The 61206-nt window shown below is 36.8% G+C and overlaps 3 protein-coding genes across 7 annotated transcripts; 1 reads left to right on the top strand and 2 right to left on the bottom strand.

The window, feature by feature from the left end:
* Nucleotides 1-667: 667 nt before the first annotated feature.
* zfhx2 (zinc finger homeobox 2) lies at nt 668-14504 on the bottom strand. Of its 4 annotated transcripts, none has more exons than XM_079601193.1 (6): nt 14275-14504; nt 11367-11525; nt 11125-11185; nt 5386-9416; nt 5021-5070; nt 3098-3190 (listed from the first exon to the last, which is right to left on the bottom strand). In XM_079601193.1, the coding sequence occupies exons 1-5, from the start codon at nt 14278-14280 to the stop codon at nt 5059-5061; spliced, it is 4269 nt and encodes a 1422-aa protein (XP_079457319.1). In that variant the 5' UTR covers nt 14281-14504; the 3' UTR covers nt 3098-3190; nt 5021-5058. The 4 variants fall into 4 exon arrangements, with proteins under 4 accessions (XP_079457316.1, XP_079457317.1, XP_079457319.1 ...); XM_079601192.1 differs by lacking the exon at nt 3098-3190 and adding an exon at nt 3887-4898; XM_079601190.1 differs by lacking the exon at nt 5021-5070 and having other exon boundaries at nt 668-3190.
* A 408-nt stretch (nt 14505-14912) lies between these two features.
* thtpa (thiamine triphosphatase) lies at nt 14913-18595 on the top strand. Of its 2 annotated transcripts, none has more exons than XM_079601188.1 (4): nt 14913-14993; nt 15354-15429; nt 16403-16939; nt 18254-18595. In XM_079601188.1, exons 2-4 carry the CDS (start codon nt 15360-15362, stop codon nt 18352-18354), a joined length of 708 nt encoding a protein of 235 aa, XP_079457314.1. In that variant the 5' UTR covers nt 14913-14993; nt 15354-15359; the 3' UTR covers nt 18355-18595. The 2 variants fall into 2 exon arrangements, with proteins under 2 accessions (XP_079457314.1, XP_079457315.1); XM_079601189.1 differs by lacking the exon at nt 18254-18595 and adding an exon at nt 17163-18227.
* A 9203-nt stretch (nt 18596-27798) lies between these two features.
* jph1a (junctophilin 1a) lies at nt 27799-59916 on the bottom strand. The gene is made up of 6 exons (XM_079602584.1): nt 59226-59916; nt 56863-57625; nt 40655-40773; nt 30877-31568; nt 30684-30778; nt 27799-29977 (listed from the first exon to the last, which is right to left on the bottom strand). Exons 1-5 carry the CDS (start codon nt 59602-59604, stop codon nt 30698-30700), a joined length of 2034 nt encoding a protein of 677 aa, XP_079458710.1. The 5' UTR covers nt 59605-59916; the 3' UTR covers nt 27799-29977; nt 30684-30697.
* Nucleotides 59917-61206: the final 1290 nt, after the last annotated feature.

Here is a 61206-nt window from a genome sequence, read left to right as displayed (position 1 = left end):
AAAAAAATTCAAAGCCTTGAATTTCTCTTTTTGAAACATTATATACGTTGTCATTTTTTACTTTTTTTCTCTATTGTTCTCGGAATGTTTGTCACGTGGTTAATAAAAATCAAGAAAAAAGTAATATGACCACTAATGTTTTTCAAATATCCCCACCTACTGTCCGAGTTGTACTCTTCCAAATTTCTGCCTTTTCCCAAATGTTTTTAAAAATTGTAGCCTATTATAAAAAATAAATATATATATTTTTGTATATTTATATTTATATATTTGTAAAAAAAATTTATATATTTATATGTATGTATATAAACATTAAAAAAAAAACATTTGGGCTTGCCTTTCAAGTGAGATCTGGCAACAATGCTACTATGCACACACTGAAATAACGAGACCTTCACAACTTAACCTGAGGCCACTGAAATTATGCGTATGTCTTACCCATTATGAGACATGAATATTGATCATCTCTAACGAGTAATACTTAAGTATTTTCATTTGCCTGCCACATTAAACAATACATTAATGAAGCTGAACCCCTGACAAGATGGTCCATAATAGTTATATTAAATAGTGCTGCTGCTAATACCCAACTTATGTAGACAAAATATAAAAAAATCTTCATATACAAATAATAAGGGTAATTTACATAATGAAGAGAAACATCAATACATGAACTTCAGTTTATTTGTTTTCTGCATAAGAAAAAAGGAGAACCAACACAAAATGAAGGTACATTTGAGGGGAAAACAAGCTTAATCAATATTCTAATTTTTCATAACAAGACTGCCACCATTATCGTTCAATATTCATATCAATGACATCTCTAAGTCTGAGATGCCATTAAAACCGTTATGAATCAATAATAATCAAAAGTGATGAAAAATAGTAAGTAGTAGTTATAACAAGTGATAATCAAGTGTCAATGAAAAAGTGAAAAGATAATATAAAAGCATTTCTCCATATTCTACCTATATACTCTGAACAGTGCAACACCATGTGATCCCACATCCTGCAGCACTGCACTACAACCCAGTCCATGTTCATTTCATATGAACTACTTGACACTAATTTGAACAAAAACAACTTGTATTTGCTGGGATATACTGAAAACAAAACATTTCGATGAACTTCAAGTGTTCCAAGTTGAGTTGTCGGAAATGCATTTATCTGTAGCTCGTGCTTAAACCCTGGACTAGTTCAAAGTGTCAAGGCATGGGAGCTCATTTGTGGTTTGCATTACAAACACTTCCAATCAAGATTGCTTTTTGGTATCTTTAATGAGACAAAGCAACAGAAATAATAACTTTGGAATATCATTTTCTTAATATAGTTCATTAAAAAATCTTTTTTAGTTTTGCATTTTGTTAAAGTATTAATAGTATCAATAATAATATACAAAATAAACCAAAAAGGAAAATCGTCTTTAGTATTTCATGTCCTTCAAATCGCACCTCCTGTTGGTCTGAAGAATAGTTTCCAGGTCCACTTAAAGCACCCTGTCTTCTCTCCTGGTGGGTTTTAAAGAAAATACTTGAATCTACTCAGTATGAGCACTCGGCTTGCAAAAAAAACTAAATGCTTAGTGAAAGAACAAGAAAAAAAAATGACAACTCTCTCCCATAAATCTAAAACGCTTTTGCTTTTACCATAAATAAATGACTTTTGTGTTTAATTTATATCGACAAGCTGGGGTTACTCCCTAGACCAAATGAAATGATTTATCAGAGGGTATAAGGTACATGATTTCAATGTTCCACAAATCTATATAAAATTGTGTAAGTACAGACTTGACTTTGGCTTCGTGCACAGCGGCTAGGTCTGATCCATTTTTTGTCTGTTTTAACTATGTGCAATGCAAACTCTTTAAAAATAACATTAAAAGCTGATTAATACTTCATTACAGTTTGACATACAGTAAGTTTTTACCATACAACAAAACTATTTATTTTGCGGAACATGAAAACCTTAAAAAAAAAAAAAATCATGTTTGTGACTTTAAAAGGGTCAAAGTGCTGTTTGAGGACCATCTGACATCTTTAACGTTCAACGAGAGCTCTGCTGATGACTATAGGATTGTCATGATGGTTGTTCAAAAATAGCTATCATATTGTCTGGATTCAGAACACGCTCCCAAATTCTCCATATTCCAGACTACACATATTCTCTGCTTTATTTGTCATTACGATTTCATTACTATCAACTGTTAGCATAGTCTAGTCTTCTTTCAACTGAGCCAGAAGGAAAACTTCTGTTTACAGGATAGATTTCTTTGAATTAACAAGACTATCGGAGATAAATCAGCTTAGAAACAACTCTTCTATATAGGCTTTAAAAACAGGCTAAAGACCACCCTGGCTCAAGCAAAAGCAGTACCACAAACATAATTGACAACCCAGAGCACTTTGGTTGAGTTTTTGGGCGTTCATTACCATAAATTCTCCCAATCAAACCAAGTGTTATATGTAAATGTGAGTAGAATATTACCCAACATAATAGGAGTTTAAACCGAGATGAAGTTGTGAAAATCACATAAGCATTAGCATGTCCATGATTACCATTTCAGTAGATTATTTATAGTAAAATGATGCTGTGGCAATAGGTCATTAAAAGGAGCCCTGTAAGGAAAGACTCTGTATAATAACAATGTCTTGCTGATATCCAAGGAGAGAAAGTGAAGATGGCCAAATTCATCTGGGCCCACTCCAATTTAGAGCCTCAAAAGAACAATAGCTTAAAAGACCAGCACCCTTTATCTGTCTATTGTAAGCCAACAAGTCTAGTGGGTCCACAGACTAAACCAGCTTCAATTCATTGTTTAGCTGGAGCTGCTAGCTGGTGATGGGGTAGAAGACTGGCTGGCAAAACCAGTAGACCCCGTACCAGATCCATTGCTGACCAACGATGCTTGCTGACCAAAGTTAGTGGTTCTCAGAGTGGCAAGATGTCGAGCAGAGAAGACATGGTCACGTGCTGCGGCCCTGGATTCAAATTCAATCCCACAAGCGTCGCACTTGCCTCTCAGAGTCTCACGGCCTGTTGTCTGGCCGATGGTATATGATGGAGTTGGTTCCACAACTGTTAGTTGTACAGGTTTGGGCAGGATGGGACGGTTGGCTCGGAGAGCATTGTATTGCAGGTAGCTACCCGAGCTGACATCTACCTTCTTGGAAGGGTCAATGGGATTAGGCGACTGTGTGAAGATGTAAAAATGACATTGTTAGTTTTATTTCATTACAGAAAAACAAAATTTTAAGCAATAACAACAGAGAAAACTGTGTGTGTGTGTGTGTGTGTGTGTGTGTGTGAGGGGTTCACTGTAAATCCCTCTGCCTTAAATAGTTAGGGGTCGGCAATCTATTGCACGCGGTGGAGTAATTGCTGGCATGTCAGCAAAAGTAAGAGGAGTATATTTCATTCAGATTAAGTACCTCGCACCTGCATACAGATCTACATTTTGAGGTAATCATTCCTCATAGTAACACAGCTTGCTTTACTAAGTTAGGAGTTATAAATGCAATTAAAGTGTGAGAATTAATCTGCTCAAGTCAATTAAAGTGCGCAGCTCTGAAAAACCATTAGCATGACCACAGCACATCACGCGCACACAAGTTACTGACTGACAGCTTACAGCTTGTTCCGCTGTACATAGTTAATACTATACATTTCTGAGATATTCAACCAAGTATATAGAGTCCTATTAAACATTTCACACACATCAAAATGACTGATGCATGTGGAAACTCTGTTCATGTGTACCTCCGAAAGAGAGGGAATTTTTTTGCATTCCAGATGAAACTGGATAAAATGCATATAGTTGTTGAAGCCACATATGTAAATTTTACTCCTCCCAAAATGGTAAAAAAATAAACATGTTATTAGTAAGTTATTAAATTATCTTACCAATGCTGATCCCGCTCTCTCTCCTTAATTACGGTCTTTGATTTAGAAATTAGCTGATGATAAATAATATGAAGCTCATAAATTGCTTTCATTGATGTGGACTCTGCTTCTGAAATACTTAAGATTCTGCACTACTACATTAGCCATTATGAATATTTAAAATATATTTATGTGTGTTTATACATATGGGGGGTGGGGGGGGGGCAGGTTAGGGCACAGTGATTAAGTCAGAAACTTAAAAATGGTCTAAGTGCTCAAGTTTTGATAAAAATAAAATAAAAACTCAGAAACAGAAACAATTTTAGAAGTAAAATCATAGCAGCTGCCACTACTTTCCTGTGCACCATACACTTCTGTCCAGCAGATGGCGGAAACAATCACCTGCTTCTAGGCATCAATGTAAAAGATTTAAGGGCTGCGTCCCAATTCAGAGGCTGCATCCTTCAAAGGCCGCATTCAAAGGCCGATTGCATCACAGTGGCGTGACAAAGGCTGTCCCAATTCTAAGGCTCCTTCAAATGCGGCCTTGAAATGCGTCCTTCGTTTCCTGGGCATTGAAGTACACAACAGATGGATCCTTCGTGGCCTAGTATATCCCAAAATTCATTGCATGCCAGTGACGACAATGCCGGATTACACTTTTAAATGCAATTATTGGGTGTCAACTTACTTGAATATCTAATGATAAAAATGTAAAAATAAAAAGTTTGAAGCAGTTCAAATGCTGACTCATATCTTACTAAGATGCGATTTTATATAGTTTATACTCTTTATTATGTACATAAATGGACCACGGTGAGCATATTTAGTCAAGTTGTGAACCCTGTTTTGTTTTCAGACAGTTGAATATAACTTTCAAAAAAGTCCAGTACAAACATTACTGCCGCTCGTTAACGGCAGCTGTCACAGTTGCTAGTCGACAAGAGCAATCCTCCGTAGGCTAGATCGTCCCATTTAACAACACTCGGTCCGACCTTTGCGGACTTCGAAGGATGGCTCTGAATTGGGACACAGTTAAAGAAAAAGTAGTAAAAAAAGTAAAAGAAGCATTTTGCCACATACTGTGTGAAGTGTAGATGGCGCACAAGAGAGAAGTGGCAGCCCACGTTTTACTACTTACATTTCGGGGTGAACGAAGCACTTAAATACCCAACCAGATTAAATGATCTCCTTTTGTGTAAAAGAACGTAAAAAGGAGATAAATGAGAATGTAATGCAAACAGGTTTGGAATGACATGAGGTTGAGTCAATTTTGGATGAATAATTAGCCTTAAAAAGGCATCACCAGTATGTCAAAAGAAATAAAATATGAATGAAAGATGACACTTTCTTAGTCTACTGCACCGGGCACATTTTTTATAACGTGTTGCTAGCCTATGACATGAGAAAGTATCTGGACACATCTAAGGCTAATGACATTGAAGCAAAATACTAAAATTAGACATGAAAACAGCTGCTTCAGAATATTAGACAAAGTGCCCTTACCATTTTCTCTTGCTGAAGCCTCCAGCGTTTCTCCTTAGCACGTGTATTTTGGAACCAGATTTGCACAACCTTCAGTGGAAGCCCAAGCTCTGTCCCCACTGCCTCACACTCCAGTGCATTAGGATGAGCACATGTCTCGTAGCACGACTGCAAGATGGACAGCTGAAGACAGTTCAGGTGAGTTCGAGGTCTTCTTGGGGTGGAGTTCTGCAGCATGTAACTTGTTTCTTTTTGGTTTTGACCAGAGGATACTGTAACCGTCACAGGAGATGGCGTGGTGGGCGTAGTGGTAGTGGGTGTAGGTCGCTGTGAGCTCAAGCCTAACTGTTCTCTTGAGAGGGTGTTGATTTTAAATGGACCTTTCTGAGACCAATATTTGAGCCCATTGTGTTTCTGAGATGCCAAGGCAGAAGATTTGTTAATTGGCGTAGGGGACAATTTTGGCACAATGTGGCTGGTAGTCCCAGACTTGACCTCACCTCGGTAATCGTCATCATCTTCATCAGTATGGTCTGACTCGGCTCGTACCTCTTCAACCTTTCTTTTCGGAGCAGATCGAGATGTGGGAATCCCACTGACTAGCAGAGGAACTGCAACCGGAGTGGCCACTGTCTTAGGAGCTATTTTAACCATTGCAATGGGAGTTGCTTCTGTTTTGGTCTTGTGAACTAATGAAGGGCCGGTGGACACAACGGTGAAAGAGGCTGTCTGATTTGGTCTACTTGGACCTTGAGGGGGAGTTTTCAGGGGCTCCTTGACCTCCTTCACCTTATCTGTCTTTGGAGGAATATTTCCAGTTTGGGGTTTTGCAGAGACCCAGCCAGCAGAGGGACTTGGGTTAGGTTTAGGTGGGGTTGAGAATATGGGCTTCGAGAGTGGCCAGGTGAACTTAATGAGTGGTTTCCCAACAGCTGCCAAAGTGCCATCACTGATAAAACGGACCTCTCCCTTTCGCTCCCTAGCCCTCATATTCTGGAACCAGATCTGAACCACTTTCTTTGGAAGATTTACCCACTCAGATATTTGTTCAAATTCATGCTTCCCTGGGTTTGGATCTTTGAAATAACATCCGTAAAGAATATCAAGCTGGTCAGCATGGATGATGGTCCTGGATCGTCTCATGTCCCTGAACCGTCTGACTTTTGGCCTCTTTTGATCCCGCTCTTTTTCTCGTTCCTTCTCTTTTTCCCTTTCCATGAGTGATGTGCTGACCTTTTCTGCTGCCCTCATGTACACAGTGCTGGTCTTAGCCAAATTATTGCGATTAGTTAAAGTACTGTTATTGGAAGATGGTAAAGCAATGCCAGACTCTGGCTTCACCTGAACAACGATGAGACCTCCATCTGTAGGAACACCAACAGTCGCTGGTCTCAATCCTAGCCCATCAAGCAAATGGCTTTTCTGTATAGAGGACTTGTTAGCTGGGGAGACAGATGATATTGTAGAGCTGTGGTTTTTCCCCATGCTTAGATCCAAAGCAGACTCGCAATCATTACCATTAGATAAGAAGGAGTGTGTAAGAGAGGTGGGTGCAGCTGCATTAAGAGGGTCCGAAAGCACTGCTGCTGGACTCCGAGTGTTTGAAAAGACCATTTTACCCCGATCTCCTTCTGAAAGACCAACCCCAATAACTGATGAAGGAAGTGAGAGTACATATGGACTGTATAACTGGCTGGAAAGTGGAGCCAATGACAGGGAAAGGGGCAATGACTGCAAGATGCCAGTTGGAATGCCCTGATGATCGACCGCAACTGTAAAAGGAGTAGGAGGGTCAGCTTGTGCTTCCAACTGAAGATCAAGATCTACATCTTGCTTTTCTCGCTTGATCTCAACCTCTTCCTTGTCAATCTCACTCTTTCTTTTTTTCCTCTTCATAATTTGTTCATCATCATATTCGTCCTCTGCATCCGAGAGGAAGACTGTAGTAGAACGAAGAACTTTTCCACCACCACTTGACCGTTCAACTGTTGGCTCTACCTGTGAAGACTGTTTGATTGGGCTACCTGACTCTTCCCTCATAGAGCTGCTTTGACTTTCTTCATCCGTCACTATAACAGACGTGTAGAACTCTTCGTTTTCAGAGTCAGATGTCAACAGCAATTCTCTTGGACTTCCCTTACCAATCCTGTGTCGTTCTGCACTACTGGAAAGGTCAATGGCATGACTGCCGGTTGCTGATGGACTATGTCCATCTTCACCCTCATCTATCATTAAATTACCCTCTTCTTCCTCCATACTTCTGTCCAATTCATCATGGAAGCTGTCTAATCTCTCCCTATCTTTGGATTGCCGGGCATCTAAGAACCACTTGCGTACCTCTTCTCCACTTAGCCCCACCTCCCTGCCAAGGGCTTCGCAGTCCTCCCGCTGAGGACTAGATGTTTCAGCGTCATCTCGTGACTCTAAAAAGGCCCACAGAACCTGAGACTGGAACTCAGTAAGCACAGACCGTCCTGAAGACAAGAATGGATGATCTTTAGCACTTCTATGGCCTAAAGCTCTTAAGGCAAAATTAGTGTTACGAAAGGTACAGTAAACAGCGCCAGAGCTGTTAACAGGATGTGCATGGCTGAGACCTTGGATTGGATCCAAAGCACATGACAACGAAATATCATGCTGAAGGACAGGGGCCGCTGAGGATTCAGTTACTTTGGAGTTTGCATCATCACCCTGACACACCTTTTTACTGTTCCTCTCCACTTCCATTTCACTTTCTTCTTGCTCTTTTTCGTCACATGCCTTGCCATCACACACCATTTTCTCACTTTGCTCTTGTGTATTCTCACTCTTAATACACATCTCTTTTTTTATCCCATCAATTTTCCAGTCCGCTTTATATTTTAGTGACATTTGCTGATCGCAAGGCTCTACTTTTATCTCATTGTGCACTCTCATGTCTGCACCCTTGTCTACCATCTTGTTGGTCTCCTCTAAACTCATTTGAGTGGTGGTTGGGAGGCCAAATGCAGCCCACTGACTTTGTAAGCCACTGAGTCTTTGGGCCAAGAGAGCCTGTTGTGCAGCACTGAGACCAAGAACTGGCACTGCCTGCTGCAAAAGCTGGTTTGGAGATTCTGGATTCTGGCCCTGGATTTGGGTTTGAGTTTGGAGTCCATTCAACACCAGGGGCATGAGCATATGAGGCTGGGGTATAAGCTGCGGGGTAGCTGCCCCTGGTGTTGCAGATGTCCCAGTCGTGAAGAGAGGAGGAAGAATGGAGTGTGGGAGAGAATTTGGGCTGGAAGTCAGGAGAGTGAGAATAGCAGACATGGCTTGTGCAGAGGCCACCGGAGAAGAAAGTAATGAGGGAGCTAGCTGAGGCTGCATCTGCTCTCCGTCTTTGGTCGTTACTGCTGATGGAGTCAGGTTTGCTTGGGTGACACAATTGCTGGTGGAGGCGTTAACTAACTGTGTGGTGCTTCCAACAGTGGTCGCAGCCAAGCTTGTAACCATGGTTCCAGTTCCTGTATTTGCAGTGGAACTAGGAGTAGCATTCCCCGCACTCCTGCTGCGACTCTGGTGCAACACAGATTTTAAATGACTTTCCAGGGTAATGGCATGATTGTAGGAGACACGACAGACAGCACACTGGTAAGGTTTGTTGGAGACATAAGGTCGAGCCAGGAAAGGGGTTGAGTCACTGTCTTTCACCGTCCCGGTTCTCATCCTCTGAATATGGGTGGTTGAATTATAATGAACACTTAATGCTGTTCTAGTGGGAAATGACTCCAAACACGCATTACACTTGAATGGACGGTTATCACCTTCAGAGGCTACACTGTTTTTACAGACAGATCTTCCATTGCTTACAGAAGCCTCTGATGTTTTTATAGTTTGCTCCACATTGTCCTGATCTGACTCCAGGCCAGCCACGTCACTTTCCTCATTTCTTCCTCCCTCCAGCTCTTCATCCAGCCCTTTTTCCTGAGAAGAACCACCCTTGTCACCTGCATCTGTAGATTCGCTCTCATTTTGGGAAGCCATTGAGGGGGACTTTGTGTTCTCTAAATGTTTCTGCTGAGATGTGTCATCTAATGAATTGATAAAAAAAAAAAAAAAATACAATGTTAGTGAACATTAACAAACAAAAGAGTCCAAAATAAGTGCAGTTTTATTATGCTGAATATGTAAAACGTCTTCAAAAAGGGAGCAATATACCCAAATTGTCTGCTGATTGTAAAAAGTTATATTAAACCAAAGGTAAAGTTAACAATACATTTATTAAGATGAATCGTAAAATACATGTGTATGAATCCATGAATCAATGTTTATTTGACCAATATCATTGAATAGGTAAATAAATTACATGGGTATAATAGAGCAGGCTTAAATTACAACAAATGGTAAATGGTAAATGGACTGCATTTATATAGCGCTTTCACAGACCCAATGGCCACCAAAGCACTTTACACAGGGCTCGCAAAATTTCTAAATCGCTGGTAGCCCTTCGGGCAGGCACTCTTCAGATTTTGGTAGCCCGAAATGAATTTTACTAGCCCACATAAAAAGACAATTTTTAATGTAGAAAATTGGTTAGGAGTCAAACCATGAATCAAAACCTTTTTCAAAACACAAATATCTACAATTGGATATAAAATAATCAAATTAGAATCATAAATACAAATATACATCTGGTTCTCTGAATGTTTCTCGTCTGAATGTTTCTCGTCCCCTCACAATGACAGTAAACTAATTACATTACATGAGTCACGTTACAAAGGCCTATTTTCAGTTAAAAATGGCGAAATTAGACAAGTAAATTCGTTTGCCTGATAATAGTATCGTTTGTCAAATGTGAAATATTTAGTTTAGCTACTTACATCTTATCGCACTTGACCATAAACTGAAGCGTCGAGTCGCTCTGCTCAAATTCGCGCTCAGCCGCTTCTGTGAATATAAATCCCGCCTACTTTGATTTGATTGGTAATCTCTAATATTCTGACATTGACGAGCAGTGACAGACCAATGAGGCTCAGATACACACACACACACACACCCTGTCCTCTGTTTCTGACGTGCGCTCTGTTCGGCGCCACTGCGGATTGAAGATGAAGAACGCGCTGAATCTGATTATAACAAGACTGAAGCGAACACTAGTTCAGATAGCCCGTCGGGCAGGCCAGTTATGCATTTTAGTAGCCCGAGTGGAAAACACAATAGCCCCGGGACGTCGGGCGGGCGATTTTGCGAGCCCTGTTACATATTGCCTCACATTCACCCATTCACACACCGACGGCAGTGTCAGCCATGCAAGGCGCCATCCAGCTCGTCGGGAGCAGCCGGGAGCAAAAAACAATCGGTTTACGATACGCAACTGGGGTCCCTGGTCCATCCCTCACCTTAAAAAAGCTTGAAATCCCTTATGTCCGAATTCAGAACAAAAATAATTTGTTTGTATTTAAAAAAAACAACCAGTGAAATGTAAAAAAAATTGCAACAAATCAGTTTGTTTTTTCCAGCCATCACGTCCAGGAGTCAGCAGGACAACTGAATACTTGTGGGGGCCACACTCAGCTACAACCTACAGGTGCTTCATTGCCATGGAAACTATTAACTGAAGCAAGGTGGTCACCAACACAGCCAATTGTGTGTCCAGTGGTGCATAACCTAAGCCGGGTATCAATAACACTGGAACCTAGGATTTCAGTGCTGGGATAGTGTTAAATCACTGTGGCACAAATACAAACACTTAACATTGTAATACAATTAACAATAACTTCATAGATGATCAAAACTCACTTGAATCATTTAGGGCTTTGGATTCTTCATCTTCAGCAATGGAAGAGTGCTTAGGAGCAGCCTTATGAAAAGAGGAAATCAATTATTTACTTTAAAAGCAAACTAAACAAACTTGTGTAAGCTTATAGTTTCACTGACAACACACAATGTCATTCATTTCATTAAAAAAAGGATTTGCCATCAAAACGTACATAATGACATCACTAAAAAAAAAAAAATCTGTCCATTTTAAATATACTCACAATATCCAGTAACTTATCAAGGCAAGCAGGGAGGACACTGTGCTTGTCCGTAAGGTGATGAGAGAGATTCTCACGGTCTGGTTGACTTTCTTGACATAGAGGGCATAAACACATTGACCCCCTGTTACTGGCACCTCCCAGAGATTCTCCTGGCTCCTCCTGAAACCAAAGTGGTATTATTATTATATGCAATAATATTTGATCATTCCTAAATAAGGCAAATTTTTTTTACTTGTTTATTTTCGGAATTTACAATATATATATATATATTTTTTTTTTTTATAGTGTGTATTTATTTTTGTTTCAAGTGGCCTCATGCTATTGTGTGCATTTGTTTAATGCATCAGTGATCTGAAATAAATGTGAAATGAACAAATACATGAAATAAGTGCAGCACTTCACAAAACTATAGTCTTAAAGGGTAAGTTCACCTAAAACTGAAATCGCATCCTTATTTCATTCCTAACCTGTAGGCCTATGCCTGACTTTCTTCTGCAGAATGTAAAAGAAAATATTCTGAAGAACATTGGTGCAAACAACATCAGACCCGATTGACTTTCAAAACAGATATTTTTATCTTTATTTTCCACAGAAGAAAGTAGGCCAAGTCATTCAGGATTGAATTTGGAATGACATAAGGGTGAGCAAATGATGACAGAATATACATTTTTGGGTGAACCAACACTTCTTTTATAAAAATGAGGTGATTAAATAAACATATATAATAAATAAATATATTTATAGACAGCATCTAATGCATTACAATTTTTCATGTCAATGCATGTATTATTATGTCTAATGTACAGTCAGCTCTAAAATAGTTGTTCAGGTCACATAAGCTTAATCCTCAAAACTCTAAAATATACTTTAAGAAATGCAACAATTGTCTCGCTTATTAATCGGGTTTGATGTTAGATGACACTTACAAATCAAAACAACAACAAAATTACCATGCATAACATTGAGACATCACTCAACTACCCCTTTCTTTCATCCAAGTATGCTCACAATCAGGTCTGATATTGTGACCTCTAGTTATTTATATAGGCCATACAATCTGTGCTATGCACTTATAACAGTTTTCATGCAAGACATCAAATCTGATTCACAGATGCAGTCATGTTCTTTTTGCTAGACACAACATAACAAAACTGGACTACTGATACCTTGTGGCCCGTTTATAAATCATGCATTTGAAGGCACATTACTTTATTTGAGGCATATCATGTTAATAAAATCTGATAACCAGAATCACACATGCATTTATCAGTTCTGCAATAACTAGGCTATTTACCGTTAGAGAAGGCCTAAATGTTGACCTTGACTAGTCTTATAATATGCTGATGTGAGTGAAATTTGTCAACATGTTGCCCCTTCTGAATAAGGCGACATGGGCAGTAAATAACAGATAATAGGTGCAAATCCCCTGGGATGTTAATGACAGTAATGTCTCTTTAAAACAATAACCCAAATAAATAAATAACACATACGTCGAGATCAAAGATATAAACATCTTAATTCACATCTAAACGACTTCATTTCGCGTATGCATGCCAAATCGTTTCAATTACACCGTTTCTGGCTTCGTTTTTACATGCCACACTGTCAAGTAACGAACAGACATCAAATGCCAACAGTGCTACAATGCCACGCCAATTAGCTTCCCTGCTAGACTGAAAACATGCACTGAATCCTCAAGACAAGTACTATTAACTTCTCCTAAAAGTCAAAGACAGACGAACCCACACGCCGCGGGACACTGCCGTTCGACAGCGAGCTCATATGGCCGCCATAACTCTTGATGATTTCGTTAATTAACCCACAGCCTAATTAGCAAGACCCGTGTGCTGTTGAATCAATTGGAAACGGAGAGCTTTAGCCTGCCTCGCTAACACGCACATACACACATATACACACACACTCTCCCCACTCCAGTGTAGTCATGACAAATACCCCATTAAAGTGCATCGCACTGCAGTCTCCTGTGCTAATAACCCCCTTTTCCAACTTTAATCGCTGCAAAGCGACTGATTTTAGTGATTTCTTACTTGAAGGGTGATGTTAAAAACAAAAGAAGCCGTTTTCTCATAAACAGTCGTGGCACTTCACATGGCTAACGCAGCTAACAACACTCAACAAATTGGTCAACTAATTATGTATCGCATATCACGCCATAAATCGCCCACAAACTTCTCAAAAACACAGAATAAGAGATACGAGAATATATTATAAGGCATAACAATAGCAACGCTCGAGATGCTGCAGTCCAAATCTGCTTTATTGCGCTAATTGAATTGTGTAAATAGGCTTTCGGCTCTCAGATGAAAAACCTCGGGCTTGATTAGTTCCTCGCCCCCCTGATTGTGGCCTGTTGGTCGGGCATTGAGACATTCCCCGCCCGCCGTCCGCTGCACAGCGGAAATTGCGGCCTACATCGACTAAGCTATTTAATTAATGAATTTGGGTTGCTTCATACAGATGTGTTAACAAAAACAAGCCGTTTGTCGTCCCCCTTCGGCATTTATCTAATCCAATACCTTGCATTTCGCGGTTTAAGTTCCTCGTTTAGCATATAATGTAGATATTGAACAGCATAAGTGTGTTTTAATAATTGTAGAGCGCAGTAATTAACGATGGACGAAGCGCATTGCTGCTCGAAAAGAGCGACGTGCAACACAACGAGCAGCGAAAGGGGGTGGCGGGGCTAAAATGAGAGACCGAGGCAGAAAAGTTTTGGATTTTAACACTCGAAATCCAACTAAATATTCGCAATGAAATGGCATGCATCAAATTATCTATCGTGCTCAGGACGCGATGAGATCCGCATCGCCCACACGATCGCAACTTCTTGATCAATTCGGCGTCAACATCGTTTAATTAACACTAAAGCAATTAGCTAAGGCTTTACCTGCATGGTTGGGACTCCAGCACACGCTTCCTCTCGCTCTTTAAAACTGAAAAGTTTTGTCTCTCTCTCCCTCCCTCACTCACTCACTCCCTCCCTCTCTCTCTGTTCACTCTTGCATTGCTCTCCTCTAGTAAACACACGACAGCTCCCCCAAAGCTGACTGCTAACTCTCTCCAAGAATGTTCCTCTTCCCATTAACGGTTCAACAACACACCTAAAAGCATGTTAGAACATTGTTATACTGTCATCAATTAAAGTAGTTGTAACTTTGTTTAAAATTTCGTCTTTAAGATGTAGAGGCGAAGTATTAAAACATGCACGGCACATGAGAGAAATGTTTATATAAAGGTGTGTAAAAATAAATAATTAATAAATATATTTTTTACGTTATTATTGGTAATATCGTGTTAATAATTATAGGATATAAGAAAATAAAATAGGTCTAAGCTAATAAATGTAATCTTAACTAATAAAAAATAGGGTTCAACTGGCACTAATTTCTTTCGTTTATTAAAACACTACGAAATTGTAACAAGAATCGTTAAAAAACTATTTAGCCACATTTTCATACTTAAAAAAAAATCACTCTGTTATGAGTTACTCTGCGTATGTGGTGCGCTTAATGACGAGCAGATATTAGGCTGTCCGTGAACATGCCTGACCGGAAAAGCTGTACAGGACCCCGATTCCACGTCTGTCCTCATTACACTGATTGATCGGTAAGTTCAGATGTTTTGTATCGTTGACTCTGAATGACTGTCACATCCTGATTTTAAACCGCAGTTGTAGTTACAGTATAATTACCTCAGCCTCAGCTAACAATGCATTTATCGGCAGTATTTGTTGTTGTCCGTGTCTCATGAGCTGCCTAGTTTGACAGCATTTGAAGTCATCGTCCCGAAAGCAAAAAAACACTACCTCACTACGCAGCGCACTTGTTTTTGAAACACAGCTGATCTGAATTGATGTGGACATTTTTACAACATTATATTTTAATGTATAGGTTGTCCATTACAGCAGAACGTCTTTAATAATGCGAAAATCCTACATTCTCTTTTTTATTTTTATGTCTCATATAGGACAAAATGACTGTAGAGGTGGAGAGAAAATTTGTTTGTAATGCAGAAATTATGGGGAAACTACAGCATATTGGAGGTGTGTTCAGACATTTTTCATTCACGTATGATATGTATTTTAGATTGGTAATGTTTTTGAAATGTTAATGTTTTTGAAAGAAGTCTCTTATGCTCATCAAGCCTGAATTTATTTGATAAAAAAAATTCAGAAAAAACAGTAATATTGTGAAATATTATTACAATTTAAAATAATGCTTTTCTATTTGAATATAGTTTAAAATGTAATTTATTTCTATGACGCAAAGCTGAATTTTTAGCAGTCATTACTCCAGTTTTCAGTGTCACATGATCCTTTTAGAAATCACTCTGATTTATCATCACTGTTGGAGTTGTGCTGCTTAATATTTTTTAAATATTCTGTGATAGCCTACTTTTTTCATAAATCTTTTAATAAAAAATTAAAAAAGAGATTTATTTAAAATGGAAATCTATAACAATATACACTACCATTCAAATGTTTGAGGTCAGTCATTTTTTATTGTCATTTTTGAAAGAAATTAATACATTTATTTAGCAAGGATGTGTTAAATTGATCAAAAGTTATCGTAAGGTTTATATTGTTAGAAAAGTTTAATATTTTGAGTAAATGCTGTTCTTTTTAACTTTTTATTCATCAATAAATCCTGAAAAAGTATCATAGGTTCCCAAAAAAATATTAAGCAGCACAACTGTTTCTGCATATCATAATGATTTCTGGAAGATCATGTGACACTCAAGACTGCAGTAAAGACTGATGAAAATTCATCTCTGCATTACAGAAATAAATGATCTTTTCAAGTATATTAACATAGAAAAAACATTATTTTAAATTGTAATAATATTTCACAATATTACAGTTTTTTTCAGCATTTTTGATCAAATAAATGCAGGCTTGGTGAGCAAAAGAGACTTCTTTCAAAACATTAAAAATAGTAATGTTTCCAAACGTTTGACCAGTACAACACACACACTCTCACACACATTAATACATATATATTCATGTCTCTACACAGCTAAATGCATTGGTCAGCGGCAGTTTCAAGACCAGTACTTTGACTCTCCAGATTCCACCCTCACACTAAAAGATTTCTGGCTGAGATGCCGAGAGGGATTGTGGGAATTGAAATGCCCTGCAGTTTCAGGAACTACACCTGACAATGAAACTCAGGCCCTTTGCTCACGCTACAGAGAGATAACCAGTTTCCCTCTGATTCAATCAGAAGTCAGAAGGATTATCAGGGAACACACTGCTGAAGGGAGTGAATCAAATTCCTCACAAAGGGAACAAATTGACAAAGTGGCAGAAAATGAGGACACAGAGATCTGTTCAGCAGATGACACAAAGTGGCTGTCTGACCTCAATCTCGTCTGTTTTGCTGAGTTCAAGACCAAGCGCTGCTCATACATGCTGGAGAGAGACGGTGCAGTGCGGGTGGATCTGGACCAGGCAGATTTCGGATATTGTGTGGGAGAGATTGAGGTTCTGGTGCCTGAAGGAGGTGACATGAATGCAGCTCTGCAGAGGATTACAAGCACTGCTGCAGAACTGGGTGAGCTGATGTGTTGTGTGTGGACACTGCCATATATACAGAGGGAATTTGTTATTTATATAAAAATTTTCCTAGTCAAAACTGACAATTCTTGTTTTTTTTATGGAATATTGCGAGTATTTATTATTGTAAATTATTTATTCATGCACATCATTATTATTATTTTGTATATGCATGTGCCCTCATAATCTTTAATCAAAATAACTTCCCCTTCCTTTTGCAGCAACATCAAATCTCTTCTCTGATGATGTGTTAACTGCCATGAGGGCGGGGCAACCTGTCACTCACATGACATCACAGAAATAGCAAACCAGATCCAAAGATGCAATCAATTCCCGATGGACAAAATCAAGTCCCGCCCTACATTCATTTTTTCTTGTTTGAGAAGCCGTTTCACTCGGATATACGTCCCAATATGGAAGAAAAGACTATTGCAACTTCCGTTTCATGATGTCTATAAAATTTTAGTTTTGTCATTTTAATTTGTCACTTTAGTTTTTATTAATTTTTATTTCAGTTTTAGTTATACATTTTTTTAATGGTAGCTAGCTGAAAATAAATACATTTAAGTTTATTTTCAGTTTATTTCAGTCAACTTTATTTACAATATGGATTGTTTCAAAGCAGCTTCACAGTAATGAACAGGGAAATAACAATGAGTCATGCAAACTTCACAATGATGCAAAAATCAAATATGAGAAACATTTAAATACTGCTGTATAGCAGTTTCTACAGAAGAAAATACTGTCATTCAGTTCAAGTCAGTTCAGTGTTGATTGAGTTCAGTTCAAGTTTTATATAGTTTAGTTTTAGGTTCAGTGTTGGCTAAAGTCAGCATGAAAGTCTTTTCTTCCCTACTGTGACGTATATCCGAGTGAAACGGCTTCTCGAACTAGAATAAATGTGGGGCGGGACTTGATTTTGTCTATCAGGAATTGATTAGATGGTTGTATAATGTGTATATAGTGCCATTTTATAATAAATACTTTTATTAAATATGTTTAAATTTTTTATATTTTATTTATACTTTTATTATATATATATATATTCCATAAAAATCAAGAATGGTCAATTCTGATTTCAAGGTGATTTTAACTATAATAACCCTGTCTAAGACATCCCAAAGATGCATATTTGCTGCCCAGTCAACATTATTACTATAGAAAAACTATAAACAAATGGCTAAAACACTTTATTGGCATCTGTTATTTATCAATAACCCATTAGAATTAAAGATAAATAATGCTACATGAACCTCTTTTATAATATAACCATTTTATAATTTAACATATTTTTTTTTGTCTGTCTTCACAGGTTTAAGTTGTGAGAAGAGAGTAAAGGGGAAAATGGATATTTACCTTCAGAGATATCAACCAGACCACTATGCAAAACTTCTTAATGCTCATATTTTATGAGGAATCACTAGTGTAACATGTAATTTGTAGTTTTTAATTGTGATTAATTTATGAAAAAGTGCACTACACAAAGAAAATAATCACTGTCGTACAGATAAATACAGAGAAAGTATTTAAAAGTATAGAATGTAGCATTGCACTGTGACATTGTATCATGGCAGTTTGCGTCAGTCACACAATGCAGATAGTTGATTAAAAAATTATGAGTACCTTAATAAAACAGTCTTTGTGATTTGTTTTCGCACTATACTGTATAATATATATATAACAACTGTTGAACTCTACTCAAATGTTTCTGTTACATTATTTTGAGTTATTGCATAATACATAAAAGTTATTAATTTATTTTCCCTAGTGATTAAGTATGTTTATTAGCTATTTAATTCATGAAATTAAATCAAAATAAAAAATGAATTAAAATTAAATCCATAAAATGTTGCCATGATGGGAACCCCTAAATATTTCTATAAAGTGAACCCTTTAAGGTTCTATTTAGAACCTTTTCTTGAACAAGAGTGAGCTTGTTACATGTATCATGGGCAATAAGTAGCAATATAATAAGATCGTTACTAAAAGTTGCTTTATTGTCTTACAGTAAATCGTGTGTTAGATTGTTTGATCCCAAAAAAATATATGCCGTTTTCGAAAGTATTACATATTTCAGGTACTTTTATTTTGAAAGTAATTTAGCAATTTTCTGCTTTGACCTAAATATATTTGTGTATGATTGTTTGCTCAGCAGAGAGCGCTGTTATCTCAGTTATGAGCTGTTCGCTCAGCATGCCAGCAGTGGGCGCAATGCGACTGGAAAAACCATTGACAAGTTCATTAAACTCTGTTTTAACACCAGGTGGTTTGGTAATCTATACGGAACAGACTTCGAGATGATTAAAATTATCCTTATTCATTACTAATGATTTATGGCGCGTCAGTTAGATCAATTATATATCTATATATATATACCTAGCCTATATCTATTACTCTGATTCATTGTTGACACTCCAAAGCAATGTCCAATGCTCACACAACTCTTATGGACATTATGCCACAATGACAGGTGTTTATGGCTCACAAATATTATTTTAACCCTATTAGCCTACATTCGGCATCAAATTGACGAAATAGTTTGAGTGTACAAATTTGCAAAATACACATTACAGAATCAAAAATTTAATGATTATTAGAACTTATCTTGATTTTTGAAATGTTATATTTTTAAAAGGAAGTATTGAAAATCTTAAAGCAGTAGTTGTATGAGGTGCATGCACATATTATTTGAGATTTTTAAATCGGGATTAAATGGGGTCTTTTTCTTTTCTTCCCAATTGTGACGTATATCCGAGTGAGATCTTCTCGAACTTGTTGGGCGGGATTTGATTGTGTCCATGGGGACCTGATTGGATGGTTGGATGGTTGTGGTTTGCTATTGGTGGATCTCATGTAAGTGACAGGACAGGTTGATCCCGCCCATCATCAGAGAAGAGGCAGAAGGAAAATTATTTAGACTAAAGATAACGAGGGCACATGAACTAAAATAATAATAATAATGATGCGCACAGAAAAAAATTATTTATAATGAACTGCAATATTCCATAAAAAGATAAGAAGAATTGTCTATTTTGATTTCATTGTGACTTCAAACGCTTAAAAATTAACTCATGCATGCAATTGCTTTTAACATGATTTGTTTGATTTTAATAAGCACTGAAAATTAATTAGGCCTATAAATAATTGTATTATACTAAATATTTTACAATAAAAACCTCAAAAGAGCACCCAGTCAAGAAAAAAAAAAAAAGGTCATGATGGTAGTAGTAACAAGCTCACATGCAAGGCTGGAATAAAAGAGAGCTGGTATGGAGGGATGCAATGGCTATTTATTTCATCTGGAGACTTCAGCTTGAGTGTGGAGTGAAGGCTTTTATGAGGAAATATTAGCCGAGGTGAAATATGAGTGCAAGTAGGCTATCTCTGGCTTTCTTCTCCCTAACACAAGGCCTTTGCCTTTATACTTCTATTATTTTATGTGGATATCCCTGAGAAAATGACTCTAGATATTTGCTCAGACCAACTCTGTTCATTGTTTATATATATATATATATATATACGTGTATATATAGTGATGAAGGGAAACCATTGTGCAAGGTTTGACAGGATACAATTAAAGTGCCATTATTTCAGAGGAACCTTCAGATGGGAATGACAGAGGTGTATTTTTCGCATCAAAACTATTAAGCCTTGTAACTTTTGCTAACAATCCCACTTGCATCCATTCACACTCAAGTTCTCACCGTCTCACAAAACGTCTCTCTCTCTCTTTCCGAACAATCAGTGACCTTCCTGTCATCAATAACACTTACACAGGTGATCAAATGAAGCCACATGGCGCTGTTGCTTTGAAAGTTCTCACATTTGACTCCTCTCACAGCAGCTGCTTTACACTATTTTAGTTTGGCTTTGGCAGAGACTGTGAATACAGTCCCTTCACACACACACACACACACACACACACACACTTAAAAAATGTTTTGAATGTTGAGAGAAATAACGTTTTCATAACTTAATAGGAATGTTGGCAAATCGGTCTTAGAACATGTTTTTGTTGTCTGGGATGAAACTCTTAATTAATGGTATATAATGAAGTCAGAATCAGATATACACAATGAAATGCATTTTTTTAGATTTAACATTCCTTGTTCTGTTGAGAATTTAAAATATATATGAAATATATGAAAGTCCATATAGTCAATAATTGTATCCCTTAAAACTCATCTTTGATAACCAAAATGTTTTTTTTTTCCTTGAAAAAAACATCTTCATGCCTTAATAGCTTGAATGTAACTCACCCTTGCCTCATTTAGTATGCACGGTTATATGAATATGCAAATTAGCACTGCCTCCACTCACTCACACCAGCTCAAAAATCCGAATCCGAATTGACGATCACACGTTGACGTGATTGGTTACAAGGTGGTTTGTGACGTCAGAAACACCAGCGATTTTTGAGACTGTCTTTAGTTCACTGCAGTTTTGAGGAGTAAATACTCAATGTTGTTGACTTGTATGACTGCATCTGTACATGGTTTGTCTTAACGCATATTAAAACACCACATAGACATATAAACAACATTAAAAGCTTGATTTTCAATAATGAACCTCTAATTTTTCCTTCAAATTCATCTTTTGTTACTGTGGGCTATTTAAAAGGCAAGTAGTTATTCAAGGTTTTATTTCTGGAATCTCTCAGACCCCAAACAGAAACAATATAACATACTTCATTGATGACATCATGACATTTCAAGCTGATACTCCAATGTTAAGCATGTTTTTGAGCTATTAAAGCCACCATGAAATCAAAATGGATTCAATATTTTTATATGAAATATTCCAGTGTCTATTATAAATTATTAATTCGTGCACATAATAATTTTTTTTAAATACATGTCTCCTCATAATCTTTAGTAATAATAAAAACGTACAGCGACGTTTCTTCTCTTCTCTGATATTGTCTTTGTCCGAAATCACCAGTAGGTACTTATTTTGAATAAGTAATAACTTCACAACTGCTAAAAAAGTATGATCTATATAGTGTCATAATGTGCTGTCATTATCATGAAACCAATCAGCATCAGTAATGTCGCTTTACTGCCATTCACAAATCCTCTCCCGTGGGCTCATGGGATAGTAAAGTCAAGTCACCTTTATTTATATAGCGCTTTTTACAATACTGATTGTTTCAAAGCAGCTTTATAGTGATAACATAATGCAACAAAGTTTGTTTCGGCTGTATAGCAGATCTAGAAGAAAATAGCATCATAGTCAGTGATGGTTCATTTCTGTTATTAAAAGTTATTAATTTAGTTCATTTATCTATACAGCCTGTTTTTATCAGGGAAACAGTGATGTCATCGTCCAGCTCAGTTCAGTTCTCATATAATGGAGTCAATGCAGGCAGATCAATAATATTGTTGAATATTAAATGTCCCCAACTAAGCGAGCTAAAAGCCAAAGGCGACGGGTGGCAAGGAACCAAAACTCCATTAGGTGACAGAATGGAGAAGAAAAAAAACCTTGGGAGAAACCAGGCTCAGTTCTCCTCTGGCCACCAGTAGTAAAAGTGTCCATCATATGCACACTTCAGAACCTCACCGGAAGAAGTAGCTCATCTGGGTACTTTTTCCCTACTCTTTTATGAGTACTGTGAATTTGGACATACTACTTTTGTCACATACTGTTTTTTAGCCTGTTAGTAGGGAAGTATGTGATTTCGGATGCAGCCGATGTGTTTACTGGCATGAGGGCGGGACAATCAGTCACTCACATGACATCACAGTTATAGCAAACGACAACCAACGATCCAATCAATTCCTGATGGACAACATCAAGTCATACATGCCATATCATCCTGTAGCCCAAGACTGGTTGTCCAGTGAAGCTAAGCAGGGCTGAGTCTGGTTAGTACAGATGGGAGACCTCCTGAGAAAACCAGGTTGCTGCTGGAAGAGGTGTTAGTGAGGCCAGTAGGGGGCGCTCACCCTGTGGTCTGTGTGAGTCCCAATGTCAGATATAGTGATGGGGACACTATACTGTCAAAGAGCGCCGTCCTTCGGATGAGACGTTAAACCGAGGTCTTGACTCTCCGTGGTCATTAAAAATCCCAGGATGACCTTTGAAAAAAAGTAGGGGTGTACCCCGGCATCCTGGCCGAATGTGCCCCTTGGCCCATCATGGCCTCCTAATCATCCCCATACACTAATTGGCTTCATTACCGTCTCATCTTCACCAGTAAGCTGGTGTGTTTTCTGGCGCAATATGGCTGCCGTCGCATCATCCAGGTGAATGCTGCATATTGGTGGTGGTTGAGGAGATTCCCCCCTTCCATATGTGAAGCGCTTTGAGGTCCCAGAAAAAGCGCTCTGTAAATGTAACAAATAATAATTATTATTATTATTATGTTTGAGAAGCCGTTTCACTCGGATAAACGTCACAATAGGGAAGAAAAGACCATCACAACTTCAGTTTCATGGTGATTTTCAGGGCACAAACAAAATATGAGGATTAGAAGTGCTTATGACATTGTGAGTTGACTTGAGCAATAGTTTAGTGTAATTTAGTGTGACAGAAATAGTTGCATTTGATAATTTAATATAAAGGTCAATATATTATCAGAGGAAATGCTTACATGCAGCTGTTGTGGTTCACCCAAGAGAGAGAGAGAGAAAATCAGTGGCAGTAATCAAACACAGAAACTGTAGAACATTTTGATGCATTACAGTGGGTGATGATGGCAAATGGTTTTCTATGTGAAAAAAAAAAACATTTATATATACAGTTTCAGGATGTCTTCACTTTAATAAATTAGGGTCAGTAGGTTTTTAGATACAGTAATCGTGGGCATCCACTGTGGGTTTTCTCTCTAAAAAGAAGAGCAACATGTCATATTTGTTTTGTCATCACACTCCTCTGAGCCTAAAGCCAGATCTGAGCTCCTGTAACAGTTCTGTCACTTTTCATTTCACATGTGTGCATATCTAAAGGAACCAGTGACCCAGGGGGTTGAGCTCAAGTCTTTTATTCTTATCAACCGCAAACCAAAGGTATAATAATAATAATAATTCATTTGTCATAAACTGATGATTCATCCTTGTATTTCTTAACTATTATTCTCATAATCATTGTATTGATTGTTAATATAGGCTATTTCAATTCATGTAGCCTATATTTTAAAATATATTTGTATATTCATATTCATACATCTAATAATGTGAATTATTTTTAAAAAACCACAAGTACAAAATAATGAAAAGCCCCATCTTTAAAAAAAAAAATTCTGGTCACCAAATATCTGACAAGGAAAAATATACACTACCGTTTAAAAGTAAGTAGGCTATGTTTCTTTTAAAATAAATTAGTTTTATCCAGCAAGGATCCATCAAATTGATCAAAAGTGACAGACATTTAGAATGTTGCAAAAGGTTTCAATGCTTTTCTTTTGAACATTCCATTCATCAAAGTATCAAAAAAAAAAAAAAAATGAAGTAAAAACGTTACGAATAAATTAACATTTTAAATATATTTACCAATTTTAAATAGTAATAATATTTAACAATATTAGGCTACTGTTTTTACTATATATTTGATCAAATAAATGCAGCCTTGGTGAGCGTGAGAGACGTATAGTGTATGTAGCCTATATATTTTACTTAAATAGTGATGGAGAAAAATAATTTGTGTTTTGATGACAAATAATGTAAATATAGGCTACTGTAAAGGCAGGGGCTTTTGGTCCCATTGTACCCACAAATAAATACAATTTCCTGTTTAAACAAAAGTAGCTAATAGGAAATATTATAGCAAATCACATCCAATGGTCATTACAAAATAAACAGAAACTTGTTAGAAATGTTCTATATAGTAGGCGAAAAACAGTGACAAAAGTAGTATGTCAGAATTCACAGTTCTCATAAAAGAGTTGGCAAAAAGTACCCGGATGACATTCTTCTGGTGAGATTCACTTTACTATGAGGCCACGGGAGAGGATTTGTGAAGGGCAGTGAAGCGACTGAAGCTGGTCACATGATAAACAACATGGCGAATGTAGTGCGTCCAGATAACATTCACACATATAGAACAATACATACATTTTTAGCGATGGTGAATCAAGAACTTAATCAAAATAATTAAATTAAAATTAATCAAAACTCTTTTGAGTAGCCTATGTGATTTCAGACGCAGCCTTGTGTAGCCCCGCCCCCTTTTCAGCGATATTCCTATTGCTGCCAGATGTTTATGTCAGAAAAAACAGCCCTGGTTTGTTTAGATGACTAGAGTCATTTGCCAAGTACTCTATACAGACTTTGGTTTTCTTGGTTATAGTGCTTACAATGAATGGGTGATTATATAATCCATTATATGTTTACTTAGTGGAAACCAGTTATTCAAAGTTAAATTCAATGGTGCTAAGCTAAAGTCAGAAAGATAATTTTGCCCATGGATGCTAATGTCTTAGCAACTCTGTTTTAAGAAATCACATAACCAGCCATATCCCTTCCCTGCTTACTAGTCTTAATCCAATTTCAGCAACACGTTACATTCGCTTTTTAGAAGCTGGTAGATCTTTGGCCTCTGAAGACGTTTAAGATTACACATGTGAAACTGATTCTTTAGTGTGGTGCACGGTGCTCACGCTATGTCTACATTTAGTCATGCAAAAGTGAAACGCTGAAAGTATTTTAAATACTCAGAGGGTTCAGAGCAACATGCACTGTATTACTGTACTTCTGTCTAGTACAGAATAACCCAACAAAAGTGAATAAATGTGAAACAGGGTGCTATTCTGTTCCAAATGGGTGTCGGTTGATTTTAGAGATTTTTTAATGTAATTACTGTAAAAACTGTATATTATAATGTTGTGATTTACTTTTAGCATTTATAACGATTGTAGTTTTGAGTGTTTTATTGTTTTTGGACACAATTGCATAGAATTTTAATACATTTTGGTAACACTTTACAATAAGGTCTCATTTGTTTACATTAGTTAATGCATTAACTAACATGAACTAACAATGAGCATATATTCTGCATTTATGAATCTCTGTTAATGTCACTTAATAAAAATATGCATGTTCTTTTTAGTTCACTGTGCCGTAATTAATGTTAATAGATGCAACTTTTGATCTTAAATTTTTTTGGTACATGTTAAGATGAACAATTTACTAAGATTAACAAATGCTGTAAGTATTGCTCATTGTAATAGTTAATGTAGCTAACTATGTTAAACAGTCTCTATCAGTCGATCTACGAACGCCGATCCAAATGCGCTGAACTGTGTAGAATCTCATATGGTCCAGCGCAGCGTTCGTAGATCGACTGATAGAGACTGTTTTTCAAAGATGGCTTCTGCCTGTATAGAGCTGGTAAGTCCCGCCCCCTCCGTAAAACCCCGCTGGACCTCAAAGTTGAAAAAGCGTCAATGCAAGTGAATGGGAGAAAATAATTATTTTCTGGTCCCGTTTGAATTGTGCCATGAATGTGAACATATGTTGTCTGTGAATTTTTTATATAATCTTTCGTGTGAAGAATGCTACAATTTAGCGGGTAGATGTTTGATACGGGTAGACTTTGTGTGAGAGCACTTTGTGGACTACAACTCTTCGCTGCTTTCGACGCGTTTGAAACGTCAACACCACTAGCTCACGGCTCTAGCTCACGGATCCCGCTAGACATGGCTGTGTCTTTGGTGCACTTCATCGCCTTCTTTCAGGGAGAGGACAAAATCGTTGAGGTTGGCGAAAACCACGGGTAAGTCAACTTTATGGGGTGACGTCACATAGGCGACATGTAGTCTTTCTCGTTATGTCTTTTCCACAACTGTTAGCCGACGAATCATACCATATACTGTCAAACTTGTAACATGAAAGATTATATCAAAAATTCAGACAACATATGTTCACATTCATGGCACAATTCAAATGGGACCAGAAAATAATTATTTTCTCCCATTCACTTGCATTGACGGTTTTTCAACTTTGAGGTCCAGCGGGGTTTTACGGAGGGGGCGGGACTTACCAGCTCTATACGCGAAGTTGACTGTATGTATAAAATATCTTCTTATTAAACTGTCTGCACACTTACACAGTTTGTAATGCTTCGGTTTGCATGTAGGGACCCTCATTATGCTGCCGTGTTAGTGTGGGGCTATTTTGAGCCTTGTTAGTGGTATTGACAAGCGATTTTTATTTGTCATTACTCAATGCCCTATATACTAGCGTTATACTAGCGTTATAGGCTAAACTGTTTTTAGAGATAAAACTATTTACATTCGATAATCATGAAAACAAATCTCAGATAACGGTTGACTAGGTAACAATGTGTAATTAGACCAAAGGTTCATTTTGCGCCGGAGTTCTCCTTTAAGAATGAATGGAATGCGAAGAATGCTTCAGTATATAGAAAACCCCCAAAATGCTCAAAATTAAATCTAAAAATGATAAAACTTTTCCACAAAATAATTGTATAATGTCTACGTGTATCTGAATGCACACTGGAGATAAAAACTGACTTTAGGACCCAACGGAACAGCCAAATTGCATTAATAAAAAAAAATTAAAAAAATTATACAAATTAAATATACATTTTCTTAAAAAAAAAAAAAAGTATCATTTTAGGGCTTCGGGTCATCCCGAGGGAAGGATTTGTTACAGGATGCGAGGAGAGGATGAAGGTTTAAAAAACAAAAAGTGAAAGTAAAAAATTTAAACTTTAAAAAATAAATAAAAAGTTTAATCTTGTATAACTTGTAATGTAAAAACATAATGTTGTCAACTTATTGGTCATATCATTTTTACAGTGTAACCAGTGCTTTAGCGTTGGACGAGAATCAGCCCATATATGTGTATTATAGCACAATAGTTGAAAAGGGGGAAAATTATGGAGAAAGCAGACTTACAAGGCATAACATTTTATTATACAGATAAATACCATAACTTTTCAAATTACAGAAATACGTGGGGCTCTATGGGCTCGAAATGTAACAGAAATTAGGGGTTTTTTTTGCATTGAAGGGTTCAAAAAAGGATTCCTGCATCCTCAGCATTTCAAGTCACATTGAATCATATATAGTTTTAGAGTTTTAATTCTGATGTGTGAGATACAATGCTTGATATAAAGGAGCTATGATGCTTTTGACAAAATACAGTTGTGCATTTCTATAGAAAAATATCTTAGAATTCGTATTGTAATGGCTGTGCTCTGTAAAAATTCTTATAAATAGAATAAACCTTATATAGTATATAAATGTCTTGTTTGTGCAACATCTGTTGTTAGAAAAATAATTCCTTGTCCTGTCCTGGTATAAGAGCTCCAAACTCTCCTTCAGAAAACATATAAAAAAGAGCCCGTACACATTGCACTGCATTGCTGCACAGAATTGAAATACAACCAAATAAAACACGTCCTTCAAGAGTAAATCTGGATGCCTTAAACATTTACCTCAGATTGTTTTGAATCAGATATACAGGCGTTAGTCCATTTAAAGTCTCCATGCAAACGAAAACTAAAAGCAGAGGGTTTGAAGAAGAGAAAGCCCTTGTACACTCACCAAACACTTGAAACGATATCTAGAATTCCATATATAATAAATAAATCTTTAATAAACCTTCCAAAGAGGAAAAATGCACATAAATATGATAAGAAGAATAACAAACAGAAGTTAAATTTCCGGATGTACCAAAAGAAAATCATTTTACAATAGAGTGGCACAATTAAAATCAATTCCCAATGACTGCGTCAGTCAAAATTTGCATACTGCAGATTTAAGACAAAGACTTCATCTCGTACGAGGCTTTTTCCTTTATTTCGTTTGAGGTAAACTGAAGTACTGTTAAAGACTCTTAAAGGCAATGTCCTACTTCCTCTAGCGCCACCCGACTGTGGCACTACCTGACTTTTGATATCCAAAGCATCCAAGGTCACAAGCATGCAAGCAAGCCCTCAACGACTTTTTTTTTCCTCACCTGCTGTCACGTGTCATACCTGACATCTGAAGCATGACAACTCTTCCACAACATCGCATGCACAACGGCATAGGCTTCATTTACATAACATGACAAACAGTCAATTCCCAGAATTCAATAAATAACACACTTTATAAGACTTTTTGATTGGTTTTGCCATGATCAGAATGGGCGTGATCAAAAAAAAAAAAAGAGCGGGAAATCGCATATCAGTGCATCAAAACTTGAAACTTTTCAAATCCGTTCATGTTCTTCCTTCTCTTAAATACCAGAACATATGGGACAGAACTACAGTGTCCCTCATTGGTGAAAGATTAAACTCTGTAAGTGTAAAAATAAATCATATTGCACATTTTTAATAAATAATATAATATTTTCCCATTTTTTTCAAATAGTACCAATACGCACACACACACAAAAAAATTGGTAGTGATTTTTTTGCTTCCTATAATTCAAACACGGTGTTGATTGAGGTGAACAAACATTGAGGTGAAAGAAAGAAAGGTACATGAAAACAAAAACTGAAACGTGATGAGTACAGTAGGGAGCTTCCGAGAAGAACGAAGGAGATGCTTGAAGAAACTGCAGTGGGTCAGTAAAGGGTGTAAGACGGGACGAGTGACGCTGGTGTACGCGTTCGGTTTCCTCTCACTGGAACGGACGCCCGCTGTAGCAAAGTCCCCTGAACGCATTCCTCTGGCACTCGGAGCACATCTCCCAGTTACACGTCAGATGGTAAATGAGTAAGGCAGCTGCTCTTGCCCATCATGTAAAAGTGCATCATCAAACATTTCCAGATAAGTCTCTGCCAGAAGCCAGAGACCTATGGAGTGGCTGATATTAAGGCTTTCCATCAGCAGATATGAGTCACGTCACACTGCATTCTCTTCTTCTGTTTCCATTTTAATGGTGATTTTTCCCCCCGGAATATTTTCATCTCGTTTCCCAGAGCCGCATGACATTAGACCATGTCATTTTCAAGGATGATGCTCTGGATTTCAAACTCCCATATGTTGATTCTTCAGCTCTCTCTGCTCTCTGGAGACTGCCTGGTGCCGTTTGGATTTCAGAAAGGTCATTGACACAACTGTGTGGGTTGCCATCCAACACTAAAGGAATAAATGTTACACAGGGTTAAAAGTCACAATACATCCACATAAATGCAGCTTGGGCTAGTTGTTGTCACAGGGACTGCTGCAGTTATTTTGTATGTTGGCTTTTAAACACATCATTCAAAAATGTCTTTCTGTAAATTAGGATTTTTTTGTGTGAATTCCATCCTCCAAACTGCAATTTCAGTATTAGTATGAATGAACATAATGTTCACTGTAAAAAGTTGCTGCCTTAAATTTTTAAGTATAATCAACTTGGATGTTTAAGTCATTTCAACTTAAATGACATTAAATTGACTTAAAAAAAAGTTTAATATTGTATAATTACATTTATTTGATCAGTAATACAGTAAAAGCTGTAATATTGTGAAATATTATTACAATTTAAAATAATCGCTTTCTATTTGATTATATTTCGAAATTTCTGTGATGCAAAGTTGCATTTTTAGTGTCACACGATCCTTCAGAAATCATTCTATAATGCTGATTTGGTGCTCAAGAAACATTTCTTATTATTATCAATGTTGAAAACACTTGTGCTGCTTATTTTTTTAATTTTATTTTTGGAAACTGATAAAAAAAAATTGTCAGGATTCTTTGAAAAAGAACAGCATTTAATTGAAATGAAACATTTCTTAAAGAAAATTAAAATCCTACTGACACCAACATTTTGGAAATGCAGTGTATAAAGAAAAAGGCTTACCTTAAATGGTAGTTTCATGTTAGGAAATGGACAAAAATGATTGCCAATCCAATGTTCAAAAGCATAACCATTGCAACCAAAACTGAGTTAGGACCCTGGGTAAAAAAAGACACATGATGTAACAATTACAGCACAATCCATAAAAAGACATCTGCAAGTATAAACGAGATACTTAAAGTAGCCAAGCACTTACAGATTCTTCCGCTAGTGCTTCATCTGCCATATCTATGCTGGCTTTCTTGGTATCAGCGAAGCTCTTTGGTTTAATGGAGTCTTGTTTCCTGATCTTGGGCTCTGTTTTGGGAGTGGGTGTCCTGACCAGTTTGGGTGGCGGAGGCATCCTGGCCAAGCTAGACTGTGTCATCTCAGGCTCATCATCTTCTGGTTCTTCTGGTGGAGGCATCTTTGACATTGGCTTCACATAGTAACTGTGATAAGCAGCATGTAGCTGCCCATTACCTGTGGTGGCAGGTTTGGGCGGGGGCATAAGGGTCTTGGGGGGCTTTGGTGGGGGCACTTCCTGTAACTTGATGGCTGGTACAAGAGGAGGGGCGGATACTTTGGTGATCTCTGCCACAATTGTGGCTCTCTCTTCTTTGCTTATCTTGCGAGCTACACTACTACTGTCCTTGCTTATCTTTCGGGCTACGCTGCTGTTGTCTTTGCTTATCTTGCGGCTGGCACTGGGGTTGGGTGCTTGGCTCTTCTGAGGAGAGCGAGGAGGTGACGGGTTTGGGCTCTGGACAGGAGAGTGGCTTGGAGTCGTGCCGTGGCGATAGAAAGGGCTGCTAGAAGTCTTCTCCTTCTCCTCCTCCTCCTCTTTAGGTGCTTCCTCCTTAATCTCCTCCACCGGCTCACTGAACTTTTGTTTGATGTAGTCAAGTCCTGTAAGGAAGGGATCAAATGTTGGAGAAATTTAGGGATATTACAAACTAGAATAGGCAGCCAACACAGGTCAGAAAAACTGAAGAAAAATCCAAAAGAGATTAAAAGATTCAATACAAGTTAACCAGGATTTTGACAGCAAACTTAATGTCATTTTAGCCAAATTCTAGATCATAGATTAAAGTGGCCCTGTTTTGCTATTTTAAAGGTTCCTCGTTTTGTTTTGGAGGTGTCCTACAACAGGAAACATGCATCTAAGGTAACATTTTTTTTAAATGTTTAGTCTCTCTAAACCCCTCCTTTACGTGAGGTTACTCTGCTCTGAAACCATAGGCTGGCATTATGCAAATTTGTTACAAACCTATGTAGGCATTTTTATATTCAGTAATATTGTAATAATGTTAAAGCCATGGATATTCCAAATCATAGCAACCAAAGCATATATATATAAATTAATATATAATTATATATATAGGGCCTGCATACATTTAAATTAAAATATATTGTATACATTTTTTTTTTATAAAATATATATATATTTTTTTTAAACAAAATAACACTGCTGCGGTTTTTCACTGTTTTGGAAAGTTGTGAAAATACTATAATGGATTTTTAGGAATAGGAAATAGGAATACAAAAATTATATTTGCTGTCATCTCCCATTCACCACTATAGATGTTCACCCAACTATGCTGACTTCTGCTTCTGAGAACCCCGGAAATGTGAAAGGGCCCATGGAGACCTTCTCAAGTCTATTCTGTAAAATAAAAGCCACTCTATGTAATGTGTGCAAACCGTTCTGACTCCCAACAAAAAACTTGGTTCACTCTGCCACGCTGTCAATGAAAACTCTTAGTGCATCTACATCAATTAACTTATAATAGATACCTATTGATTTAGTTCGCATAATAGAGCTTTCCGGGAAAATCATACGGCTCCAACTAGCTTAAGCCCAAACAATATAACTGCAGTTTAATTCCCTTGACATCTCTGGCATCCATGATGACCAACTTCAAAGAGTGAGAGGGCATTCTTAATGTTTAAATGGCTTAAAGTATCTTCTGAACATAATTCCTCACAATAACTTGATAAGAGCTCATTCTTTATGGAGGGTCCATTCCGTTTCTTCCTGTCTGAACAGAACTTCTGTCACAAGTTCCTGGCATTGTCTGTGTTATTTACTGACCTAAAGGGACCATGGTATCGCACTGCAAGCATAATTCATGCCAAACACACAAGCCATGTCATTTACAGAAGACACTGATCTACTCATATGACCAGCTGCTGACTAAGCTGAAGTAGAAAACAGAATAAGTAGGCCTAACTGTTAAAAAGTAAGCAAAGTGAACTGTTCTTGATCATTAAACAGAACATTTTAATGAAAGAAAATATGTCTCTATCAACATAAAGACTGATTTTGATCATATGATGTGTCATGTTACATGCCTTTGTGTAGAGTGTTATTCTCCATCCAACGGCAATAACTTAATCTTGTAGTTGCGGAGCAACTTAAAAATAAAGTCCACATAATGCTCTAAGATTGCTTTGATCTCTCTTTAATCCTCAAGCAAGACTCTGAAAGTGGCAGACTGCTACCCTGGGATGGCACAATACAGTAAAATACTGTATTTTATCTAAACAAAACAATAAATACAATGCACTTGAGCAATTTTAATAATAATTTAAATTCAAAATCATCTTAATAATACACCATGCATGACTATAAAATTAACAAACATCGAACTAGCGCACAGAACTACAATGACAACTGAAAAACACACAATATAGGGCATTAGACCAGTGGTTCACAAATAGAGCTACATGCACATTGCACACCACACACACACACACACACACACACACACACACACACACACACACACACACACACACACACACACACACACACACACACACACACACACACACACACACACACACACACACACACACACACACACACACACACACACACACACACACACACACACACACACACACACGAAACTTAAGTGCAGATTCAAACAAGATAATCAATCAAACACAGCTGAACCCAACAAACTATGACCATAGAAACAAAGGAGAAGCGGGAAAATCAAACAAAGGAACACAGGAACGAATGAAAACAAACTAAAAGTCCATGAAAGCTGAAACTAACTGAACAGAACTGTGACAGTACATCCCCCGCAGGGAACAGATGATGAAGAGGGAGGGATGGTGGGGATTTGGAGGTGGCAAAGGGATGGTGACATATCATACTATAGCATACATTTTAACGGTTGGGAAGTAAATTCAAATTCAATAGCTACTCAGGACAAAAAAGGTTAGGATACACTGCTGTAGGCAAAACTGTGTTATTTGAAGCAATGATAGGATTATATTCATAATCAGAATGCATAAACCAAATCAGTACAAATGCATTACAAGCATGTAAGGGTGAAATATAAAAGGTATTTCAAAGCAATCCCATAGGTTTATAAGAATAATATGTTTCTTTGTGTTGTCCACAGATGACGGCTCTATAATGGATAATCCTGGCCATATTCCAGCACCATTAGACAGGCCTATGGGGAAGCACGGGCCGTTTAAATCCTCTGGAGCATTGCATCCTCGCCAACCTTAAATTAGACCAAGCGCCAATAACCAGAGGTATTCATTTGATCGTTGACGGGACGGAAAGGCCTCATTTTCTGAGGTTGTGCTGGAGTTAAACAATTGCCTCTGTGGATTAGATTATGGCATGGGATGTGGTGTTGCAAATACATGGGATGCGCTGTTATGATTTTGAGTTTTTTTTTTCGTAATTTTTTTTTTTTCTTGTTTCCACCCAAAAAAATATCTAAACACCCTTGATAAAGACAATGATTTTTAAGTAAATTCCAATATTTTTTTTAGCACAATTGTGTACCATAATAGGACTAATTATTGAATTATTCTTAAAAGAAGCAAAGAATTCAAAGAAATTTGGCCTTAAGGTAAGAAATATAAACTTAATTTAAGATATATTCTCTGAATACAAGGCTTATATAAATGTAACTTGTTTTAAGGATGCTTATGCTTATTTTAAACAAGACAAAAATACAGCTTAAGAAATAATTTTTTATATTGTATAACAAAGCAAAAAACAATTTACTAATGAAATAAAAACAATACTGAAAACTACCTTAAAAGAAGATCTTACAACAACATGATGAGACATCGAGATGTATAATGAGAACTGTCATGTTGCCATGTGAAATTCAACTCCAAAAATAAGTGGTGGCAATAGAACCTCACGGCTCAAAATCAGCATAAGGCATTTGACAAAGATCCAAAGGCCTCTCTTATGACATGAGAAGGATTATGAAATCTTTTCACCCACAGTTAAGAGACACAACTCAATTACCCGATACTCAATTAAAGCGGTACCCTTGTTTTAACATGCATTATATCAAATTCAGAGACGCTACGACACACCACAAACAAACCTAGGCATGCAATCAACCTTAAAGTTTTGTTTATTATCTACATGGAATATTAATAGGCTCTCTAAACCAATAAAAGGGGCTATCTGTCTTGATGGGGCATGTGATGCAGGGCCCGGGGGCTTTTGAATTTATTAAGCACTTCATAAATTCATGCCAGTGGAGTCTTGTGTGTATTTAAGATTCATACAATGTATTTCATAATGACAGACAACTGATGGAATAGTACTGACTGATTTATAGTGGATCTATGTATATTTATCTTTTACTGTAGCGACCTTCTCTCAACACTAAATCAAATAATCTATTATTTTCCCTAATAGATGTTCCTTTCCTTCTCATAGAAAAATACATTATTAAATTAAGTAAATTAAATACTATTAAATTAATACTATATATATTAATCGTGATTAATCGACTCTAAAATAAAAGTTTGTTTACATATGTGTTTATATATGCATATATAAATACACACATACATATATTACATATATATATATATATATATATAATATCAGGTGACACTCGAAAAATTTGAATATCGTGCAAAAGTTTATTTATTTCAGTAATTAAACTTAAAAGGTGAAACTAATATATTATATAGACTCATTACATGCAAAGTGGGATATTTCAAGCCTTTATTTGTTATTTTTATGGCTTACAGCAATGAAAACATTTTCACAATATTCTAATTTTGAATTTGGGGTTTTCATAAGCTGTAAGCCATTATCAGCAAAATTATAACATATAAAGGCTTGAAATATCTCACTTTGCATGTATAGTCTATATACCGGTAATTATATTAGTTTTACCTTTTAAGTTTAATTACTGAAATAAATGAACTTGTGCACGATATTTACATTTTTTGAGTTTCACCTGTACATACAAACATATATTATGTATATAACACAAAATTTTATTTTAGAATCGATTAATCGTGATTTGACTGCACTAATATATATATAATACACACACACACACACACACACACACACACACACACACACACACACACACACACACACACACACACACACACACACACATATATATAGGAACCAGTCGCAATTGTGAGTAAATAAAGATATTTATAATATTTACTTTCTACATGTACTTGCCTTCTTTTATAATAATAATAATTATATATGTACAAAATAATATTTGTTTATAGAACAAACAGTCTTAATATATACATTAACATATACATTATTTATTTATTATAATAATAATCTAAAGCCATCCAGTTTGTACTGAAACGGCATAAATAAAGAGGGGAAACGATTTGGGGGTCATAAGGTCAGGGAACCAGCTGGCCTCTGTGCACCTTGCATTGAAGAGATGGGCAATGATTTAAAGAGAGGTGGGAAGAGGAGGTGCAGTCAGGGTTCAAACGTCTGACTGAAGGAATGGACAGCTGCTCGCTGTCCTGCCATTCCAGCTATCCCTCCGTTAGCTCCCTGTAAAGGACACACTCGCTCCAAATATAGCGCAATTAACGTCACTCCACAAACCTCGTTTGGTAGACCATTTCAAACGGGGCCTAAAGACAACCATGGCGACAGTGCAGCGTTTTTTTTTTTTTTCTTGATGTGTTACAAAGGCATACTTAACCTCTGCACTAATCTGCCATAAGCCAGAAATGTCAATTACGAGTGCTAGTGCTTACTCTTCTGAGCGGGATGTTTGAGAGCTAGTGGGAGAACAAGGCACCGCTGGGGATCAGGCGGATCAGGCCGGATCATATCAGAAAGCCACTTTGTTTTCATACGACACTTCAAATTGAAATAGCTTTGTTTCTGCTATGAAAACATCATATTATAAAACAAAATAGCTTATATTATGAAAAAAAAAAAATGATGAGCTTCAGTTGAAACCACTGTTAAGTAGTCCTTATATATACTCACACACACAAAAGTGTACATCAGCAAAATGTTATATTATTGTGCAAAGTTGCTGCATTCCTTGGCAATGTTTTTGAAAGAAGTCACTTCTGCTCGCTAAGGCTACATTAATTTGATCTTCTCTTTCTCTCTCTCTCTCTCTCTCTCTCTCTCTCTCTCTCTCTCTCTCTCTCTCTCTCTCTCTCTCTTCATGTCATCACCCATAAAACTTCGTACCTTCGATAGTAAAATCACTATGTATGTACAGCTGTTTATGTCTTATAGATAAATCTAAAAGCAAAATCTAATCAGCAACAAGCAAATCTATATTACATGGCACTATTTGACCAATAATCAATAATGACCTCTGATGCTAACAACAAACCTGCTTTAAAACTGAAATATAAAGAAGAGCAATACAGTGTTGGGTGTTGCACTGAAAGTGTTGTTTAACTGGATGCAGTGTTGATTCAAGTAGACTGTGCATATTTACAACCTGGAGAGAAGATATGGGAAAATATTTGTGAAGCCTAAGCAACACAAATGAGCAAACGGAACCAGGAAATGCCCAGGAATGTCTAATTAACATAACAACATATGGGCAGCATATTGCATATGAGTTCTGTAAAAGGAACCTCACCTACATAAATACACAGAGCTGCTAACACAGAGTACCACTTGCACTCATGAAATGTGAATGTCTGGTTAGTTTTAGCATGAAGGGTGTGTACTGAAAACGTATCATATTAAATAAACACATGGCAGTTATGCCCTCAAGTGTGTTAGTGATTAAATCTAGTGGCACTTATTATATCATTAACAAATTATATCCTCCCTTGGATTAATCAACTATCAGAAGCGCTACTATCAAAATAAACCCGTCTATTTGAATGAATCTAGTTTGACACATGTTTACAGTGAACTATTCATTCATCAACAAAAATGAATAAGTATTATTATTTTCAAATTTAAATATATTACATAAACTACCAGTTTTACTAGTCAGTATAAAGTCTGCAAGGATGCAATAAATGAATCAAAAGTGACAGTATAACATTTACTGTTCTTTTGAACCTTTTATTAATCAAAAATACTGAAAAGAATGTATTACGGTTTCCACAAAAATATTAAGCATGTTTCTTGAGCAGCAAATCAGCATATTCGAATGATTTCTGAAGGATCATGTGACACTGAAGACTGGAGTAATGATGCTGAAAATTCAGCTTTGCATCACAGGAATAAATTACATTTGAAAATATCATAAAATAGAAAACAGCTTTTTAAAAATGTAATAATATTTCACAATATTGCAGTTTTTACTGTGTTTTTGGTATTAAATAAATACAGCTTCTGTGAGCAGAAGAGACTTCAGCACAGAAAGAGTGTCCTCATTTTCAATAGACACAATCTAATGTTACAAACTCTAACAAAACCAGTTTCGCTTCATCTCTGAACAAGCCGGAATAAGGTGGTGTTTCTAACAATCTGGCGTTAGATTTCACAAATAATGGATGTTGTGGTTTAATGACAAAAAGGGGGTAAATAAGGTCACTCAGAGAGTAAAAATAACTGGTAGAACAAAAAGTAAGCTCTGAGCAACAGCAGTTCTCCCGAAACAGCTCAGTTTAATTAAGATATTATCTCCCTAACGGCGCTGGCAAAGATCCCCGTACCTGTAAGACATGACTCATTTGCCCAGTCACATCCTGTTCAACACGAGCGTCTCCTCTTGAAGGTGATTTCCAGTTATAGATATGCAGAAATGTATATACCAGCCCCCCTTGTGAGTTTGACCTTTCTCCCTTGACCTCCCAGTGCTCAGCTGGCAGGAGTTTATGTGTTTGTGTGGGGTTTGCTTCTGAAAACTGAGAAGTGTTTCTGGGACCTTTTCCGTGAGAGGTGAGCGCCACAATAGAGCTGTAATTTGACATGCCCACTTCTTATCTGAATCCGCTCACTGATAGCAATGTGCCGTACGCACGACACACTCAACAAGCCTTGCATTCCTCGTCCAGAGAACATTCTCGGTTTGATATGGACCACATTCTTTGGCTGCTGTCTGAAATATTTCTAAAGGGAACTAGAACAATCACTGAGGAACACAGTCTACTAATATTAGTGCTATATAATGTTGAGTAATACACTTTATTTTGATTATGACTGCAAATGTAGGAGGCTCATTAATGATGTCGGGGAAAACTGACGTATTTTCTTTAGCAAGAAATCTTTCGAAGAAGTTCCAAAATGTATTGACTTTATTGAACATATTACCTAAAAAGTGTGTTTTTGTGTTCTTTCCCAAGGTTTAACCCATCCCATTTGTTTGCCACAATTAATTATCAGACCTTCGGACTACTTTTTTATGGTGGGATCCAGCCAACTAGTCTATTTTAAAAAAAGAACATTTAATCCCATTCATCAAGAAAGTGTACATTACATGTAAACAGAACAGAACAGCTTGATTAATGAGTGTACCATTCAGTGAGTGATTGATGGATATTTTCTTCACTGTATTCAATTCTGTGTACCAATGTTGAGATGAGACAAGACATACAGTATAGCGAGGTAGACCTTTTGAGGCCTACTAAAACTAGATTTTACTGGTTTATTCCAGGCTATATGTTTGATACAAATATACTATCATGATAAAAAAATTATATAAAAAACACATAATGCTAATAATGATCGACTACCACGTTAAAATTTGAATTATATTTGCATCTACAAGAGCAAAGTTTAAAGGGACATAATTGAGGAAAACACATTCCTGTAGCCTCAAACAGTTGAGCACGGCGTTCGCAATGCCAAGGTCAAAACATTTTATAGCGCTAATTTGGAAAAAAAATGATAATGTAGAGATATTCTAACATTCAGCATCATGTGCAAAATGCGTCTTTCAAAAAGACAGAAAATTAGATGTGTTTAAATGTTATATATAGATATTATACTATATAGATATAGTATTTTATATATATAAATGCATACCATATTTTATTTCTTTTCGAAATACCCATTTTGCATATACCTTATCCTATATAGAAATTATAGATAAATAATAAAATATTGATCTGTATTTATATTTCATTTATAATTGTAATAAATATTTACTATTATAGTATAAAATCCCATATCATTTAATACGAATATTAGCCTATAAATTATATAAAATGTGGATAAAAACAGTATGACTCACGTCATCTGATATTTGTTGTGCTCAGAGCAACCATATGCATGTTTCATGAACATTGTAAAATTAAATCCTGTTTTAGAGACAAATAAAGGTCAATGTTTTCAGATCTGTCAGGTGTTCTAATAATGTTGGTCACTACTGTATATTAAAAATAGATTAGAGTACATTAACACATGACTGCCAATATTTACATACAGTGTAATGATTGATGCCTTGATAAATGTCAATCATAACAGAGGTCAGAAATCTTAAAGGTACAGTAGTTAAAAAAAGCCTGATTAGCTCTCAGGGTCAGAGAAATATGTAATTTCACAGTCAAAAAACCTTGATCAACTTGATTACCCAGAGAAAAGCATTCATGTGTTTATACTCTTCTGTTTCTACCCTCCACAGAGCTCCACTGAGCTAGTTTCATGTGGAGAGAAAGTATCTATTGTGTGAGGTTTTAATTACAGGTGTTTGGCTATAATCTGGTGACTTTCATCATGGGTATTTGTTTTATTTGCAAGGTGTGTGTGGGAAAGTAAAACATTTCTTCTGTATAAACTGTACCTGGTTGATGGAAGCTTGGAGATAATTCATAAGCCACAGCTCTGGCTAAGTCGGATTCTTGACATCCAGCAAGTGCGGCCTGGTCTGCTGCTTCACTCTTAGTCCTTGCATGGGACGTCCTGTAACCACATGGTAGAGAAATTTGAAATAATACATAATTTTCTGGCATATATACATGCATCGGTGTGTATTATGTAAACACAAGCTTTTATTTTTTCATGCGATTAATCGTTGCCCAGCACTAATATGTATACACACGTAAATGAGTCTTTACTTTTCTGAATGCTTCACTTTTTGGAACTTCATGTCCCCTTAATTTACTCCCCTTAATAAACTCAATCTATTAACTTGAAAATTAATTTTCATATCTATTGTCTTTTTGAACGTTTTGCAGTAAAAAAATTGCTTATGCTATGTATATTTGAAATCCTGAAATATGCACAAACATATATTTAATACATTAAACACATACAGTACATACTGTTTAAAGTGTGTGTAAGTGAGCATTTCTTGACTGAGTGGTTTGCTGAATGCTTGTGGGTTATTGAAACATAGATGCATTATCTTTTGTACTGTGGCCTGCCTTTAGCTGTGTATAGGGAGGGTCGGGAGGGAGGGAGGTTGTGTGTACGTGCACATGTGTGCACACATGTATCTGTGTGTATGGAGGGTAGAGGATTCCTGTGCCTAAATAGTACTATGGGGTGTGCTGATCCCCCTGTTTTTGTCAAATCCAAATCCTGCTTTTACAAACGGACAGGGACAAAGCATTTAATCTGGTCAGAGGGCACAGACCACAGGAACACATCCCTCTTACTCAGCACACAACAGACATAGAACACTAAGACCTGTTCTCCAATACATAAACTATATATATTATATATATAATAAGCAAATCATATAATAGTATTTTAATATATAATATATATACTTTTATAGTGTGTACAAGTATATTCACTGTATATATACAGTACTGTGCAAAAGTCTTAGGCACGTTAGTATTTTCACCAAAAACAAAAAGTTTTTAAGCCAGTTATTTATATATTTTGCTATAGTGTGTCGGTGGGAAATATCAGTTTACATTTCCAAACATTCCTTTTGCCATTAATTGTAATAATCCAGTGAGATTTGTGTATGCACAAAGAGTCTGACAACAGCCAGTGGTCCACAAAGAGATCTGATCTCGCCATCATCAAGTCTGTCTGGGATTACATGAAGAAACAGAAATTTTTTTAGATGGCCTAAATGCAAAGGAGATCTGTGGCAACGTCTCCAAGACGCTTGAAGAAACCTGCCTAAGAGTAGAAATGTGCCTAAGACTTTTGCATTTATACACAAACACACATACTATATATACCGTATACAGTATGTCTATACAGGGCCTAAAATTAAAGTCTATACAGGAATTAACACTCGCCAAGGCCCAAATGTTAGTACAAATTGGTGTTGGAGTATTATAAAATGGTGCCAATCGCCAGTTGGGCCGCAACAATATGAGTTAAAAAAAATGCTAAATTGTGAGAACGTGAACAAACGTGAACGGCGCTCAAGACAGGTGATGGGGCAGTCCGAAATGCGCACCCAGAAATCCACTTCTCAAAGACAGCGCACGGATAATACAAGCGACGAGAATACTTTTTGTGCGCAAAAAAACAAACAATACTAACGACTTTATTCCACTATTCATTATATTCTCCGTGGGCCTGAGTGTGTTTACGTAGTATAACTGCGCAGTGCGTCTGTGTTGTACGTCACACGCATCACACACATGACCAGCGTCGGCCAATAGTGAGCCTACGTGGTGACGTGCAACACAGATGCGCTGCGCAGATATACTACGTAAACACACTCAGGCCCACGGAGAATATAATGAATAGTGGAATAAAGTCATTAGTTCTGTTTGTTTTTTGTGCACAAAAAGTATTCTCGTCGCTTGATACATATGGTTGAGCAACTGTAGTCACTTGGACTATTTTAGCGATGTCTTTAATAACTTTCTGGGCTGGCAAGTTTAAATCCCTTAAGAAGCCTATGGAGGAGTGAGACAGCTCTCAGATTTCTTCAAAAATATCTTAATTTGTGTTCCGAAGATGAACGAAAGTCTTACGGGGTTGGAACAACATGAGGGTGAGTATTAATTACTGACAGAATTTTCATTTTTGGGTGAACTATCCCTTTAAGAGCAAAAAGTCTCCATATGTCTCGAGGCGAAATAATCATGAACACAGGAAATGATCATGAAGTAAACTAGCAAATAAAAAGAAAAAGTTTATGTTGTGTTGGGATCATGATAGGCTTGGCCTCCGGACGGCTTTAATGAAGCCCGCATCATGCTGAAACACAAGCTTAGTTATCAAGAGGTGACCTGCTTCTCAAATCCCTTCAAAACCCCCAACGTGCTGCAACACACACTGTTTTCATCTTCTCACAGACAGGCCAGATTGAGTCTGTGCAGCGTATGCATTAGGCATTAGGGATTTTTCCCCGTCGGTTCAGAGCTATTACTATAACTATTACGCAACCCAGCATCAAAAGCACAAACTCTCTAAAATGCAGGGGATTAGTCCAACTTGATGCTTCAGTAAGAACTACCTCCAAAATAGGAGTCAAGTCAAGATTCACCAGCAGAATAGGATGTCTGGAATAAACAGCTAAGTGTTCTGCATAGAAACTAAAGCTTTTAGTTCTCCATAATATCAATCAGTTTCTTCCTGTGACCATGATGGATTGAGATGTTTACGGCTTTGTTAAACCCTTCTTAGACAAAGTGGTGGTCTGTTTTAATCATTAACCTTATTTCAAATGCAAGAGGCCAGATGCTTTGGGATAGTCTGGCCACCAGTGCAAAAATAGCTTATCATTGGGGGACAAAGAGGTGCTTTCTGCCCAGATTCCGATTCTGACACATATTGACCTCTATTTCCGATCGCCACATAATAACGATCATTGTAGAGTCCTCATGTAGACAGTGTGAAGCATGCAAAGCAAGTGATAAAGTGTGAGGGAGTTCTAGACGCATCTATTTGGGGTATGAGACAGAGCGTGGGGTTATGCAGGCCCCACTGACAGAACGTTTAACCTCACGGCCCTCAATAAGCAAATCCATAACGCTTTATTAAAATAAATACACCATAAAGCTGTGTCAAATCTGTTTTAAAACGATTCACAGTAAAACCTCAATGAAGCAATACTACTGTTCAAAAGTTTGAGGTCAGTAAGATTTATTTGTTGAAAGAAATTAATAATTTTATTCACATGATGCATTAAATTGATCACAAGTGAAAGTATAAACATTTGTAGTTACAAAAAATAAACAATGTTCTTATGAATTCTCTATTCAAAGAACCTTAAAAAATATCTAATGAGGTTTCCACAAAAAATATTGAGCATTTCTTATTGATAATACGAAATGTTTCTTGAGCACCAAATCAGCATAATAAGCATGATTTCTGAAGGATCATGTCAGAAATCATACTGAAGACTGGAGTAATTATGCTGTAAATTCAGCTTTGCCATCAAAAGTCTGACACGACTATTTCATATTTATTAAAGAATAAAATAAAATAAACTCCCCCATCAACATGAATTGAAATATGCATATGAATTTCAGAATATTTTGGTATTTGGTATAAACTTAAGAATCTCAAATCTTTCTTATTTATTACTCATATTTTTATTTTATTAAAAAAACATTATTATTTTTATATTATTATAATATATTAAATAGTGTTTAAATTAAATGGTAAATGGACTGCATTTATATAGCGCTTTAACAGACCCATGGCCACAAAAGCGCTTTACATATTGCCTCACATTCACCCATTCATTCACTCATTCATACACCGAATAAATTACTATTTATATTGTTTGTGCAGGCTTAATTCGATTTTCGTTGCAAATTTGCAATGAGGTCTCAGAGACTCGACTGTACATACAACAGCATGAGGAAAGCAAAGAATGAGACTAACAATTAAATTTCATATTCTCACTCTATTCAAATCCCACCAGTTTCTGTGTGTACCTACGTCAAGACCTCTGGGTATATTTAAAACCTCGGTATGCATCTCTGCACCCCTCTAATTTTAATGGTGCACTTGAATTTCACCCCCTCTTTGTGACCTCCTTTCAGGCCAGGGCCGGGACTAATGTGCCTGTGGGATTGGCTGGTCGTCCCTCAGGCCATTGGCCCACATTGAGACGAGCTAACATGGCTGATCAGAAACCAGTTTTACCAGTATTCATATAAGGATTAAGAAAATGGCTCTGGTACCACAGGATGCCTCCTGATCACAGCTAAAGGTTCATTTCCACCCGGAGCTATTTGCGGAATCTCTGCTACATTTACTAACACTGTTTTGCAGTGAGCTGGCAATTGGTACAGTATGTGGCCGCCTCTCTCTCTCTCTCTCTCTCTCTCTCTCTCTCTCTCTCTCTCTCTCTGTGACCTTCTCCCTCCCACATTTTCTCAGTTATACAGGAGATATTTGCATTTTATTCAACAAGCCAAAATCTGCCCCCTAAGATGCTTACGTGGTACATAGACAAAAATCTAAACTCAGGGTCTAAGTTATGAGTCATAATAAAGACCAGAGTATTATGCATTTGAATAACTAATAAAGAGGTTTATATCACTTTGAATAACAAATCCCTTTAGGCTACGAAAAGGGCTTATGAAGCACTGGATAAACAGTATCTAAAAGGGATAGATCACACAAACAGAAAAATCAATGAATTATTTACACCCTCGTGTTGTTCCAAAGCTTTATGACTTTCTTTCCTCCATGAAACACAAAATCTTGTTGCACAAGTCTTTTCCATAAGGTTCATTGTCTGATAATACCCCCATAAAAGTAGCATAAATACACGTTTAAATGTATGTGGTCAATATGTTTTTTTGAAAGACATTATAAAAATACAATGAAATGCATTAAGAGTGCATTAAATTGATCAAAAGTGACAGTAAAGACACTAATAATGTTACAAATTATTTCTATTTCAAATAAATGCAGTTGTTTTTAACTTTCTATTCATCAAAGAATCCTGAAAGAAGTAGCTTAAATGGTTTCAACAAAAATATTAAGCAGCACAACTGTTTTTCCAACATTGATAATAATGTCAAATGTTTCTTGAGCAGCAAATCAGCATATTAGAAGGATTTCTGAAGGATCATGTGACACTGAAGACTGGAGTAATGATGCTAAAATTTCAGCTTTGCCATCACAGGAATAAAATAACATTTTGAAACATTTCGAACAGATCAATTTCAACATTTTAAATTGTAATAATATGCTGTTTTGATCAAATAACTGCAGGCTTGGTGAGCATAAGATACATAGGCCTATAATAAATACTGACCCCAAACTTCTGAACAGTGTAATCCATATGATTTTGGATAATATGCTAAATCTTCTCAAGTCACTTGACAACTTTGTGTGATGAGAGAGAGAGAAGAAGATAATTTGTGTGAGAATAAGAACATATGTTTCTTATTCACTGAGACCGAATCATTGAGTAATTAAGTTTAACATGAATCAGTTTAACATTTCAGACTAAAGGTTTGTTTATGAATTGGACTGATCCAATTCTGGAGTTCAACTCATTGACTCTATGATAGTTAACGGTTCAGTGAATACTAACTAAATAAAGTCAGGCGTGTAGTTTTTTGGTGTCATTTTTGTCCGCAGAAAAATAAAATCATATAAAATAAAGTGTTCAAAAACGACCTGAGCGTAAATGATGAGACCAAATGATTTTGAAACTATATTACAATACTGGTAGTATTAAAAACGCATTAAGCACATATGTAGACTGAGTGGAATACACCTCAGATAATAAGTTAGATGTTGAAAAGTACTGTTTAGCATGCTTAAAATTGTATACAATTAGCACAATGCTTTTACATACATGAAGCGTCTGATGCCGGACTCCCCGCAGGTGGGAATGTGGAATTATGCTGACATAATTAATGGCTTGCTAAAATAAACAACAAAACATAATCATTTATCCGAGCAGTGTTGATTTGAAAATGAGTTGAGGAACAAAATGGTATGCGGAACAACCTACATAAACATTGATGACAAGAATACAGCCATTGTAAACATGAAGATATTAATGCTTTGGCATTCTGTCAGTCTTACTGATTAATGAGCAAGCACATTTAATCTAGAAAAAGATCTACAGCAACTCAAAAACATATCCTATATGTATCTACAAAATGAGAGAATACTTTCATAATGAGAGAAATGAGGCTGATGGGAGACTTGGTGTAGGATACTTTGTTGGGCAAAAATAAGGCAAAACAGTGGGATCTCGTCCAAAAGAATTGCATATTCCACCTCATCCAACTTATCACTCAAATATCGTTAATAAAGAATTTTTTTACAACATGGCTGAAATTAGAAATTAATCCTGGTTGTCTGTTGCAGGCAAGTTCAGGTTAGTGAGCTGTTCAACACGTACGTACATATCCCAAAAAGTCTAAAGAGGCAACATCTCTTCAGCATCCATTACCAAAACATAGACAGATGCTTGGCAGGGAAAATAGTCAAAATCAGCTTTGATTAAATAGAAAATACCCAGTGCATGGGCATTTCTGTCTGGATTAGCTCTTTAATCTCTTTTTGACATACTTACTTTGAGTGGCAGTCATTGACGATTTAAAGTATTCCAGATATCACCAGCTCACAATAACCCTGGATACTTGTGCTTGTGTGAGTTTCAGTGTGACATCAAATCCAAAAAGGCCAGACATCCTATTTGAGATTTTACTCATATCAAACTTCAGCTGATTCTTAGCATGTTCTATTAACATCAGAAAGTGGAAGTAGCCTATGTCTTTTATTATCCTCAACAGTTTATATAGTGACATCTGTAGAATCTTTAGAATATATGCCTTGAACAAATATTCCATCCATCCATATCCAAACCGCTTTATCCTTATTAGGTCACGGGGGCTGGAGCCTAACCCAGCGTCTTGGGTCACAGGCGGGTTAACAACATGAAAGGATGGCCAGCTCATTGCAGGGCTCAACAAATATTGAATATTAAACAAACATTCACATGCTAAAATGAAAATGAACTGCATGACAGATCTCAGATCAGTGTGAAAAGTATTACTTTTATGCCTCATTTGCTGATGTCCTGAGTTAACCCGAGGCATTTCAGCAAACGCTTCGCAAAATACACCCACTAAAGTGAGCATTATTTGATCTCCTGATTAAAAAGCCCATGAGATCACTTGACAAGTTAATATTTATCTTTTGTTTCGACACACAGCTATGCATGGGCTATGTATACTATAGGAATAGGAATAGTATAGGAATAGCATAGCATACTATGTCTGCAAATAATAGTAATACGTTTTATTTATAAAGCGCCTTTCCCATATGCATAATTCCCTGTAAGTACAGAATAACCCAAATGACCTACTACATATTCCAAAACAATTGAACAGAGCTGTATTCCATGCACTTGACTTCACTTTCCATTTCCACGTGATGAACCGGAAGTAAGCCACAACATTAATATCTTTCTTTTATCTTGACTGATTGGAGTACCAGATTTTTTTACACATAACTTAAGCTGAGTTAAAAAAGACACCAATGCAGCATACTATTTAAAAATCTGTTGTTACTACATCCTTAAAAGAACAGTAGGCATAGGCAGTATGGAGTATATACTGTGCAGTAAATATTCCATTCTGAACATGATTTATTTGATGTGCTGCGTCAAAAATCGCAACCTTTCTAAGAAGGTACTTTTTTGAATAAGTACCAGCATTTTAAAGAGTACAATCTATATAGTATGAATGCAATCCGGTTGTAGTACATTAGTCATGTTGTCATTGTAGACTAGTGACCTACATTGTCAGTTCTTCTGCCATTCACAAATCCTCTCCCATGGGCCATGGCCTCAAGGGATAGTAAAGTGATGGTGCAAGGATGACATATTACGACACTCACGTTACATGATTTGACTTATTTGGACGTTAAGTTTAGGTTAAGGAGGGGCAAAAGGAAAGGAAAGGAACGGCTTGCGGCACAATGATCATTTTATCTTGATTATCACAATTTCATAATCGCTGGAAGCCTAAATCGAAACCAAAACTAACATTTTATTCAGCCTTGCTGTTGTTGTTTAAATGCGTCACCACCCGGTCACCACACATGAAAGACACATGATATAATCTGACCAGTCAGCACAGCCATCGAGTAAGCAGCCATTGCTGTATTTTAACATTATTACGAAGACATAAAAGATCACGGTCTCTACGATTTCGCTTGAAATATAGTTCATGAACGTCTTCAAGATCGATCATGATATAAAATCTTCAGATCTCCCACCCCTAAGCTAACAGATATTTACTAAAACCCACAAGTCATTTTGATTTCTTTAATCCTTAATTAAATCATTAATTAATCTTGAGAATGTTTCAATGCTTATCAAAGATTACATTTTCCACCTATTCATTTTGATGTTCAATTAGCAAACCTTATTTATATCTGCCATTTTATAACAAAAGCTTGCAACATTTGCATTCTGTTTTTATCTTGTGATCGGCACACACTGGTCACGTTGCCATCGCTTTCTAATTTCTGCTCTTTATTAAATTAATGAATTAAATAAACACGAAGTAGGAGCGGACCATCTGCCTCCCTCACAGTAACGCTTCTACTGCAGAAAAAGCAGTGCATGGCTGACAGGATGCGGTCGCCATGGCAACGCTACAGCACTCTGGCAGGTGCTTCTACACATCATCTGGCCCTGTGTTAACAAATAGCAAGAGCTTTACAAACCAAGCGAAATAAAGACTATACGGCTGTAGAACACGTACAGGATCACATATACTCACTTAACACTCTTTGCGCACAGACAAACACACATCCTCCAGCAGGGTGGGATGTGACATGTCGGGCATTCGAGCGAAAGCTTCGTGAGCTTAAACACACACACTCGCGTACGTTGTTGAGAAACTTGATGTCTGTTGTACAACGTTCATAGCACCCTGTTAGAGGAAAGGTCACATCGCCTGGCAACAGAATGCATCGAGCTCCAGCTGCAATTTTAATTAGGGCAAAACCGTTTCCTGGCCTCTGCTTCCTCTCCTTCCATTCACAGGCGTGCGGTCGATACAAGCAGGTGAAGTGGACACATCTTACACCTCACTGCTTTGATTCACATGCAAACAAATCCATATGGCCTTACCGAACAACTCCAGAACACTTTCATTTCAATCTATAGGTGACAGGGGAAGGGGACAGTTTACTTCTTATTACTATTAGTATTAGCCTATCTTAACTATATTAAGTCTTAATACTAGTATGTTGTTTACTTGTGCAATATCGTCATATATAATATTGATTACAGTATATAGCTTTCTTAATCCATATGCACTGTAAACAAATATTTATATTTTTATGAAATGAACACTTTTATTCAGAATGCATTAAACTGATCATAAGTGACAGAAAAGAAATGTATAAATGTTACAAAACAACGTTTGAACTTTCTATTCATCAACAAATCCTGAGAAAATGTATCACGGTTTCCCAAAAAATATTAAGCAGCACAAATGTTTTCAACATGGATAATAATAAGAAATGTTTCTTGAGCAGCAAATCAGTATATTCGAATGATTTCTGAAGATCATGTGACACTGAAGACTGGAGTAATGATGCTGAAAATTCAGCTTATAAAATCATATAAATATAAAATTAATCTTGAAACTTGAATTTTTCTTTTTTTCTTCTTTTTTTCTATTTATTTTCTTGTCCCATTGGACATTTGATTTGTCTTTAAGGTTACATTTGTATGGTTTATATTTTAAAATATTGTTTAGCATTTATATTTTTACCTTTATAACAGCTTATTACACAATTTGCTTCTCAAATAAATATCTTGTTTAAAGGACGGATAAAAAATTTCACTGCCACGAGTAAGAAACTCCATTTTCCGCAGTGTGGCACTGTGCCGATTATTATATTCATATTGGGTCATATAAAGTTCAATAAGCTCTACGATAAGCACATAGGATTTAAAATCTTCTGAATGATATAATGAGATTAGAAAAAGGTGGTGGCATTAAACAAAGGCCAGAGATGTAGCACAGGAAGTGAAGACAGATACAGTGGGATTAATATACAGGCAGAGATTGCGAAGGTTTAATGGATACTAACAAAAACAAAAATCTTTGACACAGCGGTGTTCTGTCCAGAGGTGCGGATCAGGGCAGTTTTACGTGCCAATTCAGTGCCGTTCCTAATATTTACCGTACACAGAGATCTTTCTGTTATTAATACCATCTGATGCTCCAAAAGAAGGGAGGGTGAGGATGATGAAGCTGGCAGATGTTTTGTCTGACAGTGATACACTAATCTTGGCGCTAAACACGATTGCTAATATCAATCACTACAGCTGTGGATTATTACATACAGTATTAACATAAATTATGCAAGTGTTTCAATAATCACATTTCGCTTCCATTTTACTGACATTCTACTTATCCAGCAATGGACTTGCCACACTACAAACTAATCATGGCAGCATTCTGAGTGAAATTGAGATGTAATCGAGCATGCTTTCCATTTTCACCACAGCTATAATTTATGTGTCCTCATTCCAGAATGCATTAATTAAAAATACGATGGCTGCGTCTATCAGTCTTTTTATGTGTTGCTCATATTAAGCTCTAATAAGGGGACTTGTTGGGAGTTCGGCATCAGCACGTTTAATTTTAGTGGTTGCGCTGTGCTTGAGGGTAGGGTGGCTCTCACGTGGGCCTGCGTTGAGCTGGATGTGGACAGGCTCCTCACTCATAACCTGTCAACATGAAGTAATCCCTCACTGCAGTTCTGCCACAGAGATATACAGATCGGAGGGATTGGGCGAATCAGGTAACGGACAGCTTCATCAACCAATCAGAGTCTGTTCAACCCTGTAAGTGGATTTTTTCACACACTGTAAAACACTCTGTGCTTTTTCTTTAATGGCTCTGTGCCTTCTAAAGCACTGCCTAAAATTAATAGTCTAATTTTATATTATATTCAACAGTTTGAACATTGGCGCATGCAAACTATCATTTCTTAGCCTTATAATATTTATTCATTTATAATACAAATATAGATTATTTTTATGTTAAATACACTACCGTTCAAAAGTTTGGGGTCAGTAAGATACTTTTTTTTTAATTCATACTTTTATTCAGGATACATTCAAATAAATTAATACTTTTTTTTCAGCATGCAAACTGTTTTAAACATTGATAATTAATTTATTGAGAAGCAAATCATCATATCGGAATGATTTCTGAAGGTTCATGCCACATTGAAGACCTAAGTAATGGCTGCTGAATTACAAATTATATTAAAAATGTATTAAAATATAAAACAACTGTAATAATCTATCACAATAGTACTGTTTTACTGTATTTTTGATCAAGTATGCAGCTTTTTATTTCCTATTATTTGATAGAAATAACCTACATCCAGCATTTTGTGTCATAATTATTGTTATTCTTTGCTGTTTCCTTTACTATCTAACTGGTTCATAGTCTGTGTTTATATCTGTGTTCTTGCATGTGAGTAAGGGACAAATGCAGATGAAGTCATTGTTGCGATTGACGATAAACATTTGTGAACTCTATTGGCACGTAGGACAGATGACAGCCTGGCAGTGATGGGCTACTGTATCAACTGTTTACTGGCTTATGTATTTCTGTCCAGAGCTGATAAGTTGACTCCATCCTTGCCTTATTTAGTCAGCCAGAGTTCTGTGCTGCTGACACACCAGAGAGCATGAGAGAGAGAGAGAGATAGAGAGAGAGAGAGGAGGGGGGGGGGGGGGGGGGCTGTAGGTTGACTGAACAATTAAACGCTCCTATACTCCCTCCTTTTTATGGTGAATGACTAATATCAACTGGAGCTGAGTGTGAAGAGGGTGAGAAAGGTGGGAGGGAAAATTGAAGGGCTCTTTTACCTCTCTCATTCTCTCATTCATAATCACTAGTATAACCAGTGGCAAGGCAGTCATTATAAATGGGGGGGAGGTGGGGTTTGCGCATATCCATACCACATTTAGAAATTTCTTTCAATTTATGCTCATGCTCAACGTATAAGGAGTTAATAAATATCAATGGCCTAATGTGACCCCCCACAGGTTTCAATTCGTTCTTAGGGTCATATTTCATCTGAAAAACATAAGATTTTTTTTTTTTATTGACTTGAATCTATCATTGATAGATTCAAGTCAAGTTTTTAAATTGACTTGAATCATGAATTTACACCCTAATTCTCATAATTGTAAAATGAAAAAGACAATATTTAAATGTAATAAATAAGTATTTATTGGTTATGGCCGCATGTTCTGTGCCTTTAAAATAAAAAAAAACTTGTATAGTATTTTTTATTGTAAATAAGTAATATGAATCTAATAAAAATCACAATTAAGAAGAATGTGATTTAAAAGAGAAAAAAAAATCAAAAGTAACAGAGGAATTGCTCAATTATCATTGATCCATTTATAATCCACAAAAACAGAATTTATTTTCTTCACATGTAAATGTAACTTTATTTTTTATTATATATGGGTGAAATGTGACCTGGGCACTGGGCAGTCAGATTAATGTATTTTCTTTTTCTTTTTAAATAAAAGAAAAAAGATTGATTAAACCTAATTGTAGGTCCAGACAAAGTTAAAGCTAACCCCGCCAATGTGTACAACCAACGAAATTGTCAACAATTTCCCTGACTAACACTGTGTCTTATCCTAAAGTGAACCTGTTATTTTCTGTGGTTGCCCTGACACTGAATCTATCACGTTTCCTTTCACAGAGAGGCCAAGTACGCAAGTTAACCTTTCACACCAACTCCTAAAACAGCAGATTCTGTTGACCACAGCAAGAGCCCTGCCCCTCAGGAAAGGGGGGTGTGTGGGAGTATATTTACGACCCTTTAAAGAGAATACACTCTAGGGTGGAGTGAAGATACGGAGCAGTATTACTGTATCAATCTCTAATAGCCAGCCAAGTTCGTAACCGTTAGCCTGCAAGCAAGCTCTAGCTCAGCTGTAACTGAATGCAAGTGATGCATAGTAAAATGGCTTTACTTTAATTTCATAGCACTGGTACTGACCCTGGAGCGTAAGCCCTGTAACCCTGACCCACTGCTCGCTGAGGGAGAGGTAACCACAGAAGACAGGCCACTCTTGTGTGGGACAAATGCCAGATGCTAATGGTGCCCAGTATGTGCTATGTGGCTTATTCCATGTTATTATAAACACAGAAACTGTAAATAGCCTGAAAGTGCCACTCAAACCAACTGTTAACCTGTTTGACCCCTTTGTACACTGGCAGTGCTGCCTATATTCTACATTTATTGATTGGCTGATCACTAACATGAGGTCAGAACGTCAGAGTCATGAGGCAGCCGGAACACATACATGAGGCAGACGTGCTCATATACACATACCAACAATCATTTACGAATGATGGTCTTTTATTTATGGTCTTTAACCCATAAATAAAAGATCTGGACTGAAAAGTGCTCTTTTATTCGTTACACCTATGTTAGTGGGTAGGGGTTAAATGTTACAAAGGTTACTGTTTCAGTTCCAAATTGGAGTGACACAGGAAGTCAGAATCTGTGCAATTCTGGTCTGTTGCTTTATACCAATCACATCATTTCTGTGTTGGGTTTGGGCCATTAAAATGGCACAATGTCTTCCTTTCTAACTGAGAATATGGAAACTAAACACTACCGTTTAAAAGTTTGGGGTTGGGAAGATTTTGTAATGTCTATGAAAGAAGTCTCATGCTCACCAAGGCTGCATTTATTTGATCAAAAATACAGTAAAAACAGAAATATTGTGACATATTATAACAATTTGAAAGAACTGTTTTCTATTTTAATATATGTTCAAATGTAATTTATTCCTGTAATGGCAAAGGTGAATTTTCAGCATCATTACTCCAGTCTTCTGTCACATGATCCTTCAGAAATCATTCTAATATGCTGATTTGATGCTGAATAAATATGTCCTATTATTATCAAGGTTTCTTAGAAAGTGCAAAAGAACAGCATTTAAAAGTTACTGGTCCCCATTGACTTCCATGGTATTTTTTTTCTTTCTATACTATATGGAAGTCAATGGGGCCCATCACTGTTTGGTTACTGACATTCTTCAAAATATCTTCTTTTGTGTTCAGCAGAAGAAAGAAAGTAATATAGGTTTGTAACTACTTGACGGTGAGTAAATTATATACTTTTTGGGTGAACTATCCCTATAAAACCCATTAAGAAGTCATTTTTTGTAGTGCAAGCCCACTAATTTGTGAACCAAGGCCCTTGCTTTTAAACATTATGAGTGGGAGCACATAAGGACAGCTTTCACTATATTAAAATACTCTAATGTTTGTTTGTGCACAAATCACAGACTTTGATAATCCTTCATTGACTCACTAATGGAACATGGCTGCAAGTACCCTCTCTAATCCACTGGTTATGCTCATACAGTGTGTCTGTATACATTAATACACTTATACTGAAATTTGGTCTATTGAAGACGTTTGGTTGAAGATGTTTGACGAAGCATCTGTTCGGGTGGTTAATGGAAGTAACATGAGCATGTGAGTTCCCCAAGACCTGTTTAGGATGCTATGAATTTGCGTGCCTTGAATAAGTGGTTTACACAACACATCTATTAAAATATGTCTGTCTAGTATGGCTCTTGGCAAGGGAACAGACATCATAATAGAGTACATGATATGCATGACCCCATGACTGCCCCCTGTGCATCTGAGCTATGGACAAATAATAGACACCAATCCTCAAAAAGGTTGTTTGTGCAACCTTTTCAAATTCAGACTTCCTAAAGAAAATCAAACAAAAGAAATCTGTTAAAAACACCTGAGCTTTGCCGAACATGGTTTGTGTGACTGTAAAGCAACATCTAGAAATAGATCTATGACATAGCCTATGGTTAATGAATGAAATCTGAATAGTTGCCCCATACGCCATACGTCTGAACCATGCAGACATCACAGCTTAACAGTACAAGTAGTAACAATCTTGGGAATGTTACAGAAGCCTTGATGTGGTTGGTGGACTTGATCACAACAGTTTCAAGTCAACCTGTCAAGATTGCACATGATATATTACAAATTCTTGATGTCTCTCAAGTCATATATTCATGTCTGTCATCATTTACTCATCTTTATGTCGTTTCAAACACATTTGACTTTCTTACATGCAATACAAAAGAGAAGAATGTACTGGCCATATAATGATAGCACATGGGGATCTGTGCAGTTGAGCTTCAAAATGACAAAAACACACCATTCAACTATCATAAAAGTAGTCCATACGACTCATGTGCAATATAACATTTATTTTAAAGCCATATAGCTTTTTGTGACTAACAGACCAACATTTGACAGATTGTCAGACTATTCTGAATATGAATATAAAAGCTACAGTGAAGTTAAATTTTTATACCATTTTATTTTTATTATATAATAAAGTTTTGTTATGTGCTTTTGTCATTTTTTAAAATATATTTCTATTTAGCTTTATTTACTTTTATTTTAAGTTTTTATTTTAAGAAGCTGTCAGCGATCAAATATTGATTTTGAAGATGTTGCAAATTATAGTTTTTTTTGAGAATATGTTTGAGATCGTCGTGAATATGAGCAGATGCTGAATGTACTGGGAAATGAGCTCTGACGATGACAGTGATGATGATGTAAAACATCTGCTCAAACTGAACCCTTCCAAGATCCAAAAGGTAACAAAATATGCTTTATTTTATTATTCTGTAATTGTTACTCTAATATCAGGAGAGTTTTATATAATATCGCAACAGGTAGGTAGAGATCCATCCGTGTTAGATATAGATCCGAGTTAGATATAAATCGCTAAAGATTTAGATTTAGATTTGGACCTGTTTTTTTTTTTTTTTTCACACAAAACTATCGTATTGCTTCAGAAGACTTGGAATTTTGTTATTTTTTTGCCATTTTGGAGCTCAACAGTCCAGATTCCCATCCACTTTCATTACATGGAAAAAGAGTGGACATTCTTCAACGTTTCTCCTTTCGCATTCCACTGAACAAAGAAAGTCATACAAGTTTTGAACAACATGAGGGTTAATAAATGATGGGGGAATTTTCCTTTTTGGCCCCAGAGAGGAGATTTTCAGCAGAGGAGGTGCCCTACCTTGAAACTGCTATTTCCACTTTCGTCCTGGCGATAGCTGCCGCCCTTCGCGCCCCCTCCACGGCCCTGTCCACTTTCTCTTTAGTTTTATGGTTTTTAAGAGGAATAAGCTGCTTCCGTATCCCACGCACCAACACATTATTTTTATACTTCCCCTCCTCTTTGGTTCCATCTGGGAATATTGTGCATCCGTATCCATGCCTCTTGTTGTTCATCCATTCCCCTTCGTACTTCAGCCCATTGGATCGCTCACTGACTCCAAATCCATTGCGCTTGTCATTCTTCCACTCGCCCATGTAGGACTCGGTGGTGGTGGCATCCACGTGGTCCTCCATGGGCGTGAACTCATCGGGCACTTCTCCGTCTCCATAGCTGATGGTGGAGTTGGCGTCGCTGGAGCTGATGCGGCTCATGGTGGCGTCACTACGCGCCGAGCTCCGTTTGCTAGAGATGGATGTTTTGGAGTCAGATTTGCGTAGCTGGCGGAGGCTGCCAAAGAGGGACCCGCGGCGGAACAGGCCCTTCTTCTTCCCGGTGACGACTTCGGTGTCGCTGTGAAAATTCAGCACGAAACCACCACGGCTTCCAACTGGCGTGTCGGGTACCGTATCCTGCAGGACGGCGCCATTGCTCTGCACACTCCTTAGGGAGGCCAGGGAGGTGCGAAGCGGAGAGCGTATGATGGTGGCCATTCCGTAAGGCACGCTCTGTCGCACACCGTAGCCATGCCTCATGCCCCCCATCCACTGGCCTTGATAAGTGCCTTATGAAACACAAAACAAAGTTAAACGTGTGTAGATCAAGTAAATGAACAGCACAAGCCTGGTAAAGTTGGTTTGGAACATACTCATAATTTTAGTCTCAGATATGTGTAAATGATAAAAGAAAGCATGCATTTTAGGTACATTAGCATTTATCAAGTATAATTAATGTTAGTTACATGACAGTTATGTTTTATGTTTACAGAGTTCATCAGAGCTTAAATCTCTGACTCTATTTACACACAATATCAGCAAGCACATTTGGAAACTAATATGGCTCCAAAATGCAAAGCGTTAGGTAAATGTTGGATATCACATTGCGATGCATTGAAAGAGCATAGAGTAGATTGTGGCACAAGTTTAATATACAATCTTGCTAAAAGTATGTAATGTGCAAAGTTCTATATGTTGTGCATTTATTCATCTTAATGTGACCAGCATTTGTTTAGTGTACTTTGAAAGCATTGGATTACACACATTGGCAATGACCTCTGACCTGACAGTTGGTCAAAACATAAATAGAGTTAGGATTAGGAACATTGAATTGGTTATTTTTCATGATGTTTTATTCCATAAAATGTCTTACAATTGCATTCTTATGGAATTGAATCATAGTATTGAATCATAGAGTGAAGATCTTCACTAAATCAAGACAAAACATACATCAACCAGTGCTGTCTGATTCTCATGAGCCGGTTCTTATTAGTAAACAAAAGCTAACAGCCAGATAGACCAGTGTTTGCACAATTCCTGAGCAAACGACTCTCATGATCCGGTTTAGAGAATATATAATCAATCTATTCAAAAACTAAATACACAATATGTACATAATATAGGCTATTACAGTTTTTCTTTTCACCAAGCATTGATAAATGTTTAATTTTATATTGTAAATTCATTCATTTGATTTTTTATTCTATTTTATTCATTACTTAGCACCTTATTTTAGCATTTTATTGTTATTTTGTGTATTTCTTTTACTAGTCATAATTTGTTTTCTGTATAATGTCTGTCTGTAAACAGAATATTGCAATTAATGTACTGTACATCTAAATGAAATTCAATTTAAAAAACAGTACGAACAGTGCGTCCGATTTTCAAACTAATGACTCGTATGATCCGATTCTTTTAAGTGAATCAATAACATTCAAGACTCCCAAACGAAACATTCTTATGAGCCGGTTCTTTTTAGTGAATCAAAAACGATTATGGATCAGTCGGAGCCGTTTCTGAATTAATCAGACTCACTTACTGAACCGCAAGTTATTACTTTCGTCTTGTCCGAATCTAAACGAAGCAACAGCTGTTACAGTGTTATGTTGCACTAAAGGCTCGTGGGGCTTAAAACGGCGTATGCTATAACGTTATATGCTGGTTTTGCCTTTTTGCAGAATATAATTGATCCCTGATTTGTTTTATCTGCAATGACCATTTGACAACAAGCTGCTGAGAGCAGTAAATCAAAGAATGTCTCTTTCTCAAAACTGCTAAAAAAAACATTACTGTGACATTAAATAAAGAAACCGGAATCGTAATCATTCAATTGCGTACGATTCGCATCCCCAAACATACATGACATTTGTAAACAGCAGTGGTACTTACCACCATCTCCATAGGTTTCGACTCCATAGCCATCCTGTAGTCCATTACTCCACGTCCCATCGTATCTAGCAGGTGTATTGGTGCTCTGCCGAACTCCATAGCGACCCTTGAACCCGTGACTCCACTCCCCACGATAAAGCCATTTCCCCTTGGTCTCAACACCAAGCCCGTGGCGTTTGCCTTGCGACCAGTAGCCCTGGTACGTATTCCCGCTGGGCCAGGTGTAGACCCCGACGATCTCAAAACCGTGGGACCAGGACCCGGCGTACTCGCCTTGACCCTTGGGTCCCGTGCAGATGCCGTGTCCGTGGGCTTTCCCGTCCTCCCATCCGCCACAGAAAGTGCCTCCATCGTCGAAGTCGAACCGTCCGCCCGTCATTCAGAATGGGATGAAAATAAAAACAGTCGTAACGTTGCCGTGCGCTTCTTCTCGTCTTTCTCTTTCATTAAACCTTTTTTTCCCAGCCGAGTTCAATAGCAACGATGAAACTTGGGAGAATTAATCACAATGAAGATGTTGTTGGTTGGTATTTTTGCTTGGGTTGTGAGAGTATGAATGAGGAGGCAGGTTTAGTGCATCATTACCGAAGCCGCACACGCTGGAACCGCCGACTCCCTCCCGCTCGCAGGCGCTGCGCAGAGCAGAGAGAGAGCGCACACAACGAGCCCGCGCGCGCCTCAGCTCAGCTGCGAGAGACGCTGTCAATCCTCACGCGTCATCGCCGCAGCCACGCCCACTTCACCCTCACTGAAGACGCGCAAATTCACAGGCTTTAAGAAATGCTTTGTTTTGAATTTTTTATCTCCTTTATTATAAATAAATAAATAAATAAATAAATAAATAAATAAATAAATAAATAAATAAATAAATAAATAAATGAATGAATGAATGAATGAATGAATGAAATAACAAATTTGAAGAATTATCTGACAATAGACTACCGAGAATTTACCAATTAAACATATTTTGGGAAGATTTAAGCTGCACTTTTTAATTTTTTTTATTTTGTGGAATGGAAAAATAATTTGTATTTGTACTCAAAATGATTATGGAAGGATTTAGAAACTTATGAGAGGAAACTGGTGTCTATAAAATAAATTTGTGTATTTTTTTGTGCTTTTTATATTTTCAGAAGGACATTTTAGAATATGAAGAACAATATTTGCAATTATTTAATTTAGGCTACATTTCAAATACATGAAAAGAAGTGGGCTTTTGCAAATGACTTTCAATTATTAAAACTTCTGGTAAACTGATAAGCTTATAAACGCTATGATATAAGTGTATGTAAATGTATAGAACTATTGAAGTAGGCCTATATTTCACAGATTGTTGCAAACCCACAACTGTCCTTTGCATGCTATTAGTTTTATAAAATGGCAACATTTTGACAAAATATGTTTTTACATTGGTTTAATTTTAACATTCTCACAAGTTATAAAAGATTTAACAAATTTTAAGTCAGTTTAATGTGATTTAAGTTTAAATGACTTATATAGATTGTACTTAAAATGTAAATAGATTGTACTTAAAAATGTAAGGCAACATTTTTTTTTTTTTTTTTTTTTTACAGTGTAAACTGTTCTTTATTTTTGTAATTCGATTTTTCCCTTTAATCAATAATTATGAATGGTTCTCAAACTAGGAGCTCAGTAGCCACTAGGGGGCATCAGCATACTTAAATATTACAATTATCTAACTTAACTAAAACTGCTACGAGGTACAACAGGACATAATGTTTCTTAAAATATTTTGTTCTCATTCTAATTTGTATCCTCAACTACTGCTGTTTTCATTAACAAACATAAAGTTCTTGAAATGTCTGGAATCACAAAAATAATTGTGGTTGATTACATTTAGATTTGAAGTCATGGACATTGGGGCTTGAAGATCACAACATACTTAATATAGCCTAGATAATATGTAAGAAAAGCAGTGTAAATATGTGACTATTTTTTAGGGTTGATACATTGAACCCCA

This window comes from Phoxinus phoxinus, assembly GCF_949152265.1.
Source record: "Phoxinus phoxinus genome assembly, chromosome: 24".
NCBI classification, from domain to species: Eukaryota; Metazoa; Chordata; class Actinopteri; order Cypriniformes; family Leuciscidae; genus Phoxinus; species Phoxinus phoxinus.
The sequence above is the reverse complement of the archived record's forward strand: the minus strand, read 5'-3'. Positions and strand labels throughout refer to the sequence as shown.

Excerpts from the sequence above, each read along its gene's own strand:
- zfhx2 (XM_079601190.1), bottom strand. Across the intron at positions 9,417-11,124 it reads CAAAGCCCTAAATGATTCAA|ATGACACATCTCAGCAGAAA; the intron begins GTGAGTTTTGAT and ends TCAATTCATTAG. Across the intron at positions 3,191-5,385 it reads GGCTTCAGCAAGAGAAAATG|TCGCCTAATCCCATTGACCC; the intron begins GTAAGGGCACTT and ends ATCTTCACACAG.
- thtpa (XM_079601188.1), top strand. The coding sequence starts at position 15,360 with ATGACTGTAGAGGTGGAGAGAAAATTTGTTTGTAATGCAGAAATTATG. Across the intron at positions 15,430-16,402 it reads GAAACTACAGCATATTGGAG|CTAAATGCATTGGTCAGCGG; the intron begins GTGTGTTCAGAC and ends GTCTCTACACAG. Across the intron at positions 16,940-18,253 it reads AAGCACTGCTGCAGAACTGG|GTTTAAGTTGTGAGAAGAGA; the intron begins GTGAGCTGATGT and ends CTGTCTTCACAG.
- jph1a (XM_079602584.1), bottom strand. The coding sequence starts at position 59,604 with ATGACGGGCGGACGGTTCGACTTCGACGATGGAGGCACTTTCTGTGGC. Across the intron at positions 57,626-59,225 it reads CGAAACCTATGGAGATGGTG|GCACTTATCAAGGCCAGTGG; the intron begins GTAAGTACCACT and ends GTGTTTCATAAG. Across the intron at positions 40,774-56,862 it reads GTGGAAATAGCAGTTTCAAG|GACGTCCCATGCAAGGACTA; the intron begins GTAGGGCACCTC and ends ATGTGGTTACAG.